At 43.7% G+C, this 62,822-nt stretch overlaps 2 protein-coding genes across 3 annotated transcripts; both read right to left on the reverse strand.

Moving 5' to 3' along the window:
- Positions 1 to 17,813: 17,813 nt before the first annotated feature.
- Positions 17,814 to 39,385, reverse strand: bloc1s3 (biogenesis of lysosomal organelles complex 1 subunit 3). 2 transcript variants are annotated; one of them, XM_043681063.2, is made up of 2 exons: positions 39,312 to 39,385; positions 17,814 to 19,153 (listed from the first exon to the last, which is right to left on the reverse strand). In XM_043681063.2, the coding sequence occupies exon 2, from the start codon at positions 19,138 to 19,140 to the stop codon at positions 18,562 to 18,564; it is 579 nt and encodes a 192-aa protein (XP_043536998.1). In that variant the 5' UTR covers positions 19,141 to 19,153; positions 39,312 to 39,385; the 3' UTR covers positions 17,814 to 18,561. The 2 variants fall into 2 exon arrangements, with proteins under 2 accessions (XP_043536998.1, XP_043536996.1); XM_043681061.2 differs by having other exon boundaries at positions 39,239 to 39,375.
- A 9,401-nt stretch (positions 39,386 to 48,786) lies between these two features.
- LOC148136012 (uncharacterized) lies at positions 48,787 to 50,115 on the reverse strand. Its single transcript, XM_087984014.1, has one exon. The coding sequence runs from the start codon at positions 50,113 to 50,115 to the stop codon at positions 48,787 to 48,789; it is 1,329 nt and encodes a 442-aa protein (XP_087840140.1).
- Between the last annotated feature and the right edge of the window lie 12,707 nt (positions 50,116 to 62,822).

Raw genomic sequence — 62,822 nt, forward strand, 5'->3', positions numbered from 1 at the left:
TAAGGATCCCGAAAACATGATCCGAGACATCATGGACCCTGGCACCTGGGAGGCAACACACCAACTGCGAGTCACTCTCGTTCCCACAGAGTCTCCTATCTGCCCCCATAACTATGGAGTTCCCAATGGCTAATGCTCTACTCCTCTCCCCCCTCCCCTTCTGAGCAACGGAGACAGGTTTTGTTCCAGAGATTTGTACTTCATGGTTTACCCCTGATAAGTCCACTCCCCTAACAGTATCTAAAACTTGTTCTACAGTGGAATGGCTACAGGGGATCCCTGCACTGACTGCTTCTGACCCCTTCTAACAGTCATCCAACTATCTTCATTTCAGGGATGGTGCAGGAGGGATGGTTTTGGATGCCTGGATAATTGGGGCTCATTCAGGGGTAGGATGGACAAAGAGGATGATCTTCACCTGAACCAGAAAGGTACCAATATCTGGGAGGGGGAAACATTTGCTAATGCTCTTCAGGAGAGTTTTAACTAATTCAGCAAGAGGATGGGAACCTAAATTGTAGATCCAGTGTACAGCAGGTTGAGTAACTACCTCCGTGTAGCTTTTATCTATAAATGTCTCTGCCTCCCGAATGATCCTGAGTTCATCCAGTTCCAGCTCCAGTTCCCTAACACGATCTTCAAGGAGCTGGAGTTGGGTGCACTTACTGCAGGTGTACTCAGCTGGGATACTACTGGTGTCCCTCATCTCAAACATTCCACAGGAGGAACATTGCACTGCCATCCCTGCTAACTCCCCTTATCAAGAAATGAAAGAGAAAAAAAGCTTACTTGATTTCCCTCGAATGGTGTCAGGTTAGAGGAGGTGGGTGAGTGGGAGGCCTTACAGGTGTAGGGTGTCGGGTTTAGCAAACACATTTATATATATTTTGAATATATATTCAAAAACCTTCTGAAAATCCAAATACATCACACCTACAAGTTCTCTTTTATCTATTCCAGTAGTTACATCCTCAAATAACTCCTGTAGATTTGTCAAGTATTATTGGCCATAAACCCATATTGCCTTAGTCTAATCCCACTGATGCTTTACAATTGTTTTGTTATCACATCCATCACATTATAACAGCCTATCACTTTGCTCACTATTGATTTCAGGCTAACTGGTCTGCAATTCTGTGTTTTTCTCTCTGTCTCTTTCTAATTAATGGAGTTATATTTGCCACAATCCAATCTGTAGGAGCTGTTCCAGAGTCGATAGAATTTTGGAAGATGACCACCAATTTTTCCACAGTCATTTCCTTTAGTACTCTGGGACACAGATTATCAGACCCTGGTGATTTACCTTCATTAACTTCCTTTGTACTATTTTCTTACTAATGCTGATTTTGTTATGGACTCGACCAGACCACGCAAAACATTCTTAAGTAGGTAACCCCAGACCTAACTTTGCAATTTGTTTTGGTTAGTGTACAGTGAGAATTACCCCATGTAAGATAGCTAGGTTAACTACTAGATTTTAAAACAGAGAAAAATATATTCACAAAATTACACAATGAAACATAAAGAACAGAATAAAGAACCCCTAGAGAACTCAACCTATCCAGCTGGACTTAATTATGCTGTTCTGAATACACACATCAGTCCCAACTGAAGTCTCATCTAATCTAAATCTAATCTCATCTGTTTACATATAAACAAAAGGCTCTCAAAATCCTTTTCATCTCTGTAGCAAACCAGATTACCCCTCTGAAAAAATCATGGACAGAGTGTCCTTGAGCCAAGGAACAGATTTTAGAAAAAAAAAGGGACAAGCCTTGTGACAATTTCCTTCATTTTCTCTCTCTCTCTCTCTCTCTCTCGATTCCCTAACATTTCAGGGAAGTTGGTTCTGTCTTCACAAAAAAAAGGCCACAAATAAAGTACATATTTAATTCTTCTGCCATTTCTTTTATCCTCATTATAATTTACCCAGCTTTTGACAGCAAGAAACCTACATTTGACTTGATTATCCTGTTCTGTTCACATGATTACAGAAGCCTTTATGGTCAGTTTTTGTGGTCCTTGCAATTTTACTCCCATACTCTATTTTTCCTTTTTTGATCAAATGTTTTGTCCTCTTTAATTGAATTCTGAAATATTCACAATCATTAGGTTTTGTGTTTTATCTGGCAACTTAAATATATGCCCTCTTTGGATTTAATAATATCCCTAATTTATGTTAAAAGGCAGCTAGTTTTTAGATCTGATATCTGTTGTAAAAGCACACTTGTGACGACAATATGATAGAATTTTAAATTATGATTACAAATGAGTTTGTTCATTCTGAAGCAAGGAAGTTAAGGTTGTATAACTATGAAAGCATGAAGCACAAACTAAGGCTGAGAATTGACGTTATAAGGCGTGACTGTACTTGAGAAATGAATTGTTTTTAAGAGAATTATTACATGATTTATAGCAACTATACATTCTTTCACAAATTAAAAACTCAAAAAAGGTCAGTCAACTGTGTCTAACAATAGAGGTTCAGGGCTGCATCAGATTAAAAGGCCAATAAAATTTCCAGAAACACCCACCATTCTGAAGATTGGGAGGTTTTTATAATACAGGAAAGGAGGACTACGAAAACAATAAGGAAAGGGAGAATAAAATGTGAATGTGGTCAAGCAGGTAGCAAAACAAAAAAATGACTCCAAAGGCATCTATAGGTACGTAAAAAGGAAACACTTGACAAAATGAATGTAGGCATATGATAGGTAGAGTCTCAGAATGTCGAGTTGGGGAATAGAGAAATAGCAGAGAACTTAAATGATGACGTTGCATTTGTTTTCCCTGAGGAAGATCTCAGAAATCTCCCAGAACTCGTTGTCCAAGCAGCTAGAGAGAATGAGAAGTCGGAAGTAATTAGTATTTATAAGAAGATTATAATAGAGTGATTAATATGATTTAAAAGTTGTTAAATGCTTAGACCTGATGGTCTACATTTCAGAGTGTTGAAGGAGGTCACTATAGTGATTGATGATGCATTAATGATTATCTTCCAAATTCCATCGATTCTGGAATACTTTCTGTGGATTGGAAGGCAGCAAATGTCACCCACCATGGAAAAATGGATTGAAAGAGAAAACAGGGATCTGTTAGCCTTATACCGGTACTATGGAGACTGCGAGAATCGATTATAAGGGATTGGATAAATAGACAGTTAATGATAACGATCTAATTGAGCATAGTCATCATGAATTCACGAAAGGAAATTGTGTTTGATTAACTTGTTGGAGCTTTTTTGAAGACGTTAGTGAACAAAATTGATGAAGTAGAGTCAATGGATGTAATATATTTTGATTATTAAAAGGATTTTAATAAAGTCTCCCACAGGAGGCTGTTTAGAAAAAGGAAAGCATGTGGGATAGAAGACAATGTACTGACATGAGTCATTGCTTGGTTAACAGACAGGAGGCAGAGAATAGGAATAAATGAGCCATTCTTGCATTGGCAGACTGTGACCAGTGGCAAATTTCAAGGATCAGTACTTGACCCCAGATGTTCACGTACACATCAGTGATGTCGATGTGGGGACCAAACGTAGTATTTCCAAATTTGTGATGATACTTAACAAAATGAAAATGTGCTGTGAGAACAAAGTAAAGAGCAACTTCAGGAATATTTATACAGTGTTAGAGAATGGGCAAAAACATGATGGGTGAAATATATGTGGAAAAATGTGAGGGGATTCAATTTTGTAGGAGAAGCTGATGTGTTGAATTTCTGTAAACTAAGAGATTGGAAAATGTAGTTGCATAAAGGGACTTTGGTATCTTTGTTGATAAGCCACTGAAGACCAACATGCAGGTGCAGCAAGCTATTAGGAAGGTAACAGAATGTTAGCCTTTAATGCAACAGGATCTGCGTACAGGAGTAATGAAGTCTTGCTTCAGTTGTATAAAAGCTAGTTTAGATTGAACCTGGAGTTTGTGTGCAGTTTTGGTCTCCCTGACTCAGAAAAGATATCAATACTCACTATTTTCCTGTTTCCACTCCTGCTAGAGTGTGACAGTGATTATTACTTCGGATTTTCATCTTTTCAAGTTTCTAACTCCAGAAAATCTAACTGCTGGATCTCAATGACTGTCTTCTCTGTACCTTTGATAGCAATACCGCAAGTGTACCGCAAGTGTATCTGGCCAACTTGTCTCTTGCCAAATATACTTACACCCTCTCTGTGTCATCCTCAAACTCTGGCACCAGGGAGGGGGGCACCTACTATATTGAACTCATTCCAATGTGGGATCATAGGATAAGAAGGGATCAATCATGATAGATCTGTCCATCCCAGCTGACTCTGAAACTTCCCAAAATAATGACATTTTTCTGAATTTTGCTTTGTCTTGCCCATTGGTTTGGTTGTCTGCACTTCAACCCTTCAAAGCTGCCAGCAATGTCCAATACACTTATAGGCTAAAAACTCCTAGATTCACTGCTTCTATCTACTTTTCTGGATGGCCAACAATCTTTAATCCTGAACTCTGAGTGCTTGAGGAATGTACAACCCAGAAAACTCTTACTCTGTCTGATGCTTCACAGTGACTCTGACTCACCCTGACACTCAGAAATCATGAGTTTGAGCTGAAGCAACCAGAGACACTTCCTGGACATCTGATTCCTGAAGACAACAAAAGCTTCCTGAAGTTCCTGCATGGATAGGATTTGCAAGCAAGAGGTTATAGATGTCCAGATAAAACTTTCTATTCCCTCTTTAACAATTGAGTCTGTGCCCTGTTTAAAGTATTAACTTCATTTACAAACACAGACTTGTGCTAATACACTTATAGGTTTACTTGCCTAATACAAACAACCACTTGAGTTTTAACATTTTTCTTGAGTTGAACAAGTGTCTCAGCTTAGCAATAAAGGAAAAAATACTCACCAACTAATCATTGCTTCCCTTCCTTCCTTTCAAACTTTGTTTCTTCTGATGCTGTAGCTCCATGTTTTATACTCCCGTCACCTTGCATTCCTGATTTTTACTATCATCATCCTACATTCTTGTTCTTTTTATTCTCATCATGCTGTCTTCTTGCTCTTTACTGTATCACGCCGTAGTCCTTTGTACATATAGTCATAGTGTCATAGAATCACACAGCACAGAAACAGACTCTTTTGTCCAATTCATCCATGCCGACCAAGTTTCCCAAACTAAACTAGTCTCACTATGGGCTGTGCATGCCCATATCCCTCTAAACCTTTCCTATTTATCTGCCTATCCAAATGCCTTTCAAATGTCCTAACTGTAGCTGCATCTATCACTTCCTCTGGCAGTTCATTCTCCATATTAGGGGAGGCGATAGCCTAGTATTATTATGGCTAAACTATTATTCGAGAAACACAGCAAATGTTTTGGGGACCTGGTTTCAAATCACGCCATGGCAGATGGTGCAATCTGAATTCAATAAATATCTGGAAGTAAGAACCTTATGATAACCATGAAACCACTGCCAATTGTCAGAAAAACCCATCTGCTTCACTAATGTCCTTCAAGGACACGAATCTGCCATGCTTGTCTGGCCAGGTATACTTGTGACTCCAGATTGACAGCAATATGGTTGATTCTAGCAAGCCACTCAATTGTAACAATCACTACAAAGTCTTAACAAAGAAATGAACCTGAATGGACCACTGACCACCGGAAGTGACAATGACAAAAGTAGTCCTGTCTGGCCTGCAGGGCTATTTTTATGAATACTGTGGAGACTGGTAGTCTGAAGTATATTATTTCAATGCAAGGAATATACATGCAAGGCAGATGAGCTTAGAGCCTGGATTAGTACATGGAATTATAACATAACAGAAACCTGATTGAGAGTAAGTCAGGTCTTGCAGCTTTCCGTTCCAAGGTATAGATGCTGCATTGCTAATTGAAGAAAATGTCACAGCTACTCTAAGAGAAGATATTTTGGAAGCTTCATCCAGCAAAACCATCTGGGTAAAACACAGGAATAAGAAAGGTCTACACCAACCCTCCAAAGAGTAACCCACCCAGACCCATTTCCCTCTGACTGATGCACCTAACACTATGGACAATTTAGCATGGCCAATTCACCTGACCTGCACATCTTTGGACTGGGAGGAAACTGGAGCACCTGGAGGAAACCCACACAGACACAGGGAGAATGTGCAAACTCCACACAGACAGTCACCCAAGGCTGGAATCAAACCTGGGACCCTAGTGCTGTGGGACAGCAGTGCTAACCACTGAGCCACCATGCAACCAGACTGGGGACAGCTGTTTGAGGGTACATCCACATCTGACACAAGAGAGCCACTTAATGATTCAGAATTCAGGACCAGCATGTTCCTGTGAGGATGAAAGATAAGGATGGCAAAATTTGGGAACCCTGGATGACAAGAGATATTGAAAGTTCAGTCAAAAAGAGAAAGGAAACAGATGTAAGGTTCAGGAAACAGAAATCAGACCTTGAGAAATCTAAAGGAATCAGAAAAGAATTTAAACATAGAATTAGGTGGGTTACAAGGGACCATGAATTGTCCTTGGTAATTAGGATTAAGTAAAATCCCAAAGCAATTTATATTTATATCAGGAGCTAAAGGGTAACTAGGGAAAAGATGGGTCCACACAAGGACAGAGAGAATTTATTCATGGAGCGAGTGAATGTGGATGAGGCTCTTAATGAATATTTTGCATCAAGAAGAAGGACATGGATAATGGCAAGATTAGGGAGGGGTATGTTGATATTATATGGCACGTTGATTTTAAGAAGGATAAGGAAGGAGGCAAGGGAGGAGATTGTTGGAGTCTTGACAGAAATTGTATTCTCTTTTGCCAGAGACGAGGTCTCAGAAGGCTGGAGAATAGCCAATGTTATTCCTTTATTTAAGAAGGGCAAAAGGGATAATCTAGGAAATTATAGGCCTTGTTATCAATGGAAGGAAAATTATTAGAGAAGAGTCTTCATGACAGTATTTACTCATCTTTGGAAGAGAATATACTTATTAGGGACATTCAACATGGCTTTATGCAGTGGAGATCTTGTCTCACAAATTTGATTGAGCTTTTTGATAAAGTGACAAAGGTGATGGATGAGGGTAGGGCAGTAGATGTTGTCTTCATGAGCTTTACTAAAGCATTTGACAAGGTCGCTCATGGTAGACTGGTTCAGAAGACTAAATTACATGAGATCCACAGTGAGTTGGTCAGTTTGATACAAATTAACTTGGTCGTAAGCAGAGGGTAGTTCTGAAAGCGCATTTTTCCAACTGGAGGCCTCTAAGCAGTGGTATACCACAAGGATCAGTGGTACATCTGTTGTTTGTAATTTATGTAAATGATTTGGATGAAAATGTAGATTATCTGATTAGTAAATTAGTAAATGTCATGTAAATGACATGAAAATTGGTGGAGTTGTGAACAGTGAGAAAAGTTGTCAAAGGATACAACAGGATAATGGAAAGATGGGAAGAGAAATGGCAGATGGAGTTTAATCCTGTCAAGCATTTTGGGAGGTTAAGTACAAATGGAAAGTATATAGTAAATGGCAGGATCCCTGGGAGCATTGCCTTAAAGAGACACACTGGGGTGCAAGTCCATAGCTACCTGAAAGTGGTTAAGCAAAGTGGATAAGGTGTAAAGACTACATTAATCATGCTGCCTTCATCAGTTGGGGCACTGAATGTAAAAGATGGCAAGTCATGTTGCAGCTGTATTAAACTTTAGTTGGGCCACATTTGGAATATTAGGACAGAGAAAATAAAACAGTACAGCTCATAAACAGGCCCTTTGGCCCACGATGTTGTGCTGAACATGATGGCAAATTAAATTAATCCCTTCTGCCTGCCCTTGGTCCGTATCCTTCCATTTCTTACATCTTTATAATACTATTTAAAAGTCCCTTAAATGCCCTAATCATATCTGCCTCAACCTCCACCCCCATTGCATGCAATTCTGGTCACAACACTATAGGAATAATGCGGAGCCTTTGGGGAGGATGTAAAAGAAGCTTAATAATCGCATATTCAATATTGGATTCAATAATTTTTGGGCCTGAGCACTCTCTCCCATGTGCTTACTCATCCTCACATACTAGGCCTTGTCATCACATGCGTTGCCACCACAAATACTCCATTGTCAGCTATAAATAGTTCCAATAACAAGTACTTACTCTCCCAGGTTGATCTTTACTCATTCCTTTGTTTCGAGACTGTAGTGCTTGAAAAGTACAGCAGGTCAGGCAGCATCCAAGGAGCAGGAGAATCAACATTTCAGGCATAAGCCCTTTTATCAGGAATGAGGCTTGTGGGCCGAGGGTCTGAGAGATAAATGGTAGGGGTGGAATTGGGGGAAGGTAGCTGAAAATGCGATAGGTAGATGAAGGTGGGGAAGAAGGTGATAGATCAGAGAGGAGGGTGGAGTGGATGGATAGAAAAGGTGATGGACGAGTCAAGAGGCTTGGGATTGGGATAATGTGGGGGAGGGGAAATGAGGAAACTGATGAAATCCACATTTATCCCATGTGTTGCAGGGTCCCAAGGCAAAAGAGATGTTCTTCCTCCAGGTGTCAGGTGTTTAGGGCTTGGCAATGGAGGATGCCCAGGACCTGCATGTCCTTGACAGAGTGGGAGGGAGAGTTTACATGTTTGGCCACATGGCAGTGGGGTTCGTTGGTGCAGATGTCATTTCCTTGGCAGAGTGGGAGAGGGAGTTGCCCAATTCCTGTGTTCTCTATCTGGATTCCATCTCCACCTATCATTTACTCCTACCCCTTCACCCATCCAATCTTCAGCATATCAGCAACCTTTTGCTAGCTACAATCAATTCTGAAGAAAAGGGTTACTCGATTTGAAACATTAACTCTGCTGTGTCTCCACAGATGCTGCCAGACTCAGGTTGGATAAAAGGAAACATCAAGAGGTTCTTCATCCTCAAAGGTGTTCAGGAGGCGAGAGAGAGGCAGGGAAAACTGTCCCAGCTCCAGGAAAGTATGCAGAACCTGCTCCTGCTGCAGACGATGGGGGTGGATGTCATGGAGGACCTCAAGGAGGTGAAGGGCCAGCAAGCCTCGCTCTTTGCTTCAGAGGCCTCCCGCTCGGTGGAGCAGGACGAGACGTGCTCACGTTTCTTCTTCCAGAAGGTGCACAAAGAGAGCTCCGTGCTCAGCAGCCTGAAGGAAGAAGATGGCTCGATAACGTCATCTCAGGCTGACGTCATGAGGATCAGTAAATCCTTCTATGCCAGTCTGTATGACGTGAAGCCAACCGACAGCACAGCCTCCCAATCGATCCTGTCCTCTATCATGGAGGTCTTAGACGACAGAACACGGGAGAGGCTGGACCAGCCGCTATCTCTGGACGAGCTGACCAAGGCCCTTGAGTCCTTCGAAAAGAATAAAACTCCCGGAAGCGACGGCTTACCGGTCGAGCTCTAATCCGCTCTGTGGGACTTGATTGGCCAGGACCTGCTGGAGGTGTATGTCAGTATGCTTCGGGCAGGTACCATGAGTGAATCCATGAGGAAAGGCATCATCACCCTCATCTACAAGCGGAAGGGGGAGAGGGAGGAACTCAAAAATTGGAGACCAATCTCACTGTTGAATGCGGATTACAAAATTCTGTGAAAGGTAATCGCCAACCGGGTCAGGTCTGCTCTGGGGTCGGTGATTCACCCTGACCAAACCTGTGCTGTGCCGGGCAGGAAGATCGCTGAGAGTCTCGCGCTCCTCAGGGATACGATCGCCTACGTGCAGGACAGAGGGTTGGACACCTGCCTGATCAGCCTGGACCAGGAGAAAGCCTTTGACAGGATATCACACAGGTATATGAGAGATGTTCTCTCCAAAATGGGCTTTGGGGAGGGAATCTGCAATTGGCTCAGACTGCTCTACACCAACATTGTCAGTGCAGTCTCAATCAATGGGTGGGAATCAGATAGCTTCCCAGTCAGATCTGGAGTCAGGCAGGGCTGCCCTCTCTCTCCTGCCTTGTTTGTGTGCTGCATAGAGCCATTCGCCGAGTCCATCAGGAAGGATGCGAGCCTGAGAGGGGTGACTATTCCTGGCAGCGGGGGCCTGCAGGTTAAGGCCTCCCTGTACATGGATGACGTCGCCATATTCTGCTCGGATCTGCTGTCCGTGCACAGACTCTTGTACATATGTGACCAGTTCGAACGGGCCTCAGGGGCCAAGGTCAACCGAGGCAAGAGCTCTTTGGGAACTGGGCCGACCAATCCTCGATCTCCTTCACCGTCAGGACTGACCACCTGAAGGTGCTGGGTATTTGGTTCGGAGGGGCTGGGGCATGCGCCAAGTCTTGGGAGGAGCGTATCAGCAAAGTGAGGCAGAAACTGGGCAGATGGAAGCTACGGTCGCTCTCCATCGTGGGAAAAAACCTGGTCAGCAGGTGTGAGGCACTGTCATTGCTGTTATACGTGGCACAGGTCTGGCCTATTTCCAGAACCTGTGCCGCTGCAGTCACCCGGGCCATCTTCCAGTTTATATGGAGGTCAAAGATGGACCGGGTCCGAAGGGACTCGCTGTACAAAGATCTGGGCAACGGGGGAAAAAATACACCCAATGCAACCCTCACCCTGATGGCCACCTTTGTGTGTGGCTGCATCAAGCTGTGCGTGGATCCCCGGTACGCAAACACCAAGTGTCACTACGTACTGAGGTTCTACCTGTCCCCGGTGTTGCGAAGGATGGGCCTGGCCTCGCTGCCACGGAACGCTCCGAGTCGTTGGACCGTTCCGTATCACCTGTCCTTCGTGGAGAAGTTTATGCAGAAAAACACCTTTGATCACAAGTCCATCAGGAAGTGGTCAGCACATAGTGTCCTTGAGACCCTTCGGGAAAAGGAGAGAGTGGATCCTATTGAGCAGTTCCCTGAGCAGACTGTCAAAGCCATTTGGCAGAATGCCTCATCGCCAGAACTTTCCAACAAGCACCAAGACATGGCTTGGCTGGTGGTGAGAAGGGCTCTGCCTGTGAGATCCTTTATGCACGTCCGGACTCTCAGCCGCACCGCACGCTGCCCTCGAAGCGGCTGCGGGGGGGACAAGACTGTCACACACCTCGTTCTGGAATGTGCCTATGTAGAAGAAGTCTGGAGAGGAATGCAGTGGTATTTGTCGAGGTTCGTCCCGAGCAGCGCCATGACGCGGGACTCGGTGCTCTACAGCCTGTTCGCCGGGACGCACACCGAGGCGAACATCAACTGTGCCTGGAGGATCATCAACTCGGTGAAGGACGCTCTCTGGATGGTCCGAAACCTGTTGATCTTCCAGCTGAAGGAGTTGACCCCGACTCAGTGCTGCAGACTGGCACATTCCAAGGTCCAGGACTACGTGTTGAGGGACGCGCTGAAGCTTCGGGCAGCTGCCGCCAAGCCGCGGTGGGGAAAGACCACCGTGTAACATCTGCCTGCCTAAAGAAGAACAGGGGGCCCGCGCAGTCATTTGGGCTCTGCTGATGCCTCAGCTAAAAATGTAATCAAACAGACCTGTAAATAGGAATGATTACTCTGTTTTCCTGTGAATGTAAGTAGAATGTTTACATATGTATTGCATGTCCAACTGTACAGACCATTAAAGTATTTTATGAATAAACTATATTTTTGAAATAAAAAAAATATATAGACTATCCCTAATTCCCTTTAAGAAGGCTATAGAGAGCTGTTTTTGTGAATTGCTGCAGTCAATTCAGTATAGGTACATCCACAATGCTATTAGGAAGGGATTTCCAGGACTTTCTCCCAAGAGACTTTCTCTTGCAGTATCATTTTGAGAGCATCTGATGTTGTAGTTTCACAGGATTTTAAAGAGTAAGATATTCCAAACAGAATGGTGAGGAGTTTGTAAAGAAACATGCAGGAAATGGTATTCCCATGTATTTGCTGCTCTTGCCCTCCTAGATAGTGGTGGTCATGGACCTGGAAGTGCTGCTACTGAAGTTTTGGTCAAGTTCTACAGTGCATCACCTGTATGGCTCATACAGCAACTACTGAGCATTGGTGGTAGTGGAAGTGAATATTTGCAGATGTGCCAATCAAGCAGGCTGCTTTGTTCTGGATAGTGCCAAGTCTATCAAGTATTTGTCAACACTTTTCAGTGCTTGTGACAAATATGACTGAGCATCACAGTCTTGACTTTTATTTTTAATCCACTAAGGGCATGTGGCACTTCAGTGGATGGAACAGCATTTATTGCCCTTGAGGTAGTGGTGAGCTGTCTTCTTAAACCACCGCAGTCAGTGTGGTGGGGATACAGCACAGTGCTGTTAGGGAGAGAGACCACGATTTTAGTCAGACAGTGAGGAATGGTAAGACAGGATGACGTCTGGTTTGGCAGGAAACCTATAGGTGCTGGAATTTGTAAATATCTGTTGCTCTTGTAAATGAAGTTTGCAGTTGTGGTAGGTGATTAGGATCCTTGGCAAGTTTGCAGATGGTACATACTGCTGTTTGTATTATTAATGGAGGGAGTGGAAGGTTGTGAATGTGGTGTCAATCAAGCAGCCTGCTTTGCTCTGGATAGTGTCAGGCTCCTTGAGTGTTGTAAAACTGAACGCCTCCAGACAAATGGGAAGTATTTCTAATCTCCTCCTGACTTGTGACTTGTAGATGACAGACAGACTTTGAGGAGTTAGGAAGTGAATTTTTTTTGTGCCAGCCAGCACAGTCAGTACCCGAAAATAAGGGGACTCTAAATCTCCTTTTTTTACCCCCACACTACCGCTTAACTGCAGTAGTGCTTATATTTTCCCCAGCACCCATATTGTATACGTGCGTGTGTGTGTGCAGGTGTGAGATTCAGTGAAAGACAACAAGTGTACAAATCTTTATTCAGTTTCAATCACCCGGAAGAAAGGAAACACCCGCGTGGCCAGTGACAAGCAATGCCCTTCACATCAAAGGCCAATGCTGCATGATCAAAAGGTGGAGAGGAGGGCGAGGGAAATTAAGATACCCCACTCTCTGCAGTGCTCACCTCTCCCTGAACAGATTGAGGGGGTTGGTAGACTGCGTGCTCGAACGTAACCATGGAAGAGGGGCAGACAAGCGGCCATAACGACCTCCTCCATGGCCCATTGCGTGGAAAGGAAGTGAGTTATTCAATGCAGAATTGCTAGTCTCTGCCATGTCCTTTTACCCAATGTGGATGGCTCAATTCAGTTTTTGAAGGTCAATGGTTGGATTCCCTCTTGTTGGAGAAGGTCATTGCCTGTTACTTGCTATTTATCAGCCTAAGCCTGAAGGTTCTCTAAGTCTGGCTGCATATGTGTATAGACATTTACAGCAGTTATGAGTAGTACTGAACATTACACAATAATCATCAAACGTTCCCATTTCTGACCTTATGCTGGGGAAGGTAATTAATGAGAAACTGAAGGTAGTAGGCTGAGGTTTTATGGAGAAAGCCACAGAATTAAAAGGAAAAATTACTGACCAAAAAATAACTTCTCTCTCTGCTTGGAAGCTACCTGACCTGACATTTTCCAGAACTTGCCCTTTAACATATTTGTTTACTTTCCTTCCATTTTCCCCATAACTCTCGATTCCCTCAATGATTAAAAATCTGTCTATCTCAACCTTGAATATACTTAATAACCCAGCCTCTTGCAGCAAAGGTTTTCTCAGATTCACAACCCTCTGAAAGAAGGAATTTCTCATCTCAGTCATGGATGTGTGACCCCTTATTCTAAAGATGATGCTTTTTGGTTCAAGTGTCTCTAACAAGGGGAAACCATTCTGCACCAACCTTGTCAAGGAGGAATCTTACATGTTTCAGTAAGATCACCTCTCATTCTTCTATTCCAAACTGTATAGGCTGTTTTTCCACTCAACCTCACCTGGCATCATCCTAATAAACCTTCTCTGGACTGTCTCCAAAGTCAGTGTATTTTTCTTAGATAAGAGGCCCAAAACAGTTCACAGTTTTCCAGTTGTGGTCTAATACTTTGTATATTTTTATACAGTACTCCCATTGAAATGGAAGATCAACATTCCATTTTCCTTGTCTACTACTCATTTAACATGGATGCTTTCTGCAGTCTTTCACCATTTAAATAGTATGCAGCTCCTTTACTATACCTGCTAAAGTGCATAACCTCACTTTTACTCATATTCTATTCCAGTTTTGTCCATTCACTTAACCTACAAGTCTCCTTGACTTGATGGGATGCATTCTAGGCTATTAAAGGAAGTAGCTACAGAGATAGTGAATGCAACGGTAGTGATCTTCCAAGGATTCTTTGATGTTATAGAGATGTACAGCATGGAAACAGACCCTACCGTCCAACTTGTCCATGCCAACCAGATATCCCGACCCAATCTAGTCCCACCTGCCAGCACCCAGCCCATATTCCTCCAAACCCTTCCTATTCATATACCCATCCAAATGTCTCTTAAATGTTGCAATTGTACCAGCCTCCACCACTTCCTCTGGCAGCTCATTCCATACACGTACCACCCTCTGCGTGAAAACATTGCCCCTTAGGTCTCTTTTATATCTTTCCCCTCTCACCCTAAACCTATGCTCTCTAGTTCTGGACTCCCCGACCCCATGCCCCTCAATTTTGTAAACCTCTAAAGGTCACCCCTCAGCCTCCGACGCTCCAGGGAAAACAGCCCCAGCCTGTACATCCTCTCCTTATAGCTCAAATCCTCCAACCCTGGCAACATGCTTGTAAATCTTTTCTGAACCCTTTCAAGTTTCGCAAATCTTTCCAATAGGAAGGAGACCAGAATTGCATGCAATATTCCAACAGTGGACTAACCAATGTCCTGGTAAAAACAATGACTGCAGATGCTGGAAACCAGATTCTGGATCAGTGGTGCTGGAAGAGCACAGCAATTCAGGCAGCATCCGAGGACAGGCAAAATTGACGTTTCGGGCAAAAGCCCTTCATCAGGAATAAAGGCAGAGAGCCTGAAGCGTGGAGAGATAAGCTAGAGGAGGGTGGGGGTGGGGAGAGAATGGCATAGAATACAATAGGTCAGTGGGGAAGGAGATGAAGGTGATAGGCCAGGGAGGAGAGGGTGGAGTGGATAGGTGGAAAAGGAGCTGGGCAGGTCGGACAAGTCCGGACAGGTCAAGGGGACAGTGCGGAGCTGCAAGTTTGAAACTAGGATGAGGTGGGGGAAGGGGAAATGAGGAAACTGTTGAAGTCCACATCGATGCCCTGGGGTTGAAGTGTTCCGAGGCGGAAGATGAGGCGTTCTTCCTCCAGGCGTCTGGTGGTGAGGGAGCGGCGGTGGAGGCGGCCCAGCACCTCCATATCCATCCCGCACCTCCGCCCTCAGACCCAACCCCTCCAACCGCAACAAGGACAGAACGCCCCTGGTGCTCACCTTCCATCCTACCAACCTTCGCATAAACCAAATCATCCGCCGACATTTCCGCCACTGCCAAACAGACCCCACCACCAGGGATATATTTCCCTCCCCACCCCTCTCCGCCTTCCGCAAAGACCGTTCCCTCCGTGACTACCTGGTCAGGTCCACGCCCCCCTACGACCCACCCTCCCATCCTGGCACTTTCCCCTGCCACCGCAGGAACTGTAAAACCTGCGCCCACACCTCCTCCCTCACCTCTATCCAAGGCCCCAAAGGAGCTTTCCACATCCATCAAAGTTTTACCTGCACATCCACTAATATCATCTATTGTATCCGTTGCTCCCGATGCGGTCTCCTCTACATTGGGGAGACTGGGCGCCTCCTAGCAGAGCGCTTTAGGGAACATTTCCGAGACACCCGCACCAATCAACCAAATCGCCCAGTGGCTCAACATTTCAACTCCCCCTCCCACTCTGCCGAGGATATGGAGGTGCTGGGCCTCCTCCACCGCCGCTCCCTCACCACCAGACGCCTGGAGGAAGAACGCCTCATCTTCCGCCTCGGAACACTTCAACCCCAGGGCATCAATGTGGACTTCAACAGTTTCCTCATTTCCCCTTCCCCCACCTCATCCTAGTTTCAAACTTGCAGCTCCGCACTGTCCCCTTGACCTGTCCGGACTTGTCCGACCTGCCCAGCTCCTTTTCCACCTATCCACTCCACCCTCTCCTCCCTGACCTATCACCTTCATCTCCTTCCCCACTGACCTATGCCACTCTCTCCCCACCCCCACCCTCCTCTAGCTTATCTCTCCACGCTTCAGGCTCTCTGCCTTTATTCCTGATGAAGGGCTTTTGCCCGAAACGTCGATTTTGCCTGTCCTCGGATGCTGCCTGAATTGCTGTGCTCTTCCAGCACCACTGATCCAGAATAACCAATGTCCTGTACAGCCGCAACATGACCTCCCAACTCCTGTACTCAAAACTCTGACCAATAAAGGAAAGCATACCAAACACCTTCTTCACTATCCTATCTACCTGCGACTCCACTTTCAAGGAGCTATGAACCTGCACTCCAAGGTCTCTTTGTTCAGCAACACTCCTGAGGACCTTACCATTAAGGTGTATAAGTCCTGCTAAGATTTGCTTTCCCAAAACACAGCACCTTATCTGAATTAAACTCCATCTGCCACTTTTCAGCCCAGAATTAATTGTTTGCATATCAGGAAAGCTGTAAAAGATAGAGAAAACGCATACAAACACAGCTTCCCACTATTTCTCCCACTGTGACCCCGCTGTGAGCGTTGGAAATTGTGAGAAATGAGACACCAAGAGGGGGAGGGCATTGGAAGTCAGTCACAGAGTGTCAATCAGAGAGGGAGCATAACTGGAGCACAATGGCAGTCATTGTTGCTTCAGAATTTACAACCTCTCTGGGGGAGGGGGGGCAGGGTCCCAGCTTACTGCTTACAATTTGTTCCTTCTTTGCATTTCATAAAGAGCAATGGTTAGAAATTTGTTCAGCTTGCTACTTTTGGAGAGGTAAAGAAATGAAAGAACGAGAGCTAACAAGACCTTGTGACATTTAGGGTGGGTACTTGATTGCTCCAAAATAAATGAACCCTAAGAAATTTATGACTGCACAGGTTTGAAACACACAATCTCTGACAACATCAATCTGTTGGCAAGTTGTTAGTTAGCATTATTCACTTCACATTAGTAGCCAGCTCTTAAATCTTGACAATGCAAACCAAGATAGCACAGGTGAACAGATATGCAACCAATCTTTCAAGTATTAAAGAGATGAACAGTTGCTCGAAAGCCAAGTCTCTGCCAGTTCTAATTGTGATTATAATTAGATTACCACAAACACACTGAGATGACTGACAGCACAATTCCTGCAGGCTGAGCCCTGCAGAAGGTCAGCTCGAATAAACTTAGACATCACAAACTGAGTATTTTTAAAAATTTATTCACAGAATTTTAAAATTCTGGCCAGGATTTATTGCCCATTCCTAATTGGCGGCGAGCTGCCTTCTTAAACTACTGCAGTCTATGGGATATTATTGCACAATACTTTAAGGAAGTGGTTCCAGGATTTTAATCCAGAAATAGTGAAGCAAAGACAGTATACTTCCAAGTCATAATTGCGAGGGTTAGGGTTAGGCCTTTTGTAATATAAGCGTACCTACACCCAAATGACAGAAGTTTGAGGCAGCAAATCACGACCATCTTCTCAAGGACTGGGCAATAATTGCAAACCTCACATTCCCTGCATTAAATTTCAAAAAACTTGGTTTGTAATGTCAGAGTTCATTTGACCTTGGGTACTACTGCTCAGCCTCCAAAGCACACTGGTGCACCTTTCATCTCAAGGCATCATTTGTCAAGCTGTAGCTCTGTGTCAAGGACACCCTGTAGAAACAACAGCTATCAGGAGAAAAAGGTTGGCAGTGGAGAGAGCATTAACTTTATAAGTCATGTTTTTCTTCCAGAAACACTCAACCACATTAAGGAAAAAGTGCAAAATTGGTTTACTGGTCATATTGAGAGTCTTATAAACAATTATAGAAAGGCAGTTCCAGTTCAATTTATAATATCACAGTGAATATCCATTATTACATAACATTAATTCTGATATCTCCGTGACAAATCAGTCAAGGACTCCATAACATTTAATCAGTAGACCTGCAATTAAGCCTATTGCACAGCTGTCTCACAGCCTGTCAGTTAAACATAATATAGAGAGGGTGTTAATCTTTTCCATCAAAAGATGTTGGCTTTTCAAAGCGTGCTTTGACATGTAAAATCTTCAAATAATTACTCGTATGCAGTAGCAGTGAGAACCTGGAAACATTTCAGGCAATTATTCAAGAGCATGATCTGAGATTGATCAGATAACTGTGATGATGTGTATTGGAAGGTTTCCAAATTTTGGTTCATTAATAAAACATAGTAAATGAGCCCAATCATAACACTTATAGAACTTAAACACTATACTCACAAAGTTCTAGAATCATACCACTGGTGGTCAAGAAACATAACAGTTGGTGGCCGGTAGCAAGACGATACAAGTTAAATTCTAAGAGACTTCCTGAGCTGAGCCTAAATTAACTCTTCTCAAAGTGCTTACAACATTGATCTGAGCCACTTTGACAATCAAACAAATTGCAGTATTAGTCACAGCTTTAAATTTTCCTGAAACACGCCTTAAAAGGCCGGAATTCAATCTGCAATAAGACTTCAACTACCTGTACAAACAAGCTCAGACCTGTGCTAGCCTCGTTGTTGTCGGGGGGATCTGGATGTCAGGGAGTAAGTTACAGCTTGTGATTATATCCATTTTTTCTGATACAGATCTCAAATCGTCCAAGATTAAGCGAATACTGTGCGATGCGTTAATTATCCCGTTCTGGGAGTTGCTTAGGTGGCTGGTGGCGATTCGGATTTCCTTGGTTGCACTCTCATACATCTGCTTCACTGCCTGCTCCACATTCTGGTGAAGACGCCCATTACTTTCCCTCAGCTTCTGTTGCAGCAAGGTACTATACCGCCCTTGGTGGCGAATCTTCACAGCTGGTTTCTCCTCTACCGCGGTCAGGATGTCCGACTGCTCCCCCCGGATCACTATCAGTGGTGGCAGGCCACGCTGAATGGCCTGCTGGATATCACACACTGCCATTGCACAGTCCTCCTCCTCATCAGTTTCTGATGCTTCACCAGCCACTTTGGTTCCAGTCTGCAAGATAGCTGCCGGGGCAGAGGAAGTCAGATACAACTCCTCCTCGGAGTCTGTCTCAGACGCCTCTCCCTGAACAATGGTCTGATATTGTGTGGTAGTCATTTTTCTTGCTCACCTGAGGAACAGAACATATGACTGTTATTTTTTTGTGCTTAACAATATTCTTCTGCATGTCAGCTTCCTCTTAGAAAAATGGATGCAATCATTGAATCCCTATAGTTCAGAAAAAGGCCTTTCAACCCATCAAGTCTACAAAGATCATCCTATCCCTCTACTCTATTCCCGTAATGCCACATTTACCAATCCACTTAACTTGCTCATCTTTGGACTGTGGGAGGAAACTGGAGAACCTGATGGAAACACTGGAGGGGTGGGGGTGGGGAGAAGAAATGTGCAAACTCCACAGAGACAGTCACCTGTGGATGGAATCAAACACGGGTCCCTAGTGCTGTGAGGGAGCAGTGCTAACCACTGAGCTACTATGCTGCTCAGTGTAGCTAGCTGTACATACTGTATACAACGATTAGGATCATTGTGATCTCCTGGACCAGTTAGGATCACCCAAAACACAAGGGTTTGGAATAGAATTTCCAAAATGATCCTTCCCGGTCTTCCCAAATTGGTCCACATTTTAATGTTTCCTCATCTTTCAGGAGATTACCTGGTTGAGGGTGGGGTGATAATGAACAAGGTATCACAATGTGTGGGATAAGTTGGATGGACCAGCAGGTTTATTCCTGTCCAATATGGTTCAGATGCAAACACAGCTAACCAATGAGAGCTGCAAGCTATTCTTCTAACCAGAGCTTGAGTCTTGGAATGGTCTTGCTGCCTAGCAGAGTGTCCCAGCCAACCCATTCATGTACCTGGGCAGGACATTAGCTGTGAAGCAATGTCAGCAACAAGTAGATTTCATTCGTGATCTGTCATTTCCAATGAGCAGCAATTACATAATAATCCCTGTTTTCATTCTGCTCCGTAATTTTATTTCATTTATTTTATTCATCTTTTTAAAATTTTTTTTACAGTTCTGTACCTCTTATTTCTTGATTGTCTCTTTCTCTCGCTCCCCACTCTCCCATCACCTTTTTCCTCTCCTCTTCCCCCTTTGCTACCTTTCTCCCCTGTTTTCCATTTTGCCTCTGCTTCACACATCCCCCACATATTTTGTCACATAGCACTGGCTTCAGCCTTGGTCATTCACAGCTCCTAATCTCCCTATAATCTCTCTATGCACTGTCACCTCTCTATGCATTATCACCTCTTTATTGCGACCTTTGCTTCTGGAGCCATGACTCACCTTCTCTCAGCCTGGTATAAATACCTCCCTATTTCTCCCTTTTTTAAGCTTTGACAAAGGGTCAGTTAGACTCGAAACATTAGCTCTTTTCTCTCCTTACAGATGCTGCCAGACCTGCTGAGATTTTCCAGCATTTTCTCTTTTGGGGGCAGCAATTACAATTGAATTGTCATTCCATTCCTTTTTGCTTACCTTGCTTGCCTCCTGGTAAATAGACTAAAAGGTATGAGGGTAAATAGACAGAGGGAAACATTTAAACAGACAATTCAGAATATTCAACAAAAATACATGCTGTTTCATTTTTAGATTAAACAGAGGATTACTTAATGGATATGAAGTAAACAGTCAGCTAAAATAAGGCATTTTCAAGTTGGCAGTCTGTGCCTAACAGAGTGCTACAAGGATCAGGGTTAGGGCCTCAACTGTTTACTCTCTTTACTCAGAAAGTAGTACAGGCGAGGAATGCACTGCCTGCAACAGTAGTAGACTCGCGAACTTTAAGGGCATTTTAATGGTCATTGGTTAGACATATGGATGAGAATGGAATAGTGTAGGATAGATGTACTTCAGATTGGTTCTACAGGTCAGCACAACAGCAAGGGCCTGGATTGCGCTGGAATGTTCTATGTTCTATTTATACTTTACATCATTCTGTCTTTTTGTCTGTTTTTAATGTCTCCTACTGTAATGAAAGGGATGAGTTATGAAATGAATGTGATTTGGCATAGACCGCTTAATTCAAGCTGAAAACCGGTTAGTGAAGTGGGCTGTACAATCTGCACTAATTGCTGCTCAGCATTAGGCCAGGTGGCACGATGACCATGGAGCTCAGAGTTACTTAGAGCAAAGTGTAAAATATCCACACCTAAAACAAAGGCAAAATCAGCAAGGGCTGACTGTAACAGACCTTCTGTCTCTAGGATTTCAGACAGAAAAGGGAAGAGAGTGAGGTCTCAGAGAGAGACAAAACACTGCAGCTGGTGTGCAAAGTACAGAGTCTGGGGGGCTGGGGCGTGTGCCAAGACCTGGGAGGAGCGGATCAGGAAGGTGAGACAGAAACTGGGCAGATGGGAGCAACGGTCGCTCTCCATCGCGGGTAAAAACCTGGTCATCAGGTGTGAGGTACTCTCAGTATTGTTATACGTGGCACAGGTCTGGCCTATCCCCAGAACCTGTGCCATCTTCCACTTCGTGTGGAGATCAAAGATGGACCGGGTCCGAAGAGATGTAATGTACAAAGACCGGTGCAATGGGGGAAAAACACACACCCAATGCAACCCTCACCCTGATGGCCACCTTTGTGTGTGGCTGCATCAAGCTGTGCGTGGATCCCCGGTACGCAAACACCAAGTGTCACTACGTACTGAGGTTCTACCTGTCCCCGGTGTTGCGAAGGATGGGCCTGGCCTCGCTGCCACGGAACGCTCCGAGTCGTTGGACCGTTCCGTATCACCTGTCCTTCGTGGAGAAGTTTATGCAGAAAAACACCTTTGATCACAAGTCCATCAGGAAGTGGTCAGCACATAGTGTCCTTGAGACCCTTCGGGAAAAGGAGAGAGTGGATCCTATTGAGCAGTTCCCTGAGCAGACTGTCAAAGCCATTTGGCAGAATGCCTCATCGCCAGAACTTTCCAACAAGCACCAAGACATGGCTTGGCTGGTGGTGAGAAGGGCTCTGCCTGTGAGATCCTTTATGCACGTCCGGACTCTCAGCCGCACCGCACGCTGCCCTCGAAGCGGCTGCGGGGGGGACAAGACTGTCACACACCTCGTTCTGGAATGTGCCTACGCAGAGGAAGTCTGGAGAGGAATGCAGTGGTGTCTGTCGAGGTTCGTCCCGAGCAGCGCCGTGACGCGGGACTCCGTGCTCTACGGCCTGTTCCCCGGGACGCACACCGAGACGAACATCAACTGTGCCTGGAGGATCATCAACTCGGTGAAGGACGCTCTCTGGGTGGTCCGAAACCTGTTGATCTTCCAGCTGAAGGAGTTGACCCCGACTGAGTTTTGCAAACTGGCACATTCCAAGGTCCAGGACTACGTGTTGAGGGACGCGCTGAAGCTTGGGGCAGCTGCCGCCAAGACGCGGTGGGGAAAGACCACCGTCTAACATCTGCCTGCCTAAGAAGAACAGGGGGCCCGCGCAGTCATTTGGGCTCCGCTGGCGCCTCAGCTCAATGTAATCGCACCAACCTGTGAATATGAATGATCACCCTGTTTCGACATGCAAAGAAATGGAATGTTTACAGAATGATGACATGTCCAATTGTATAGATTAAATATATATGAATAAAGTATATTTTTGAAATAAAAAATAAGTACAGAGTCTGTATGCTACCTTCCTGAGGAGTACCAAACAGAATGCAGGAGGAAAATGGCCCCTGGTTGAACAGACTCATCTGTGGTAATTTAATGCACTTGGAAGATTTGTCCTGGTGTGATGGGGGGGATAGAAGAATTGACAAAGTGGATCTTCCAGCTAGTATTCAATTTGGAATTTCTTCCAAAGAATATATAAGAACGTATAGAACAAGGAGCAGGAGCAGGCCACCTGGCCCTTCAAGCCTGTCCCGCCACTCAATAAGATCATGACCGATCTTTTCATGGCCTCAACTCCACTTAGCTGCATTTTCACCATATCCCTTAATTCCTTTATTTTTCAAAAAAATATCGACCTTAGCTTTAAAAACGATTACTGAAGTAGCGTCAACTACTTCCCTGGGCATGGAATTCCATAGATTAACAACCCTCTGGGTGAAGAAGCTCCTTCTCAGTTCAGTTCTAAACCTGCTCCCTCTAATCTTGAGGCCATGCCCTCTTGTCCTGGTTTCACCTGCCAGTGGAAACATCCTCTCTATTTCTATTTTATCGATTCCCTTCATAATTTTATATGTTTCTATAAGATCCCTCCTCATTCTTCTGAACTCCAATGAATATAATCCCAATCTACTCAGTCTCCCCTCATAAACCAAATCCCCCAATTCCGGAAACAACCTAGTGAACCTCCTCTGCACCTCCTCCAGTGCAAGTACACCCTTTCTTAAGGAGACTAAATCTGCACACAGTACTCCAGGGGTGGCCTCACTAGCATCTTGTACAGCTGTAACATTGCCTCTCTGCTTTTAAACTCAACCCCTTTAGCAATGAAGGACAAAATTCCATTTGCCTTCCGAATTACTTGTTGTACCTGCAGACCAACCTTCTGCAATTCATGCACAAGGACACTCAGGTCCTCTGCAAATCAGCATGCTGCAACTTTTTACCATTCAATAATAATTTATTTAGTTACTCCAACTAAAATGTATGACTTCACATTTACTCACACTGTATTCCATCTGCCAGACATTTGCCCACTAACTCAATGTATCTATGTTCCAAAGTTAAAACTTGGAAAAATGCAGAGTACTGAATGCGCTCACAGCTGGGAGTCAACAGTCAAACTACACAGGGGGAAGTGGGCAAATTCACCCTTGAAAAACCATCAGTAAGCCAAGACAATGGGAGTAGCAAACTCAAGAAAGATTGCCCCATACAATATTACCATACATTATGCCACCTCTGGTTTGGGGCTGACTATTTGAAAGCACAGGGAGTCGGCAAACAACGTACAATTTGACTGGCTGGTGAATAAGTGTATAAGACAGAACCTAAAAGGGGTTGCTCCTCGAATCACAGATTCTGTCTTCCACAATGCTGTTCCAGCTCCTCCAATGTTGGGTTCCCTCTCTGCTGTTCCTTCAGAATAAGAAGCTATGATTGTAGGAACAGCAAGGATGGGAGGTAGGAATTGGAGGAGCTGGAGAAATTGAAGTAGAGTAGAGCGATATGCGCCTCTTGTCAGATGTGGGAATTTAAGGAGAGGAGAGTTTACGGGTTACTGCGGATTATATCTGCAATAAATGCTGTTGGTTGCAAATCATATCAGATCGAATGGATCGGTTGGAGAGACTGTTAGAGGCAATGAGGAATTTGCAACGACAACAGTATGTGATGGATGGCAGTTATAGAAAGGGGGAAAGTCGCAGATACAGTCACATAGATGGGTTAAATTCAGGAAAGGTAAGAGAGGTAGGCAGGTAGTGCAGGAGTCTTCTTTGACTATCCCCATTTCAAACAAGTATGCTGTTTTGAAAAAATGTAGGAGGTGATGGATTCTCAGGGGAATGTAGCGCGAACAGCCAAGTTTCTGGTATTGAGACTGGCTCTAATGCAATGAGGGGTACGTCAGGTTCCAAGAGATCAATTGTGTTAGGGGACTCTCTAGTCCGAGGCACAGACAGATGTTTCTGTGGCCTGCAGAGAGAGAGAAAAAAAATCAGAAAACTTATTTCTATAGTCTTTGAATTCAGATGTAAGAGGAACAAAGAGACAGCAAGGCATATGAGCAGCAGGAAATACAGAAATAAGACCAGGAGTAGACATGGAGGAGCCGCTTGTACTGAGATCAAAGGCAGCAAGAAGCAAAGAGAAGGTCCCTCATATATGTTGGTGGGTGGGGACCTGGGAGGCAACAGGAAATGATCAACCACACAGATTCATTAAGGTCTTTCATTAAGGTCACAAACAACTTATGTTTTTCGCACTGCATCAAATAGTTGGAGTTTGAGATTAATCTAATCTTGTCTTTGGGCAGCCACAGACCTTAATGCCACCACATGGTGGTTACTTTGCAAAGCAAATTCTAAAATCTAACACTGACGCATAGTTGACATGCTATTTTGATCTGATTAATTCTGGGCTTGAGGTGAATGAGCTGTGGTATATTAAAGAGTCTTTCTGATTGCTGTCTGGTGCATCTATAAAAAGGAAAATCTTCGGAAAATTAAATACATTCACTGTTGCTTTTAGTTTGTTTATTACAATACTTTAGGAAACTTAAAATATTAGACAATTCCTTTAAGTTGGTCACTGGGAAATCAAACATCTTTTAAAAAGTTTTTAAACATGGAACGTACCAAGAGTGCTGACAATACAAAGCTTGGAGGAAACACAAATTGTGAGGAGTGAACACAGAAGCTGCAAAGAGATAGAGACAGGAGTGGACACCAAGATAGCAGATAGGGAATAATGTGGGGTTTATGAATATATTTATTTTGTCCTTAAAATTAGAAAAGCAGATGTTTTCAAAAAGTCAAGAAACATGTATATACTGATGTTGAAAGAAACTTGAAGGCCCATGTGTTAGGAATGCTTGAGCCTAGGAGGACAAGCAGGCAGCTGAGGAAGATAGACAGCAGGCAACTTGGGAAGACAAAGATGTTGCTGAAAAATGTGTTGCTGGAAAAGCGCAGCAGGTCAGGCAGTATCCAAGGAGCAGGAGAATCGATGTTTTGGGCATAAGCCCTTCTTCAGGAATGAGGAGGGTGTGCCAAGCGGGCAAAGATAAAAGATAGGGAGGGGGGACTTGGGGGAGGGGCGTTGGGAATGCGATAGGTGGAAGGAGGTTAAGGTGAGGGTGATAGGCCGGAGAGGGGGTGGGGGTGGAGAGGTCGGGAAGAAGATTGCAGGTCAAGAAGGCGGTGCTGAGTCCGAGGGTTGGGACTGAGATAAGGTGGGGGGAGGGGAAATGAGAAAGCTGGAGAAATCTGCATTCATCCCTTGTGGTTGGAGGGTTCCTAAGTGGAAGATGAGGCATCGTGTTGCCATGGTCTGGCGATGGACGAAGCCAAGGACCTGCATGTTCCGCAAGTAGGCAGCCTGTCTCCCCAATGTAGAAGAGGCCACATCGGTTGCAGCGGATGCAGTAAATGATGTATGTGGAGTTGCAGATAAACTTGTGACGGATATGGAAGGATCCCTTGGGGCCATGGAGGGAAGTGAGGGGGGAGGTGTGGGCGCAAGTTTTGCATTTCTTGCGGTTGCAGGGGAAGGTGCCGGGAGTGGAGGTTGGGTTGGTGGGGAGTGTGGACCTGACGAGGGAGTCGCGGAAGGAGTGGTCTTTCCGGAACGCTGACAGGGGAGGGGAGGGAAATATATCCCTGGTGGTGGGGTCTGTTTGGAGGTGGCGGACAGCTGCGCTTTTCCAGCAACACATTTTTCAGCTCTGATCTCCAGCATCTGCAGTCCTCACTTTCTCCAAGACAAAGATGTTGGTCTTTATTGCAAAGTACTGGAGTATAAGAATAAATATATCCATGCACTAAGGTCGAATTTTGGTTCAATAAGCCAGGGGATCAGCGGTGGGTTCAATGAAGAGTGCAAGAAGGCATGCTCGGAGGAGCATCAGGCACACCCACACACATCAGGTGTCAACCTGGTGAAGCTGCAGTACAGGATTACATGCATGCCTGAGCTCTCAGGTGAATGAATAGTGGACAATTCCACCATTAAACAACCCTTCAAATATTCCCATCCTCAATGATTGAGGAGCTGAATACATCAGTGTGAAAGATGAAACTGAAATACTGTTGGCCAGGAGTGCAGAGTTGATGATCCAATGACACCTCTCTGAAATCTCAGCATCACAGACATCATTCATCAACTAAATCCATGTGATATCAAGAAACTAGCTGAAGGCACTGGACTCTGCAAAGACTATAAGCCCTATTTAGTATTATTCTAAGGATAATACTAAAAAATTTATGCTCCTGAACTTGCAACATCCCTAGCCTAGCTGCTCCAATACAGCTACAACATTGGCATAAATTTGGGAAACTGCCCACACATATCCTATTCACAAGAAGCAGGGCAAATCTAATCTGGCCAATTACCACTTTATGAGTCATCATGATCATCAGCAAAGTGACGGAAGTCTTCAACAGTGCTATCAAGTTACACTTAGACTGTTGACTCATGCTCAGTTCCACTAGAACTACACAGCCCTTGACATCGTTACAGATTTGGTACAAGTGTGGTTTAAAGAGTTGAATTTCAGAGGACTGCACTTTACTTGTCTAACACTTGGAATGAGCAGATGGCTTTATAATGAAAGGCTAGACAAGTTAGGCATGTTTCTGCTGGAGTTCAGAAGAGGCAGAGGCGACTTAATTGAAATATATCAGATCCTGGGGAGACTTGACCAGGAGGATATTGAAAGGATGATGCCTCGTGTGGAAGAATCTAGAACTAGGGTAATAATTTAAAAATAAGGCATTACCCATTTAAAACTGAGATGAGAAAACAGTTTTTTGTCTAAGAGGGTTTAAGAATCTTTGGAGTTCCCTTCTTCAAAAGACAGTCATAGAGATGTACAGCATGGAAACAAATCATTCGGTCCTACTCGTCCAGGCCAACCAGATATCCCAACTCAATGTAGCCTCACCCGCCAGCACCCAGCCCATATCCCTCCAAACCCTTCCTATTCATATACTCATCCAAATGCCTCTTAAAATGTTACTCTAAGAGAAGATACTTTGGAAGCTTCATCCAGCAAAACTATCTGGGTAAAACACAGGAATAAGAAAGATTCGGAGATGCTGGTGTTGGACTGGGGTGTACAAAGTTAAAAATCACACAACACCAGGTTATTGTCCAACAGGTTTAATTGGAAGCACACTAGCTTTCAGAGCGACGCTCCTTCATCAGGTGATTGTCCTAACACTGTGGGCAATTTAGCATGGCCAATTCACCTGATCTGCACATCTTTGGATTGTGGGAGGAAACTGGAGCACCTGGAGGAAACCCACACAGACACGGAGAAAGTGCAAACTCTACACAGACAAGTGGGAATCGAACCCAGGACCCTGGTGCTGTGAGGCAGTAGTGCTAACCACTGAGCCACCATGCCGCCCTTATGACCATATCCAACAAGAGAGATCTTCTGTTGACATTCAATATCATTACTATTTCTGGGCACCACATTTTAGGAAAATTGTGAAGCCACTGAAAGTAGTGCAGAAAGGATTTACAAGAATAGTTCAGTATGAAGAAAGATTAAGGTAGTTGAGACGGAGTTCCTTCGAGAAATGAAGCCAAAGAAGAGATTTTGTAGAGGTGCTCAAAATCATGAGAGGGTCTGTATAGAATAGATGCAGGAAAACTATGAAGATTGTGAACAAGAAAGGACAGATTTAAGGAAACGGGCAAACGAAGCAACAGTGAAGCAAGGAGAAACTTTGCTCATACAGTGGGTGGTCAGGATCTAGAATGTGCTGTCTCAGAATGTGATAGAAGTACAATTCAGGAATGCAAGAAGGAACAGGATTATTACCTGAAAAAGAAAAATAGAAGGCATTTCAGGCAGGGAGTGCATAAGATGAAATTTACTCATTTAGAGTACCAGTGCAGATATCATAGGCCAAATGGTCTCTTTCTGTGCTCTAACAACCCTGTGAAACAGAAGCAAAATGTTGTGGTTGGTGGAAATCAGAAAACTGAATGTATTAGAATACATTGAGCAGCATTGGCAGCATCGATGCAGAGAAGAAGCAGATGATCTGGGCATTAATTCACTGTAGTTTTGTGGGATCTTTCTGTGCACAAGTCAGCTGTTGCATGGGAGGAGGGGAAAGATGGTGTCCATTATGCGATGTAAACTGTGTGATTTACACATATAATTTTTAATGTTAGTTGCTGCAAGCTTGGGTTTCTGGGTTTAGCCTGTAACTGGTGGGTTTTCTGTTTGCCTGAAGTTCATACTTAGCTAGTTATCTGTAAACTGTAGTGACTTTTAAAAGCAGTTTTTGAAGCCTGGGGATAGAGTGAATGGATTTGGAGCAGGAACGGACTGTTTGTTTTAGATTGCTTCTACATAGCATGACAAATAATGGGACGCAGAGGTTCTTAAAAGTACTCGAATCTAATTTTTCACCGTTGGGGGGGGGGGGGGGGGGGGGGGGGGGGTAGGTGAATGAAGGAATATTTTATTTACATTTTTAACTTTGTGCAGTGTTTTAGTTCTGTGAAGACTTTGGGACAGGATGACTGTGTTGAACATCACTCCTGAGAGGGATGTACTGAGTTTGGTCCTTTCCAATGAAGAGGAAGAATTGGTCCCAGAACAGATAAAAAAAACTCAGAGGTGGCTATTTAAGCTCAGTGCAGTGAAGCTTAAGTATCTCTTAGCTCCAATAAGATACTAAGGCAGATCTAGTTTAAAATTTAACTTTCCAAGGGAATTAAACATTTTGAGGTGCTACATACAGGGTGTAGTGTGGGACTTGATAAATGGTATCTCCAAACCAGACTGTTAGGAGGGTTAAATTGGACAGGACGATGAACAATTCAACAAATGGGAAAGCAGAACTAATGCAATAACAGCCTGTTTTGGCTGCAGTATTATGTACTTGTGGTTCAGCAAACAATCACTTTGATAAAACCAAAACAAAATAAAGTACAATTTGTCAAGATAGGGTCTGGGGTCTGACTTGCCTGGGAAAAAAAATCTTATAGTCATTTTGTCATACAGCACGGAAACAGACCCTTCAGTCCAACCTGTCCATGCCAAGCATAATCCCAAACTAAACTCATCCCACCTGCCTGCGCCAGGCCCACAACTCTCCAAACCTTTCTTATTCATGTACTTCTCTAATCTCCTTTTAAACATTGTAACTGTACCTGCATCCACCACTTCCTCAGGAAGATCCCTCTGTGTAAAAAAAAAACTTTCCCATCTCATCTCATTTAACCATTCCCCTTTTACCCTTAAATCTATTTCACCTAGTAATTGAGATTTCTATCCTGAAAAAAAACTATCCATTCTATCCATGTCTTTCATAATTTTGTAAGTCTCTATCAGGCCATTCTGGGAACATCAAAGATTGTCACAGATTTTCTTGGATTGTCCCAGTACTTGTCCTGCTGTAGAGTGTGTGCAGCTCCTGGGATTTATCGATGCTCTGCACACAGTTCACCTGCACATTTGCAGTCCAGTGGCCACTCAGTTACTGCATGAAGCAGCCAGGAAGGTTAGTAGGGAAGGGTGGAAAGAGGTGGTTTCCATGGTCTTGGTAAGCGCGGTCATGGGGGTAGGACAGCCCAAATGGCAGAGGAAGAGAGAAAATCTGCAGCTTTAGTTAGGGAGAGTTTGGGAAAAGGGACTTTCAACAGGTCAGCCACAGTGGTGGCTTCTGTCTTTTGGGCTGGTAGCTTTAGTGCTGCAGGACAGCTCACTTCAGCTTGGGAACTCCAGGTAAACCAAATCAGGCAGCGCAATAGCCCTCATTCTCGCAATCCCAGGTTTTCATAACGATGGCAAGCCTCTGTTACTGCTGACTCCACCTTTGATAAAATTCCTTGAACTTTTTTTATGCCAACTATGTTACTTTAAGTAAGTGTTGCTAAACTGCAGCATCATGTGCTAGGCGAAAGTGAGTATTGCTGCTGCTGGAGATTAGAGTCAAGAGTATGCTGCTAGAAAGGCATAGCAGGTCAGGCAGCATCTGAGGAGCAGGAAAATCAACGTTTCAGGCAAAAGAACATGTTGGATTTCAGGATCTATGGGTGGCTTAGTGGCTGAGTGGTTAGCACTGCTGCCTCAAAGGGCCAGGGACCTGGGTTTGATTCCAGCCTCAGGTGCCTGTGTGGACTTTGCATGTTCTCCCAGTGTCTGCGTGGGTTTCCTCCGGGTGTTCCAGTTTCCTCCCACAATCCAAAGATGTGCAGTTTAGGTGAATTGGCTATGCTAAATTGCCCATAGTGTTCAGGGATATGTAGGTTATGTGCATTAAGTCAGGGGTAAATGTAGAGTAATAGGTAGGGGAATGGGTCTGGGTGGGTTACTCTTCGGAGGATCGATGTGGACTTGTTGGGCCAAATGGCCTGTTTCCATACTGTAAGGATTCTATCCTATGATTCTATTTTATCTCTAAATGAGTAAGTGGGACATGCTTGGAGTGAGGGTCTTTTGAGCATGGTGTTCTTACCTTGAGCGGGAGAAGTGTTTGTATGTTGGGCGGCAAGGTGGACCTTAGAGAGAGAAACATGTTGAGCACTGAGTGTTGACAAGAGGCAGACTGTAAGTGAAATATTTCAGTAGAGAATATTATAAAGAGCATAATCTTTGCTCTAGGTTTGGCCAACTCCTGGCTTTATAGTTGGACTGGTAATCCTAGGTAATGTTCTGGGGACCCAGCAATATCACAAAGGAAGGTTGAATTTGCACTCAATAAAAATTTAGTATTAAAAGTCCAATGATGATCATGAAACCATTACTGATTATCTTACAAACTCATTTAATTCACTTTAATCCTTCCGAAGAGGACAGGTGCCTTCCCTGCCTGATATAACCTACAGACACAGTAATATGATTGACTCATTGCTGACTTGTGAGTTGCCCTGCCTAACCACTCACGAGAAGCTTTCAAAAAAGAAATGAAACTGGAGAGACCACCAAGTTTTGACTAAACCACCATAAACAATAACGGCAAACACACCGAGTCATCCCTTCAAGATCCTCCACAATAACATTTGGGGGTCAGTACCAAAATTAGGAGAACCTAACTCATGGACTAGTCAAGCAAGAGCCTGACACTGCTACTCACAGAATAATACCTTACAGACAATGTTTCACTCAGCATAATCACCACCCTGGGTATGTCCTATCGCAAGAACAGGACAGACTCAGCAGAAGTAGTGGCAGAGTCAGGAGGGAATTGTCCTGGGAGTGTTCTGACCCCGTGAAGGCTCAAGGCATCAGATCAAACATAGCTTGGGTAACCCTCCTGTTGATTATCATGTATTGCCCTCCCCTCAATTATGAATCAGTACTTCATATTGAAGACTGCTCACAGGAGGCACTGAAGGTGGCAGGGGGCGCAGAATGGGAGTCTTCAACAGTGGCTTAGCAGTACTGCTATTAACGGACCTGGTCGACTCCTAAAGGACATAGCTGCTAGATGGGTCTGCGAGGAAAACAACAGTAAGGAGAAACATACTTGACCCCATCCTCCCCAATCTGCCTGCTGCAGATGCGTCTGTTCCTGACTATATCGGTAAGACCACTGCAGAGTCCTTAGGGAGATGAAAGCCGATCTACACATTGAGAATAATCTCCATCATGTTGAGTGGCACCATCACTGTGCTAAATGGGATAGACTTCAAACAAAACTAGCAACTCTGAGAATCCATGAGGTGCAGTGGACCATCAGTAACATCAATCAGAAACCTTGTGGCCTGGCATGTCTCATCTTAGCATTATCATCTAGCCAGGGATCAACCCTGGATTAATGAAGAGTGTAAGAGAGGTCTATCTAAAAGTGAGATATGGTCACTACCACTTCACTACAAGATGGATGGCCTGGTATTCCCAGGCAATCCCTCATCTGAGTCCTAATGAGAATCAAGTCTGTTGAGCTTCCAAGATCAGATGAGATGAGATTTGGCATTTACGGAAGAGTTTGGCTGAAGGCAAAATATTTAGAATCAACTTACTCAGATGTTGTTATACCCCTCTGCAGCAGGTGGAACCTGAACCCAGGCCTTTTGGTTCAAGCTTAGGAACACTATCACTGTACCACTTCCTCAGGGTAGATAGTTTCTGATCAGCCCGTTCAGGAATATTATTATAAACCTCCGGAGAAGGTGGGACTTGAACCCAAGCTTACTGGCTCAAAGGAAGAGACAGTACCTCTACCACTGCATCACTTTCTCACATAGAGGTATTTTAAATCCATGTGTCCAGAAAGGTTCGGACACACCTCTGGAGCAGGTGGGACTCGAGTCTGGGTCAAACTTTCTTAAGATAGGTATTTCAAATCAACCTGCTCAGAGATGTTAATACACACAGTTGCAGCAGATAGGGTGAAGGTCTCCAGACCAGAGGTATGGACACTATTACCGCACAAGAGCCCAAAAGTCACAATTATTGCTGAAATCCAGCAGTGAACCAATGACCTTTAGATATTCAGACAAATGCTCTCCCACCTGGAGCTTCCTCAGGGCTAGTGTCTTCAGCTTAACCATCTTCAGTTGCTTCAGCAATGATAATCCCCTCCATTATTACATCAGATGTGGGCAGGTTAATTTATGCAATATTCTGCACCAGATACTACAGCAGTCCAAATGCAATATCCTGGACAATATCAAGTAGCAAGTAACATTTGATCCATACAAGTGCCAGAAAATGACCATGTCCAACAAAAGAAGACATAATCTTTGCCACTTGACTTTTCCATTAGGCATAACCATCACCTAATTCACCATTATCAACACGATGGGTACAATACTCCCTATAATATACATTCTCAGTGTTTGCACCTCCAAGGTCTGAGCACAGCAGTGACTTCTGAAACCAGAAGGCCACGCCAATCAAACCGATGAATGCATGTGGAACCTCAAAACGGCTGCACAGTCATGTGGCTTAGAGAGAATACTGCCTGGGGGTTACCACTGATCAGAAACTGCAGTGCAGCAGCCATGTAAATACAAGATATATGGGAACATCACCAGCTCCAAATTTTCATCCAAGTCCATAATCAGTCCTTGCCTTTCCAAATACATGTAAATCTTGTCCGTCAGGATTCCAACAACTTGCCCACCACTGATGTCAGGCTCACCAGACTACAGTTCCCTGGCTTTTCCTTACCATCTTTCTTAATTAGGGGCACCACATTAGCCAACCTCTTGTCATCCGGCACCTCACCCATGGCTATCAATAATACAAATATCTCAGCGAAGGGCAATCACTTCCTTGCTTACCACAAAGTTCTAAGGTACACCTGGTCAGGTCATGGGGATTTATGCATCTTTTTGCATTTTAAGTCGTCCAACACATCCTCCCCTGTAATGTGGACATTTTTCAAGATATCATTACTTATTTCCCCACATTGTATATAGAACATAGAACAGTACAGGCCCTTCAGCCCATGATGTTTGATCCTCATGTGAGGTAAACCTAATGTACAAACTCTCAAATTTCTGTGACCATATGCATGTCCAGTAGTCTCTTAAATATCTCCAATGACCTCGCTTCCACAACTGCTGCTGGCAACACATTCCATGCTCTCACAACTCTTTGCGTAAAGAACCCACCTCTGACATCCCGTCTATACTTTCCGCCAAACAGCTTAAAACTATGAGCCCTCGTGTTAACAATTTCTGCCCTGGGAAAATGTTTCTGGCTATCAACTCTATCTATGCCTCTCACTATCTTGTACACCTCAATTAGGTCCCCTCTCTTCCTTCTTTTTTCCAATGAAAAAAGTCCAAGCTCAGTCAACCTCTCTTTGTAAGATAAGCCCTCCATTCCAGGCAGCATCCTGGTAAACCTCCTCTGAACCCTCTCCAAAGCATCCACATCTTTCCTATAATAGGGTGACCAGAACTGGACACAGTATTCCAAGTGCGGTCTAACCAAAGTTTAAATAGAGCTGCAACAAGATCTCACGGCTCTTAAACTCAATCCCCCTGTTAATGAAAGCCAAAACACCATATGCTTTCTTAACAAGCCTGTCCACCTGGGTGGCAATTTTAAGGGATCTATGTAACTGCACACCAAGATCCCGCTGTTCCTCCACATTGCCAAGAATCCTGTGTTTAATATCTTCCATATCATCCTTACACAAAGTTTTTGTTTAGTATTTCCTCCATCTTCTGCGGTTCCACACTTAGGTGGTCTTGCTGATCTTAAAGGGGCCCTATACTCTCTCTAGTTACCCATTTGTCCTTAATGTATTTGTAGACTCATTTTGGATTCTCCTTAACCCTATTTGCAAAAGCTATCTCATGTCCTCTTTATGCCCGCCTGATTTCCTTCATAAGTATACTCCATACTGCCTTTATACTCTTCTAGGGATTCACTTGATCCCTGATGCCCATACTTGACATATGCTTCCCCCTTTTTCTTGACCAATACCTTAATTTTTGTAGTCATCCAGCATTCCCAACAGCTCCCTGCCTTGTCCTTCGCCCCATCAGGAAGATAGTGTATCTGGGTTCTAATTATCTCATTTCTGAAGGCTTCGTATTTTCCAACCATCCCTTTACCTGCAAACATCCATTCCCAATCAACTTTTGAATGTTCTTGCCTAATACCATCATTCCTCCAATTTAGAACTTCAACTTTTTAGATCCGGTCTATCCTTTTCCATTATTGTTTTAAAACTAATAACATTTTGGTCCCTGGTCCGCAAGTGCTCCCCCTCCCCCGACACCTCAATCACTGTGTCCTGCCTTATTTCCTAAGAGTAGGTCAAGTTTTGTATCTTTTCCAGTAGGTACATCCACACACTTAATCAGAACATTTTCTTGTACACATTTAACAAACTCCTCTCCATCCAAGCTCTTAACACTATAGCAGTCCCAATCTTTATTTGGAAAGATAAAATCCCCTACCATGGCCACCCTATTATTCCTACAGATAACGGAGATCTCCTTACAAATTTGTTTCTCCTCAATTTCCTGCTGACTATTGGGGGTTGATAGTACAACCCCAATAAGGTGATCATCACTTCTTATTTCTCAGTTCCACCCAAATAATGCCCCTGGATGTAAATAGCCCGAAGTACAACCAAAATGTTAATCCTAATCAAAAATGCCACTCTCCCCTCCTCTCTTGCCCCCCCCTTCCTATAGCACCTACATCCTAGAACTGTCCTGTCCTGTCCATCCCTGAGCCATGTCTCTGTAATTGCAATATCCCAGTGAGAAGGTTTGTAGCCTTACGTTTGACACATCTGCTACACATAGGAGAACTAAACAGGATAACAGGAAAGCGCTTGACCACAGTGAGGGCGGGGGGAGAAGAGACTGAGACGGAGATCGTAAGAAAGTTGGAAAGGGGGGGGGGGGGGAAAGAGAGAGAGAGAGAGAGAAAACAGGACAGAAGCTGGTGGAAAGGTTAACTCTTTGTGAACTGATTTGACTGAACACTTGCTTGTCATGGATTGAATGTTTGTGTGTTGTTCCCTGGAGTTTGAGCTCTGGGAATGTTATAAATTTAGTTTGCATTTTGGGAATCTAAGATGATTTTTTAAAAACTCATTTTGTAGGACAATGGTACTGGGCATGTTAGCTGAGGGAGGTTACCTCATGATCTTTTCCACATAGTTTAGACTAGTCTCTTGTTATAACATACTGTTAAAAGAGAGCTTATTCAGCTCAAGACAATTGGCTGTTTGGGCCTGGCTTGATCAGGGTTTCCCACTTTGATGTACATGTAGCTTAATTAGTCAAACATACTCAGACCTGTCAATTAGCTTCTCTTCCTCTACCAACTTTTGCCATTTTGTTGCTGCTTACCTGATTAAGGACATGTGGTGTTTTTGTAATCTCAGTACCAATTTCTGTATAAAGACAGTTTGTTTGCAGCAATAAGGAGAGTAGCCTGAGAGAGCTCTTAGGGGTAAGAGCTGGCGGCACTACTCTGCTAATGGTTTTAAAACCTTAGATACCTATGAACCAGGCTTGAGCTATGTTAAATTGTAACATTAATGCCATTGGTAAATAAAGGTAATAATTTAAACTAAACTGTCTGTAAGAGTTTTCAATTCCACACTACCACAGAGTACGATTGCTGGGACGAACCAGGAGAGGCTTACAGGTAGAGTCCATGAGGGTTTCCCTGAACCGTCTCCAATAGGCACTTTAACATCAGTCCCATGTTTCCAACCATGCAGAGTTTATCTGCCTTATCGGTAGCCCTCTTGCATTGAAATAAGCGCAGTTTAATTTATCAGTCCTACCTTGTTCTCTACTTTGTTCCTGTCTGTTTGACTTGCTCCTTTCGCCAACTGTACAAATCTCAGACTGATCCCTTTCCTCATTATCTTGCTGGTCTCCCCTCTCCACTTTTTTGGGAGTCCTAATTCAGGATTCTTTTAAAGGTTAATGTGCAGGTTCAGTTCAGAGTTAGGCCAGGAAACATAATGCTAGCATCTATTTCAAGATTTCGAGAATACAAGAACAGAGACATACTTGATGTGGAGGTGCCGGTGCTGAACTGGGGTGGACAGATTTAAAAGTCACACAACACCAGGTTATAGTCCACCAGGTTTATTTGGAAGTAATAGCTTACAGAGCTCCTGTCCATCACCAGGTAGCTGTGCGGCAGGATCATAAGAAACAGAATTTATAAATTGTGTGTCTTATGATCTTGCTCCACAGCTACCTGATGAAGGAGCAGCGTTCCAAAAGCTAGTACTTTAAACAAACCTGTTGGACTATAACCTGGTCTTGTGTGATTTTAAAGGCTGGACAAGGCACTGGTCAGACTGCATTTTGAATACTGAGAGCAGTTTTGGGCCCCCTACCTAAGGAAGAACATGCTGGCAATGGAATGAGGTCCAGGAGAGATTTACAAGAATGATCCTGGGGACAATGGGCTAGTCATAGGAGGAATAGTTGATGATCCTGGGTCTGTACTCAGTGGAGTTTAGAAGGATGAGGCGGGGAATCTGGTTGAAACTTACAGAATACTAAGAGGCCTGGAATGATCATAAAGAAACGATGACATTAGGAGTCAATGGCACAGTCTCAGAATGAAGGGATGACCCTTTAGAATTATGATGATGAGTAATTTCTGCAGCCAGAGGGTGGTTAATCTATGGAATTTATTGCAGTAGAAAGCTGTGGAGGCAAAGTCATTGAGCATATTTAAGACAGAGATTATTAGTTTCTTGATTACTAAAGGGGATGAAGGGTTATCGGAGAAGGCAGGAGAATGGGTTTAGAGAAACAGATCAGCCATGATCGAATGGTGGATCAGACTTGATGGACCGAATGGCCTAATTCTGCTCCAATATCTTATGATCTTACACTTAGTCTGGATAATTCTGTGCCTGAGCAATATCATTGTTATCTGCAATAAACTCCTCTGAGTATTTCAACACCATGACATCCATGCCCAGTTTCCCATACTACTAAAGATGATGATGTGGAGGTGCCGGTGGACATATCACCAGATTAGATTAGATTAGATTAGATTAGATTAGATTATGATGATATGGAGGTGTTAGTGGACACCTGACGACAGAGCAGTCCTCTAAAAACTAGCTTTTTCAAATTAACCCATTTGACTATAACCTGGCATCGTGTCATTTTTGACCTTGACTAATGATGTAAGCAGAACTGAAAATGTGTTGCTGGAAAAGCACAGCAGGTCAGGCAGTATCCAAGGAGCAGGAGAATTGATGTTTCGGGCATGAGCCCTTCTTCAGGAATGAGGAGAGTGTTCCAAGCAGGCTAAGATAAAAGGTAGGGAGGAGGGACTTGGGGGAGGGGCACTGGAAATGCGATCGGTGGAAGGAGGTTAAGGTGAGGGTGATAGGCCAGAGTGGGGGTGGGGACGGAGAGGTCAGGAAGAAGATTGCAGGTTAGGAAGGTGGTGCTGAGTTCGAGGGTTGGGACTGAGACAAGATGGGGGGAGGGGAAATGAGGAAACTGGAGAAATCTGAGTTCGTCCTAATGATGTAAGCACTTGACATATCAGGTCAGCCCTTTGCCTAAGGCCAATCCACAGCACTATTCACCCCTCACATCCCTGCTTTGGTCAAAGCATTATTCAATTCACCCTGATCACCGATGAATAATGACAACAAAAGTACTTTACTGACCCCCAAACACTTTGGATCTAAATTGAGTTCAATCATTCAATCAATCACACACACAATCATTCAAAACAGGAAGGGAGCCTGTCGGATCTTTGCTTCTAGATTGACTCTTGGAAGAGCTATTCTCCCTCCACTACTAAAACTAGCACATTCTGGGAACACGAGCTGGACCGCAAGTAAACAGCAGAATGAACCCTTCATTGGCAGCCATTCTGATGGATAGGATGGCAGAGTGGACGGACTGAATGGCCTCCCACTTTCCTCCGCATTACCGTCACAATACCCACAGCAGTCCGCCCAGACAGCTGGCCTTCACTTGATCCTATTGGTCTGCCTAGCTGTCAATCGTAGTACCGCTGTCCAATCACCGCTGGACGCCTTCCCAGCAGCGCGAGCCGGAAATCGGTTCCAAAGGCAGCCCAACGGAATCTCCGTCGCAGAAAGCCAGTATAGGCCTAAATAATTACACACTCACAATCACGGGTCAACGCTTCCACACTTGTGCGTAGAAAGTCTCCCCGACCGTCACCACAATCTCTCACACTCACTCGAAATGATGTCCGTTTATAAGACAATCACACTTCACCTCCAACGGTAAAACAATGTACGGCCGAGTCTGATCACGTGATAACGACAGACAGCGCCCTCTAGCATCTGGGAGGTTCAATGCAGCTTAGGGAGGGCCCGTTACAACGGCCACAGCGCCTCCTGAAGGCCTGGAGGATGAAATACCCTGAGGTTACAATGTTTAAAATCACTCAACACTAGGTTATAGTCTCAACACTGAGCTGAAAATGTGTTGCTGGAAAAGCGCAGCAGGTCAGGCAGCATCCAGGGAACAGGAGAATCGACGTTTCTGGCATAAGCCCTTCTTCAGGAATAAGGTTTATTTGGAAGTACTAATTTTCGGAGCGGCGCTCCCAAAGATAGTACTTCCAAATAAACCTGTTGGACCATAACCTGGTGTGGTGTGATTTTTAACTTTTTTAAGGTTGTAAGCATTCCTATCTCAGCTACTCTCCCAGGCAGTGCACCCCACATTTCCACCATCCTCTGGGTGAAAACATGTTTTCCACCTAAACCTTTCACCTTAGAAGCATGCTCCCTCATCACTCATCCCTTGGACAGCATATATTGCCCATCCTTAGTTGCCATTCTGACGTGGTGCTAGGTTGCCTTCCTGAACCACTGCAGTCTTGTGCTAAATGTCGAACCACAATGGCATTGGGGGAGGGACGGTGGAGTTCCAGGATTTTTACGCAATGACTGGATTTAATCTGCAAATCGGTGTTACAACGCTATATAGACATGATTTGGAGATGCCGGTGTGAGAAACAAAGCTCACTCACTTCGATAATTGCAGTCCGAGACGAAAATCTGAATCAGCAGTGTCCTTTATTTTACACTTGCAAGTGGGTGTAATGTCCCCAAGGCAGGAACAAAAACACACCAAATTCAACAAACTCTCAAAATTTATATAATTTGGGTCCCTACATATTTTTTCTTATTTCATTGTTTTCCCCCCCCATTTACATCATTCACTTCCCTAAGACTGATCCCACCACCCCTGCTTATCCGGCCTTGTCCGTGATAGAATGCTTATCTCTGGCCTCATAAGGTCGTTTGACGTCATCCCACTGCAGGTCATCGTTAGGCATATTCTTTCCATCTGGGCCTCTCCGGAGGCCACTCTGATCTTTATGACCTCTTTAATTAGGGTTTGTTCCTGTGTCTCCGTACAAGTGGGAAACAGATGTTTTTACCTACTGTTATACAAGCCGAGGTCATCCCCTTACAACTTCTTATCTATTTGCCCATACATCTACCATTGTTTTGCAATCACGTTTCATGCTGACATACCATTTATAATTGGTACGAAAACAATTATATATTTCCTCTACATAGTTTCCATTCTTGTTGACTCAGCTCTTTGCTGAAACAATTACACACTGATGTGAGTTCATTTACTCCGTATTAGAAATTATAATTGCAGAAATACATTAATTTACCTATATCCCACAATTTCCCCTTTTTCTTTTTTTTACCATTTGTTATCTTCTGCATTTTTTCTTTTAAACATCGCCCCCGAAATTCGCAAGCATCATTCCGGAGATTTCATCCATCTTGATCTCACTCATCTCCTCATCATTTAATCGATAAAGTTCCTCTGTCTGATTCCCTTTTAGGGGCATCTGTTTCATCAAGGCTGTTTCAATCAGCCTCTGGGTGAGCCCTCGTATACAGGGTATGATACAACAGCCAATGGCCACCAATACCCCGACTACTACTATCAGGGAAGTAAGGATAGAAACCACCACCCCCTTCCATTTTCCAAACCAGGATTCAAGCCATCCCGTGAGAGATGTGTCTACTCCTGAATTCTCAGCCAGTTCGTCTGCTAAAGTAGTCAATCCCCGTAAGGCCCGAGTAATTGAACCATCAGGCGCAGTATTATTAGGAATAAAGGTACAACAGCTTCCTCCTAACATCACACACACCCCCTTTTTCTGCTAAAATCATATCAAGGGCTATTCTGTTTTCCCATGCCATTCTACTTGTCGCATCAAGCTGTTCTGATATTCCTTTAACCGCATCTCTTGTATAATTTATAAATCGTTGTTGATTATAGAAAATGTAATTTATCCAATCTACATTTTTATTAATTGTTACCCACCAAAAGAGAGCTGACTCAAAGCCTGCTGCAATCTGGTTACGAGCCTTGAATTCGTCAGGCACTCCCCTAGGGACTCCTACCGAATCGAGATAAATCCTGTCATCAAAAGAAGTGTCTAACAGTAATCTCTTACCCCTTCCCTTTTTCCCTACTATCTTTTCCTTCTCAAATGCCAAGGTAAATGGAATTGCCAATTGTATAATTGCACATATCCCTCTCCAATCCGGAGGTAGGGTGGGTCTCAATATTTTGCCTCCACCATACCACCACAGATCCGCTCGGGGAACCTTTAGTGCTGAGTAGTTCCCTCCCTTCTCCGTTTCGGTAACATTCTTAATCTCTGTACATAATTTCAGCTCCCCCAAATCTCTCGACCGATTTGTACCTCGCCTGCGCACACATGACGTGTGATTTCCAACTGCGGCGGAAAATGTGGGGGGAACTTGTACATCTTTCTTCTCCAAGGGAGGGAACATCAGAAATAGGGAGGTACAATTCCTATCATTCCATGCAGTCTCATCCTGGTACAGGGCTATCATACATTTCATGCCCTTCCTGTCTCGCTTCCACCCGAGTGGAAAGGGAACCACCTGGGCCACTGGCCTACCGGAGGCACATGCATAGCAATTGCTTTTGTTCAGACTTTTTACAGTATACTTTACCCATTCAACCCAGGCATTTGCATCCCCGTACCCAGTTTCTATTTCGATAGTCTGTTTCAAGTCCTTTACCTCTATAATTTTTACTACTTTAGGATCATCGGGAGGGGTGAAAGGTTCTATCTTATTACCCAGTAATTCTACCCATTTTCCCTGTCCTACGCTAATTCGAAAACAACAGCCCACGAAATCCTTCCCATTTGCTTTCATTTCGATCCCAAATGTTTCATTTAATTGTATCTCATAAGTGCCCCCTCCCCAGAATTGCTTCGTGCCATGTGGTTTTCCTTATTGTTAGGTATATTGGGTTACACTTTTTATCGGGACAATCGCGAGCTGATCGGAAGGGGGCCCGGTGTACTGTGACGAGACCATTATACCAAGTACCATCCCCAAGGCCATCCCCATAGGACTTAAGATGTATCTCAGAGCTGCGGTACTGTCTCTGATTATCTACATCCCCACAATTTATTAAGCTGCATGCATCAGCGTCTATTACTTGTGGATTATCAGACTCAGGAACCGTTAATAATACATATGAAAATAATATTTGACAAAATCCCGATACTAAGAGGGCTAGCATCATAACTCTAAGCATTCCCAGTATTCTAAACATCATGCTGAAGCACAAAAAGACTTAATATACAATCTTACAGAAATAATCCCGCGCTCGCGTCGCCACTGTATAGTCAGTTACTCAAAGTCTCTTTAGTCAGAGTTTCAGCGGGTCTTGCGTTGATTCGGCTGTCCAGAATTCTTCCTCAGCTGGAGGGTCCACTGGCCCTTTGATCCGAGTGTAGTGAGTCCAGCCTTTCTCCACCGTCCTGATTGCTGTTTCGGTCAAAAGAGCCTGGTACGGCCCTTCCCAGTCCGGCTGCAATTTAGTCTCTGTCCATGATTTTACTAAGATCCAATCACCCGGCCGGATGGGGTGAACAGTGAATTCAAGGGGCGGAGTCTGAGGAAAGATAAAGAGGAGGACAAGCCCAGTATATACTTGTTTAAAAATAAATCTTTAGTTTCGGGAATTGGCAATTCTCCATTCGTTCCCAGATAAGGTAATCCAAATAAGATTTCATAGGGGGATAGTCCCAAATCTTTCCTCTGCCAAGGGACAAGCCCAAAAGACCTCCTTTAAATCTATTACACTAAACCATTTGTGATCATGAGGGATCTTACTTAATAACGTATAGGGGTTTGGCACTATTGGGTGCCTGATCTGTACTATTCGATTTAATGTTCTCAAATCCTGCACCAATCGATAAGTTCCATCAGATTTCCGCACTGGTAGAATTGGGGTATTATAAGGAGACATACATGGCTCCAACAGTCCATCTCTAATCAGTCCTTCAATTACTGGCTGCAGTCCTCGTTTACCTTCTATGGAAATAGGACATTGTCGCTCACAGACAACGTCCCCTTTCCGTTTTAAATTTATTAAAAGGGGAGGGATCTGTAGTTTTCCACGATTCCCTTCTCTAGCCCATACAACAGGGTCTATCTCTCTCTCCACATCCTCTGTCAACATTGCCAGTTGTACAACTAATTCTTTTTCCTGAATTCCAATCTCCAATCCTAAGAGGATAATTAAGTCTCTCCCTAGTAAGTTACTTCCTATATCAGGGATATACAGCAGTTCCCCTGTGACCCTATCCTTAGGACCTTCTATCATCATAGGTTCAAATACTGGAACAGTAAATCCTTCCCCTTTTACCCCCGAAACAGTAATTGACCGTGTTGACACTTCTGCTTTCTTTGGTTTAAAATTCAGCGATGACCGTGCTGCCCCCGTATCTACTAGGAAGACTACCTCTTCCCTACAGGGTCCCACCTTCAAGTTTATCAAGGGTTCCTGGTGGGCCCCCGAGGGCAGGAACCCCTGATACTCCTATTCTTCATCAAAATTCATAAGCGGAATTGCCCTTTATTCCCTTTGTAGATCAGGACACTCCCGCTTAAAATGCCCTATCTTTCCGCAATAATAGCATCCTGCCTGTGGAGACCTCCATCTCTGCCTCTGTCGCTCGAACCCTCCATCAAATGCTCCCCCGTGTGCTGTCCCTCTCCCTCTTCCTCTCTGTCCTACATGCTGCCACCCGCCACTCCGGTTGCTCACTATTGCTTCCATTCTTTTCTTAACTACCTCATCAACCGTAGCTACCATCATTTTCACCTTCTGTTTTTGTCTCTCATCCTCCCTCTTTACAAACACTTTCTGTGCCTCTCTTAACAATTCATCTAATGGTTTTTCACTCCACCCTTCTATCTTCTGTATCTTTCTCTGTATGTCTGGCCATGCCTTTGTCATAAAATGTACTTTCAAAAGACCCTGTGCCACTGAGGGAGTCTCATCTTTCTCCTGTCTAACTTAAAGGCTTTAGTCAAATTCTGTGACTTCGGAACTGCCTCTCTTATTCCTCTTCGAATAAGGTCTTTCAATTCCCTCATTTCTTCTCTATGCTCCGGGTTTTGGTTTTCCCACTGGGGGTCTCTGAGGGGAAACTTCACCTCTCCCTGTCCAGCATCCCCATCTCCAATGGGGTGTTCCCCGTCCCATATTTTAATGGCAGCTGCTCGTATAAGTTCCCTTTCTTCCCCAGTAAATAGTATATTCAAAATAGACATTAACTCAGCCCAGGTATACAGACTGGGCCCCAAAAATTGATCAATTTGTTCAGACAACCCTACCGGATCCTCAACCAGGACCTTCATTTCCTTCTTAAATGTTCTGACCTCCCCACTGGTGAGGGGGGCACTTACAGACCCAATCTCTTTGTCCCCTATGGGTACCTCCCGAAGGGGATAAGTCGTTACGTTCTCCCTTTTTTTTTGTTTAAAGAAATATTGCAATATTTCTAGCTCCCCATAACTTCAAACACCAATTCATCAATTCATGCTTGACTAACTTTTAAAGCCTGTTCCTAACTTGTAAATATATTTATATATTTACGTTCATTTATTCAGTATGTAGTATTTAAAATGTAAAATGCATACAGTTCCCAATTTTGAAATCCACTGTAATCACCCAGTTTTAGTCCCTTAATTTAAATCCAAAATTAGTTTTCTTAAGTAGTCCTGACCAATCGTTGCTCAATTGCAATACTATAGGTCGTAAAATAATCAGAGCTGCCTTAAAAGAATTTGTCTATTCAAGTTTAAAAAACCTTCTAATGCATGAACAATGGCCGAATCCAAGGTCACAGATATTAATCATAGAATTTTGTTTTTACTACAATCTAATGTTGAACTGAAACTTCAACTGTCCTCCATAAATCGCTTTTATGTAAAGATAAAAGAGATTAGTTAGAAACTGATGGTAAGGCAGTCATGACCTGTAAAAAGAACAGGAGTTATCATTCTTTCTTTTTTTCATAATCTCTATAGAATCCTTAACCTTAAAAGAAATCATGTTAAGTTTCCATAATAAAAATCAGATTCAAAACAGTCCTGGAACTCAAGCTCCAGGGAATAAAACGCAAACATTCAATCACCAACAAACAAATGTGCATTCAAACCAAATTACAAAGGGTTAAACTTTCTAGTAGCTGTACAGCTCTTTTCATTTTCTCTCTCTCACTCATTGACATTTAAATTCAGATATTTACAAACCCAGTCTTCGTCCAACCTGTACTTTGGCCAGAAGACGGCGGGACGAAGAATGGATTCCTTAGTCCATACAAAGCAACAATATTTAATCATCTGTCTCCCTTGTACAAGTATTATTTTGCCAATTCCACAACATCCTGCCTAAAGGACTTTCTGGAGGTATGTTGTAAGGGACCCCACCTCCATTTCCATTGCCTTTTTCTCTTTTGTTTTCCTAGAGGCTTTTTCCTTACCCACAGCACAACCCATATTGAGTTCCTTCGTTAGTCCCTTATTAACTACTAAAACTCAATCCCGGCCACCAAGGCAATACTTAAAAGTCAATTTTCTTACCCTGGTCTGTGCACAGAGTTGCCTGGCCCCTTTTCGCCGTATTTTCTATCAACCTCCTCTCACTGTCTGATTCAGATGTCTCTCTTGTAGGATTCACACCAGTCACCCAAGGGAGCGGACCAAAACGGGACACGAGACTGCTCCTCAATGGGGAAGGGGATGCGTCTTTCCAGTGTCCAAGGCCAGCCACTCTCCCCGGCGATGGAAGAAAATCCCGGATGAGCCCCAATTGTGAGAAACAAAGCTCACTCACTTCAATAATTGCAGTCCGAGATGAAAATCTGAATCAGCAGTGTCCTTTATTTTACACTTGCAAGTGGGTGTAATGTCCCCAAGGCAGGGACAAAAACACACCAAATTCAACAAACTCTCGAAATTTATATAATTTGGGTCCCTACATATTTTTTCTTATTTCATTGTTTCCCCGCCCCCATTTAGATTAGATTAGATTACTTACAGTGTGGAAACAGGCCCTTCGGCCCAACAAGTCCACACCGACCCGCCGAAGCGTAACCCATCCATACCCCTACATTTACCCCTTTACCTAACACTACGGGCAATTTAGCATGGCCAATTCACCTGACTTGCACATCTTTGGACTGTGGGAGGAAACCGGAGCACCCGGAGGAAACCCACGCAGACACGGGGAGAACGTGCAAACTCCACACAGTCAGTCGCCTGAGGCGGGAATTGAACCCGGGTCTCTGGCGCTGCGAGGCAGCAGTGCTAACCACTGTGCCACCGTGCCGCCCACGTTTACATCATTCACTTCCCTAAGACTGATCCCACCACCCCTGCTTATCCGGCCTTGTCCGTGATAGAATGCTTATCTCTGGCCTCATAAGGTTGTTTGACGTCATCCCACTGCAGGTCATCGTTAGGCATATTCTTTCCATCTGGGCCTCTCCGGAGGCCACTCTGATCTTTATGACCTCTTTAATTAGGGTTTGTTCCTGTGTCTCCGTACAAGTGGGAAACAGATGTTTTTACCTACTGTTATACAAGCCGAGGTCATCCCCTTACAATTTCTTATCTATTTGCCCATACATCTACATTGTTTTGCAATCACGTTTCATGCTGACATACCATTTTTAACTAATACGAAAACAATTATATATTTCCTTTACATAGTTTCCATTCTTGTTGACTCAGCTCTTGGCTGAAACAATTACACACTGATGTGAGTTCATTTACTCTGTATTAGAAATTATAATTGCAGAAATAACATTAATTTACCTATATCCCACACCGGTGTTGGACTAGGGTGTACAATGTTAAAAATCACACAACACCAGGTTATAGTCGAACAGGTTTAATTGGAAACACTAACTTTTGGTGCACCGCTCCTTCATCAGTGGTTGTGGAGGACACAATTGGAAGACACAGAATTTATAGCAAAAGTTTACAGTGTGATGTAACTGAAATTATATATTGAAAAATACCTTGATTGTTTGTTGATTCTTTCATCTGTTCGAATACCGTAGTATATACCAAATATATACCAAATACCACTTCTTTCATGTGTAAATCACAAAACTTTTTTTTAAAAGTTACATTCTCAGGTTAACTGTCAGAGGCTGAGGGGTGACCTTATAGAGGTTGACAAAATGATGAGGGGCATGGATAGGGTAAATAGACAAAGTCTTTTCCCTGGGGTTGGGGAGTCCAGAACTAGAGATCATAGGTTTAGGGTGAGAGGGAAAAGTTATCAAAGAAACCTAAGGGGCAACCTTTTCACACAGAGGGTGGTACGTGTATGGAATGAGTTGCCAGAGGATGTGGTGGAGGTTGGTACAATTGCAACATTTAAGAGGCATTTGGATGGGTATATGAATAGGAAGGGTTTGGAGGGATATGGGCTGGGTGCTGGCAGGTGGGACTAGATTGGTTTGGGATAGCTGGTTGGCATGGACGGGTTGGACCGAAGGGTCTGTTTGCATGCTGTACATCTCTATGACTCTATAATTGGTGTTAGCCAGACAATATGTTGAAGGCGTTGGCCCCCTGTGTTCTCTGTCTGTGCCATAATGTTTAGATTGATTCTAATCAGACGCCACAACTTTGAAATTCAGCTGAAGTCCACACTCTCATCCTGCATTCAGGCTACAGCAGTACAATTATGCAGTACAACGGTGTTACATATATTCATGATTTGGAAGAGGATCATGAAGGTACTATTGCCACTTTTGCGCCAGTGTGACCAAAGGTGGTACATATATTAATGATTTTGAAGAGGATTATTGCCATATTTGTGGATATGATGTGGAGGTGCCGGTGTTGGACTTGGATGGACAAAGTCAAAAATCACATGACACCGGCTTATTCTCCAACAGGTTTATTTGAAAATGCAAGCTTTTGGAGACCTTGCTAATTCCTCAGGCAGCTAGTGGGAGACAATATATTGAATCCCGAATTTGTAGTAAAAGATCAAGGGGTCATACAACTTATGCAAATGTATTGATCAAACCTAGATGGCTACTAAGTCTTTAATCCCTCTTTCTCTCACACACACATGTAAATGGGGTGAATTTTGTTTTATTTAAAAAATATACTTTATTCATAAAAATATTTTGATGATCTGTACAATTGGTCATGCCATACATACATAAACATTCCATTTCTTTGCATAGAGATCGAGTAATCATTCATATATATACAAGTCTGTACATTGACCCTCCATATATTTAGCTGAGGTGTCAGCGGAGCCCACTTACTGCATGGGCCCCCTGTTCTTCGTTAGGCAGGCAGACTTTACACAGTGGTCTTTCCCCACCGCGCCTTGGCGGCAGCTGCCCCAAGCTTCAGCGCGTCCCTCAACACGTAGTCCTGGACCATGGAATGTGCCAGTCTGCAACACTCAGTCGGGGTCAACTCATTCAGTTGGAAGATCAACAGGTTTCGGACCGCCCAGAGAGCCTCCTTCACTGAGTTGATGATCCTCCAGGCACAGTTGATGTTCGTCTCGGTGTGCGTCCCGGGGAACAGACCGTAGAGCACGGAGTCCCGCGTCACAGAGCTGCTTAGGACAAACCTCGACAAACACCACTGCATTCGTCTCCAGACTTCCTCTGCGTAGGCACATTCCAGAAGGAGGTGTGTGACAGTCTTGTCCCCTCCGCAGTTGTTTCGAGGGAAACGTGTGATGTGGCAGAGAGTCCGGACGTGCATAAAGGAACTCATGGGCAGAGCCCTTCTCACCACCAGCCAAGCCATGTCTTGGTGCTTGTTGGAAAGTTCTGGCGATGAGGCATTCTGCCAAATGACTTTGACAGTCTGCTCAGGGAACCGCTCGACAGGATCCGCCCTCTCCTTTTCCCGAAGGGTCTCAAGGACACTATGTGCTGACCACTTCCTAATGGACTTGTGGTCAAAGGTGTTTTTCTTCATAAATTTCTCCACGAAGGACAGGTGATACGGAATGGTCCAACTACTCGGAGCGTTCTGCGGCAGCGAGGCCAGGCCCATCCTTCGCAACATCGGGGACAAGTAGAACCTCAGTACGTAGTGACACTTGGTGTTTGCGTACCGGGGATCCACGCACAGCTTGATGCAGCCACACACAAAGGTGGCCATCAGGGTGAGGGTGGCATTGGGTGTATTTTTTCCCCCGTTGCCCAGATCTTTATACAGTGAGTCCCTTCGGACCCGGTCCATCTTTGACCTCCATATAAACTGGAAGATGGCCCGGGTGACTGCAGCGGCACAGGTTCTGGGAATAGGCCAGACCTGTGCCACGTATAATAGCAATGACAGTGCCTCATGCCTGATGATCAGGTTTTTTCCCACGATGGAGAGCGACCGTAGCTTCCATCTGCCCAGTTTCTGCCTCACTTTGCTGATACGCTCCTCCCAAGACTTGGCGCACGCCCCAGCCCCTCCGAACCAAATACCCAGCACCTTCAGGTGGTCGGTCCTGACGGTGAAGAGGATCGAGGATTGGTCGGCCCAGTTCCCGAAGAGCATGGCCTCGCTCTTGCCTCGGTTGACCTTGGCCCCCGAGGCCTGTTCGAACTGGTCACAAATGCACATGAGTCTGCGCACGGACAGCGGATCCGAGCAGAAAACGGCGACGTCATCCATGTAACGGAGGCCTTAACCTGCAGGCCCCCGCTGCCAGGAATAGTCACCCCTCTCAGGCTCGCATCCTTCCTGATGGACTCGACAAATGGCTCTATGCAGCACACAAACAAGGCAGGAGAGAGAGGGCAGCCCTGCCTGACTCCAGAGCTGACTGGGAAGCTATCTGATTCCCACCCGTTGATTGAGACTACACTGACAATGTTGGTGTAGAGCAGTCTGATCCAATTGCAGATTCCCTCCCCAAAGCCCATTTTGGAGAGAACATCTCTCATATACGTGTGTGATATCCTGTCAAAGGCTTTCTCCTGGAGCAGGCTGATCAGGCAGGTGTCCAACCCTCTGTCCTGCACGTAGGCGATCGTATCCCTGAGGAGTGCGAGACTCTCAGCGATTTTCCTGCCCGGCACAGCACAGGTTTGGTCAGGGTGAATCACCGACCCTAGAGCAGACCTGACCCGGTTGGCGATTACCTTTGACAGAATTTTGTAATCTGCATTCAACAGTGAGATTGGTCTCCAATTTTTGAGTTCCTCCCTCTCCCCGTTCCGCTTGTAGACGAGGGTGATGATGCCTTTCCTCATGGATTCACTCATGGTACCTGCCCGAAGCATACTGACATACACCTCCAGCAGGTCCTGGCCAATCAAGTCCCACAGAGCGAAATAGAGCTCGACCGGTAAGCCGTCGCTTCCGGGAGTTTTATTCTTTTTGAAGGACTCGAGGGCCTTGGTCAGCTCGTCCAGAGATAGCGGCTGGTCCAGCCTCTCACGTGTTCTGTCGTTTAAGACCTCCGTGATAGAGGACAGGAATGACTGGGAGGCCGCGCTGTTGGTCGGCTTCGCGTCATACAGACTGGCGTAGAAGGATTTACTGATCCTCATGAAGTCAGCCTGAGATGACGTTAGCGAGCCATCTTCTTCCTTCAGGCTGCTCAGCACAGAGCTCTCTTTGTGCACCTTCTGGAAGAAGAAACGTGAGCACGTCTCGTCCTGCTCCACCGAGCGGACCCTGGACCGGAAGATTATCTTGGAGGCCTCCGAAGCAAAGAGCGAGGCTTGCTGGCCCTTCACCTCCTTGAGGTCCTCCATGACATTGACCCCCATCGTCTGCAGCAGGAGCAGGTTCTGCATACTTTCCTGGAGCTGGGACAGTTTTCCCCGCCTCTCTCTCGCCTCGTGAACACCTTTGAGGATGAAGAACCTCTTGATGTTCCCTTTTACTGTTTCCCACCAGTCCGCTGGGGACTCAAAGAGGGGCTTCACGGTTCTCCAACCTGCGTACTCCCTCTTGAGCTCCTCAATGTTTCCCGGGGTCAACAGCTTCAATGTTCAGCTTCCACGTTCCCTTACCAGCCCGCTGCTCGTCCTGAGGGTGACAGTCGGCCAGCAGGAGGCAGTGGTCAGAGAAGAACACCGGCTTGACGTCGGTGGATCTGACCGAGAGCGTTCGGGACACAAACAGGTAATCTATCCTTGAGCGGATAGACCCGTCTGCCCGTGACCAGGTGTATCTACGCTGCGCTCCGTCTGCAGGGGTGCTGAAGACATCGTGCAGCTTGGCATCTTTTACCGTGTCCATCAGGGCTCTGGACGTGGTGTCCAGTTTACTGTCCCCCCCGCCGGATCATCCATCTGCATCAATGATACAGTTGAAGTCTCCGGGTTAACAGTACCTGAAATTGCATTTGCAGATTTATATTTGCAGGTGCACTCCATTTTGTTCAAAAAACACGCAATCTGTTGTCAGTCAGTCAATGTGGCTTTTTATAAATTCTTACTTTGGAAATAAAACCATTCTGACTCCATGATGAGATACAAAAAGACTCGAAACATGGCCTCACAGCTGAAATGCATTTTCTAAACTAAGGCGTCACCTTTATTCTGGTAAAACCTAAGTTATCTTGAGGCAGGGATTTACATATTAATCACTCATTACCTGCACCTCCATTCTGACTGGTAAAAGATTTAACAGCTGTCTCGGTTGTTCAATATATTTGCATGAGTTGTATGACCCTTTGATCTTTTACTCTAAGTTCTGTGTCTGATTTATTCTTTTCAAAAAAACCTGTTGGACTATAACCCGGTGTCGTGCGATATTTATCCTTGTGGATTACACAAAAATAGGTAGGAAGACAAGTCGTGAGGAAATCTACAGAGGTGTAAAGAGAGGTCAAGTGAGTGGGCAAAACTTGACAGATGAAATACAATATCAGAAAATATGCAGTTATGCATTTTGGCTGATTAATACAAGGCAGAAGAGATGAATATTATTTAAATGGAGAAATATAGCCGAAAGCTGCAGCAGAGGAGGAGACTATGCATGAATATTAAAAAGCTAGTATCCAAATTCAGTGGATAATAGGAAAGGCAGATGGATTATTGGCTTTTCTTTCAAAGGGAAAGGTGTATGAATATAGAGAGACCTTGTTAAAGCTTCAACAGAACCTTCCAGTCAGACTACAGCTGGAAATTTTGAACAGTTTTGGTCTCCTTATCGAAAGAATGATATTCTAACATTGGATGCAATCCAGTAAAGGTTCTTTTCTTTTGAGATAGGTTCCATCAGTTGGGCTTGTATGCACAGAGTTTAGAAGAATGAGAAGCAGAAACTTTATTGAAACATGTTTTGGAGATGCCGGTGTTGGACTGGGTTGTACAAAATTAAAAATCATACAACACCAGGTTATAGTCCAATTGGTTTACTTGGAAGCACTAGCTTTCAGAGCTGATCCTTCATCAGGTGATTGATGAAGGAGCAGCACTCCAAAAGCTAGTGCTTCCAAGTAAACCGGTTGGACTATAACCTATTATTGAAACATACCGGATTTGTATCTGAATTGACAGGGTTGATGCAGAGAGATTGTTTCCCTTGGGTCTAGGACCAGATTGAATAACAGCGAACCAGATCAAGTATGGGGTCAGTCAATAAAGACAGAGATTGAGGAGGACTTCTTTTCTCTCAGGGTGTAATGAATCTATGGCATTCCTTCCTGCATAAGGCTGTGGAGACATGGCTGAGATAAACAGATTTCTAGTCATAAGGACAGGAAAGTGGACTTACGCATTATCAGACCAGCCATGATCTAATACAATGGCACAGCATATATGATGAGCTTACTTCTATACTTAGATCTTTTGGTCTTACGGTACAGTAGTGGTATAGTATCCTTAGTAGTTTAGATGGTGCATTGATACAAAGAAAAAAGTACAGTACAACACAGGAACAGGCCCTGCAGCCCACCAAGGTTATACTGACACGTGATGCCTTCTAAAGTAAAAATCTTTTGCCTCTAAGCTGTCTGTTTCCCTCTATTCTCTGCCTATTCATATCTCTGTCAAGACACCTCTTAGACATTGTTATTGTATCCGCCTCCACAACCTCCTCTGCAGGCCATTCTGTGCGCTTACCACACTGCATAAGACATCGTCTTTCACATCCCCTTTAAACGTACACCCCTTTACCTTAAACCTATGTCCCTAGTAACTGACAGTTCCACCCTGGGAAACAGACTTTGTCCATACCTGTCATAGTTTTGTAAACTTCAATTAGGCCGCTCCTCATCCTTTGTTGTTCAGGTGAAAACAAACCAGTTTGTCCACTTTCTCCTCATAGCCTATATCCTCCAAACCAGGCAATATCCTGGTAAACTGTTTCTGCACCCTTTTCAAAGCCTCCACATCCTTCTTGTAATGCGGCAACCAGAACTGTAGACAATATTTCAAATGTGACCTGCTAAAATTCTATACAACTGCAACATGATTTGTCATGATGCTTTTGAGCGTGTTGCTAAAGCTCCTTCTGGTTGTTACCTTTCTGAATACAAAAGTATTTATGAACAACTTTTACTTGTTTTCATGTGTCTGAATTAATTACAAGGAAAAACTGGACTCTTGTGACACAGTACTAGTATCCATAGCTCTGAGCCTAAAGGTCTCTGTCCAAGTCTCACCTACTTTAGAGATATGCCATTACATCTCTGAATAGGTTGATTAGAAAATATTAAAAGGAAAAACTGATGGAATTCTTGTGCTGCAGTGGTAGTGTCTCTTCCTCTGAATTAAGTAGGCCTAAATTCAATTCCCACCTGCTCCAGAGTTATATAATACCATTTCTGGAAATGTTGATTAGAAAATATTAAACTAGTGAAATTTACTTTGTTATCTTTCAAAAGGAGGGACACAGCATTGAACATAGACAGAGCTCAATCATGAATATTTATTCACAGTAAGTTGCAGAAATAGGACAAAAGGACATCTCACAAAATTTCAAAGGAAAAATTAGGATTTATGCTGTGAATTTCCAAACGTAATTCCTTATCCAGAATTATTTTATAAGGTTAGTGTGTAAGAATAACAGTACAGAAGGTGTAAAACAGCCAGAGGTAACTAAAAGAAAAAAAAGCATCAAATTATTATAATGTGGAATGTGCTGACTAAAGGTGTGATGAAAGCAGATTCAGTAATTAGTTCCAAAAGGTAATTGTACAAATATTTGATGTAGAAAATTTGTACAGCTACAGGGAAAGAGCAGAGAAATTTGAGTAATTAGATAGTAATAGTACGGACATAAAATACCAAGTAACATCTTTCTATGTTCTATCTTTCTATAGTTCAATACTATAAACAAGACTATGCTTTTGTTGATAGACCTTCCTAATGCATCCCTCCTCCATCTTGAAATATTTCTCATTTCCTTATGAGCTCATTTTAAAGTAGAAGTGGAGAGAGTCTTGTCAGACAATGGAATCAAAAGTTATCAGAGGTAGATGGGAATGTGGCATTTGTTATGAAGGTATAGAGGTGTTCTATACATTTTAAGAGAGAGAGGAAGTGAGCAAGGACTTTCTAAAAGCACAGAGTGTCCTGAATAATTTTAAAATGTAATATTTGGTTGAAACAAATAGCTGGAGTTGCATTGCTATGGAACAAAAAACAAATTTAAATTCAGCCAATCTGTTTAAATTATGCCCCAGATACCAACATTCAATCAAATTTGAATTTCATGTTTTTATGACATCAAACCAATGACATGATCCAATGCTTTGGGGTATAAAACCAGACATTTTGAACAGTTAGGGGGAGAACTGCCAAGAAAAACAATCAGTATAGACTGAGAGCCAAATAGTTCTCTGAAAGGTACCTGCCCATAAGAAATTGGTGCAACAGTTCACCAAAGCTGACCTAGAGATAAATCTACAGAGGAAAATTGACAAAGGAGAATCGACAAAGCTGACTGCTTTTGAAACATGATTTTGTTTTTTGTAAATCTTCATCAGTTTTTTTGATTGAACCAGTATTTTAGTGGGAGGTAAATGATAGGTTTAAGATAAACGAGTTGTAAATAGTTATGGTTTAATGTTTAGATTAGATTACTTACAGTGTGAAAACAGGCCCTTCGGCTCAACAAGTCCACACCGACCTGCCAAAGCGCCACCCACCCAGGACCATTCCCCTCTTCACCTAACACTACGGGCAATTTAGCATGGCCAATTCACTTGACCTGCACATTTTTGGATTGTGGGAGGAAACCAGAGCACCCGGAGGAAACCCACGTAGACCCAGGGAGAATGTGCAAACTCCACACAGAGAGTCGCCTGAGGTGGGAATGGAAGCCAGGTCTTTGGCGCTGTGCCGCCCACATGTTCTCTGTTAGACTTAAAGAATAAAATTATTAATTTTTACTTCAAATAGTGACCTCTGGGATAGTTCTTTGCCTCTCAAAATTTAACAGGTTACAGTGCGAGGTGGACGTCTCTAGGCGTCAGGTTTAAATTAGCAGAGGGTTTTTCCCCATGTCATAACACATTCAAATCACAAACAGTTCTGGTATGATCTAATTAAATGGCAAAGCAAGCCTGAGGGACTGAAGGGTTTCCTTCTGCTCCTCATTCATACACAATATCTCTTTTCATTTTTTTGATGACTTAGTCCACACTTAGGCTTTAAACAGCACATTCTAAATTTAATCGTAACCATATGATTTTTAGCAGATGTCCATTTAGCTCAGCAACATTGCCTTCATATGTAGATTTAATAAATTTAACTCCAGGTGACCCTCCAGTCAATGTGATGGGACTTTCTTTAATGGCATGTTAAAGCTTCTATTGCTTGGCCTGTAAAACCAAATCCTCAGCAAACCAGTCAACCTCTTGAGAGGTTTCCAGCATCCTCAATATTTTGCCTTGTTCTAAACTGCCATTTCCACTTCATGTTACACATTACAGAATATGAATTAAAGAACAGCAGGAAGTTATTTTGGTATACTGACCAAAATCCTTTTCTCAAGCAATGTCTGGTTATCCATTGTCACACTGTTTGTGAAATCAGGCTGTGTGCTAAATTCTTAGCTCTGACTTCCTGGATCTGTTTACTGGCAAAGGAAAGTGAGATAATGTGTCTTCACCAATGGGCTCTTGGCTTTATTCCAGCTTTGGGGAAAAGTTCAAACAGCTAAATTGTGAATACGCTTTGGCAGGATTTGCAGATGCGAGAAACTTGGCTGATTTCTGTGAGGATATGTTTGTGACGTCTGAACACCCCTTGTGCACAACAATTACTTTGGAAGTTATTCTGTGGTCATTGAACTTCTTTTCAATATAAGAAACAGTCAATCTCCCAATCTGCAATACTGTTCAGTTAAATCATGCCTAATTTGTATCTTAACTCTGTCAGTCTGTCCTGATGCCAGAACGGAGCTAAATAAACATATTAATACCTGTTTTAAAATGTCCAATTGTCACTTCATCCCAACAACATTTTGGAGGAGAGAGCTCCAGATTTCCACTCTCTTTTGTGTAGAGAGTGCTTTGTGACATTGCTCCTGGACACACTGGCTCTAATTTTATAGTTATGCTGTCGTATTTGGGATTAAATGGACCACTGTTTACCCAACAACAATGTTATGGTGAAATCATGGAATGTTACAGCACAGGAAAGTGTTCTGCTTCCTCTTTGGTAGATCTTCACAATTAGTGCTAATCTTCTCTTTACCCAGACCTTTTTTTTTGCCAAGTGTTTCTCCAATTCTCTTTTGTAAAGTTATTGTTGCACCCTTTAATGCAGGTGTATTCCAGCTCACATAAGTCCCTGCATTAAAAATGTTTTTGTTTGTGTCAAATGGAATCAATTTAATTACTCTCTCAAATCATTTATGGTTTTGAACGTTATTATCAATCTCCTCTTAAGCTTTTCTGCTTTAGAGGAAAACATGAATCAGTACTTTAATTACAATATACTGAGCAGATGCTGGTGAAAAATCAAAAGTGTTGTAAATATTCTGGCAGCATCTCTGGAAATAGAAAAGGGCCTGGATCTTCTGAGGAGCAAGGTTTTCATTAGATTGCTACTGCACACACATTTTCCCAACTCAATGCTGCACTACTTTATGCTGCAACTAGACAAAACGCTAATGCGGCCACATTTGGAATATTGTGTACAGTTCTGGCCGCCATATTTTAGGAAGAATGTGGCAGCATCGGAAAAGGTGCAGAGGAGATGTACCAGGATGTTGCCTGGTCTGGAGAGAAGCTCTTATGAGGAAAGGCTGAGAGACTTAGGTCTGTTCTCATTGGAAAAAAGAAGGCTAAGAGGGGATTTGATAGAGACATACAAGATGATCAGAAGATTAGATAGGGTAGACAGTGAAAGTCTTTTTCCTGGGATGATGCTGTCAGCTTGTATGAGGGGTCATAACTACAAATTGAGGGGTGATAGCTTTAAGACAGATTTCAGAGGCAGGTTCTTTACTCAGAGATTGGTAAGGGCATAGAATGAAAATGTGTTGCTGGAAAAGCGCAGCAGGTCAGGCAGCATCCAAGGAACAGGGGAATCGATGTTTCGGGCATAAGCCGTTCTTCAGGGCTTATGCCCGAAACGTCGATTCTCCTGTTCCTTGGATGCTGCCTGACCTGCTGCGCTTTTCCAGCAACACATTTTCAGCTCTGATCTCCAGCATCTGCAGTCCTCACTTTCTCCTCCAAGGGCATAGAATGCCCTACCTGCCATTGTAGTTAACTCAGCCACATTCGGGAGATTTAAACAATCCTTGGATAAGCACATGGATGATAATGGGATAGTGTAGGGGGATGAGCTGAGAATAGTTCACAGGTCAGCACAACATTGAGGGCTGAAGGGCCTGTTCTGTGCTGTATTGTTCTATGTTCTATGCATTTCTTGCTTGAACCTAACTTTATGAGAAATACAGAGTGTAGTATTCTTTGAAGAGTCAATCACTGTGAAGTGGAGTCTGAGGGAAGACAGGACACACCCACTTTTTACAGAACTATTCCTCCATGGAAAGTTTAAATGCCTAGTGTGCATGTAACTGGATAGGTATGTGGATGAACGAGTGACTAGGTAGGCTGGGCAAGAGTATGAGGTGGCAGATGGGTGAGATTTGGCCTAGGAGGTAGTCAGGGGATCAAGACCTAATCATGGAGATATTCTGGGATTTGGGTGTGTTGTCTGGAGGTAGTTTAGGTAGGTCAGTTTCGAGTTGTTGGGGTCAGTGTGAGTGATTGGAGGGGTCCGTTCTTGAGTTTCTCGGTCTAGATTTTTCCTGTCCCTGTTCACTCATTCATTTTTAGAGAGTAATTAAATTGATTCCATTGGACACAAACAAAAACATTTCTGGGTAACTATCCAGGTAAGTATGTAGGAACTGTCAGATGTCACCAAAGGATCCTTCCACAATCAACAGAAATTTAACTCTTTCTTTATCAATGTCATCTACTGTATCCGTTGCACCTGATGTGGTCTCTTCTACATCGTGGAGACAGGACACCTTCCTGCAGATTGTTTCAGAGAACATCTCTGGGACACCCGCACCCACCAATCCCTCCACCCCGTGGCTGAACACTTCAACCCTCCCTCCCACTCCGTCAAGGACATGCAGGTCCTGGGCCTCCTCCATCACTAAAACTGTTACCACCTGGCACCTGGAGGTAGAATGCCTCATATTCTGCTTTGAGACCCGCATCCACGTGGGATGAATGTGGATTTCAACAGTTTCCTCATTTCCCCTCCCCACACATTATCCCAGTCCCAAGCCCCCAACTCGGCACTGCCCTCCTGACCTGTCCATCACCTTTCCCATCTATCCTCTCCAATATCCCCAACCTATCACCTTCTCTCTCACCTTCATCTACTTATCGCTTTCTCAGCTACGTTCCCCCCAACCTCACCCCCCTCCCATTTATCTCTTAGCCCCCCCGGCCCATAAGCCTCATTTCTGATTAAGGGCTCATGCTTGAAACATCAACTCTCCTGCTCCTCGGATGCTGCCTGACCCGCTGTGCTTTTCCAGCACCACACTCTTGACTCAGATATCACTAACTGTAAATCCAAGTCAGAAATATTCATGAAGGGTTCTGGAGAGCAGGGAATTTTTCATTGGAAGTTAAAACATCCTGGGCAATTCCCAATGGACATGAATCCATCAAGAGTTCCACAGGTTCTGACCCACATCCTGTTTTGATAGCAGATCCTCTACAATCCTGAGGCCCAAAGAGGTGAGCCAATATTTTCGAGTCTGTAACCCTTTGTCAGAACTGAAGGGAATTCATAATTCTCAATGAGTATTAAGAAATGATAAATGCCATGGAAATGCATAATATTTTCTGAATTAGGCTAGTCACATTTCTGTTCATTAATGCACTTAAATGGACTGGAGTTCGACTACTTTGCAAACAAGCTCTCAAGTATAACTATCAAAGAAAAGTAGCTGGTAATTTAGAACCAACTTCTTGAAGCCAAAGTTATTCCAAAACATTAAACAGTTGTCAAAGAGACATAGTGTCAACAATTGCAAGGTCCTGTGTTGTAAATTGCTCAGTGAAATACATGGCCTGTGTAGAAAGTCAGGGGAATTTGTATGAATGCAGTTGAAATGATCTTGTATGTTTTGCATTTGAAATGTTGAAATGAGAGTTTATGCGATCTGGGAAGCAATTTGGCTGTTTCTCACTGAAATACTGTATTAATCTGTTGTTTTGCAGAGAATGAGTGACAGTTTGCTTGCTAATGGTTTTAAGTACGTGTGAAATGATCTGGACCCTCAGTTGCAGTAAGCTCAAGCCAGTATTAATGTGATAACTTTCCTTAGACAGTCCAGAAAGGGAGGTGCTATTGGCCAATTGAAGTGAAGTGAGTTGGGAGGGAGCTGGTTTATGTGAGCTCACTGCTGAAGCACATTGTAGGAGGAAACCATATATTGCATCTAATCTCCACAAAAACTAGCTCAGGACAGCTGATACTATCACTGGTTGTAAGAGGGAAATGTCCCTATTTCCTGGATAACATCACACTTTAAGTTTGTAAACACTGTTAAAAGATTTAGTGCAAGGTGCAATGTCATTGCACTCAAGCAGCCCCACTGTTTATTGTCACAGATTAGTTCTGTCCTTCTCCTTTGAAGGTCTCCTATAATTTTCGGAAATGTCTCTAGATAAGGACTTGTAACATCCCTCCTGAGGAACTCCCCCCTCCTCTTGTCCTTGAAGTCATCAACAACAGTATTTTTCCAGCAACATAAGAAGCTGACGGAAGCTGTCTGATATTCAAATAGCTACTTTCCCCAAAATACGTACTATTTCTCCACTGTGTGGCTGTTTCCAGTCACTGCATGAAGCTACTTCATGTGCTCCAGGAGCTTGTTCTGTAACCCAATTCATAACATGGAATTCTGTCACAAGCAGATAGCTATCTGCTTAGTCTTAAAACCAGCATTTGCCAGTGGAGCCCACCTATTATCATAGGTACCTGGTGGAGGACATTGCATGCCTGTTATGGAGAATAATTTGTCACTGGAAATCCATAGGGCGATGACAGCCTGTTCACTGACGTTGGGAAGACTGGTATCTGCAGCAGGAACCCAGGATGTCACAGCAGTGCACAGGATGGACTGGCAGGTAAGACATTGATGGATCAGAAACTCAACACAACCAATCCATAGAACCTAAAGATCTGGGGAAGAAAAAGTGTTTAATGCCTCAAAACAGTTAAATTTGATATTTTTGTCCACACTTCTTTATCTCAATATGGTCCCTCCTATTTCTCACCTATATACTGTCACTAGCTGACATCATTACCATATTAGTTTTCACATATACATTGAAACACCCAGCTTAACCTCAACCATCTCCCTCCTTAACTGTTACACCATCTCTAATATATCAGAATGCTTGTCTGACATCCAATATTAGATACATACAAATTTCCTTCACTTTTTTATTGGAAAAGCTGAAACCATAGTCCTCACAACTAACATTCCCACCTGATTTTATGTTATCAGCAAACTTGGATATACTACAATTGGTCCCCATATCAAAATCACTGACGTAGATTGTGCATATCTGTGGCCAAGTGCTAATCGTTGTGGTACTTTATTGGTCATGGACTACAGCCTTTGAATGACTCATGTATTCCTATTGTTCTGGCATCAGCATCCATATTTTTGTTCGCTTTTAGTCACTAACTTGAATATGATTATATCAAAGAATTAGGATTAGATTTTATGTCACGTGTACTCAAATACAGTAATTCAGGAGTACAGTGAAAAGCGTACAAAGTCGCCATTCTCCAGCACCATCTTGGTTACAAAAACCAGAAATATAAAAACCAACATCAGAAATAAAAGAAACAAAGCCAAAAGAAAAGTAAAATGTCCATATCTAAAAGAAAGGAAAATGTCCAGATCTCTGAAAAGCTGTACGGAACGTTCAGCACCTAGGCCAAGTTGTGGCCTATAGTCTTTTGCTGTCATTGTCTCTGTTTTCTGGGAGGAGCTTTGCCACCACTACTGCCCCCATTGATGGGAGGAGTCACAGACTTTCTGCTGCTGCTGCCTCTGATTGCTGGGAGGCTGCTACCATCCCACAAAGACCCATTCTTGCTGCTGTACCAATACCTATGACCTCACCGCAGATGGTTTCAGTAGATTTACCATCAACATAGACAAAGAAGACTGGACAAACGAAAACAAAAACCATACATTAAGTCATTAAATGCTAGCCATTGCCTATCTACTGAATTTTAGAAAAGAGTTTTACTTAACTGGAGAATGATTGCAGAATTCTGAGGTGCAGAGGGATTTAAGTATTCAGGTATATGGGTCATAAAAATGAGTGTGCAGGTACGGCACATGATCAAGAAAGCTAATGGGTTGCTAACATTTATTATGAGAGAATTTGAACATAAAAGTAAGAATTTTATGCTTCAGCTGTAGAGGGCATTGGTGAGATCCCATCACATATATGTGCGATGGTGGTAGTTCAGAGGACATTTACTGGACTGATACCTGGAATGAAGATAGGTTTGACACGTTGAGCTTGTTGCCATTGGAATTTAAAAGAGTTAGCAGTGACTTGATTGTAGTATGTAAGATCCTGAATGATCTTGACAAGGTGCGTATGGAAAGGATGTTTCCTGCTGTAAATCAGTCCAAAAATAGAGGATGATGTTTTAAATTTAGTGGTTGCCCTTTCAAGACAGAGATAAAGAGAACTTTAATCTTGCAGAGGTCTGTACCACTTTGGAATTCTCTGTCACACAAGGCAGCGGAGGAGTGATCATTCAATATTTTTGAAACAGATGAATATACCCTTGTTAGATAGGGGAATCAAGGGTTTTGGGGGTTACAAAGATGTGTGGAAATAGAAATACACAGATCTTGCGGAATGGTGGAGCAGGCTTGAATGGATGAATCAAGAT

Source organism: Chiloscyllium plagiosum, unplaced genomic scaffold (genome assembly GCF_037043375.1).
Source record: "Chiloscyllium plagiosum isolate Xiang-an unplaced genomic scaffold, Cpla_swu_hap1 HiC_scaffold_47, whole genome shotgun sequence".
In the NCBI taxonomy this organism is placed as follows: Eukaryota; Metazoa; Chordata; class Chondrichthyes; order Orectolobiformes; family Hemiscylliidae; genus Chiloscyllium; species Chiloscyllium plagiosum.

Coding starts and splice junctions, on each gene's coding strand:
- bloc1s3 (XM_043681063.2), bottom strand. CDS start 19,140: ATGACTACCACACAATATCAGACCATTGTTCAGGGAGAGGCGTCTGAG.
- LOC148136012 (XM_087984014.1), bottom strand. CDS start 50,115: ATGGATGACGTCGCCGTTTTCTGCTCGGATCCGCTGTCCGTGCGCAGA.